This window comes from Bufo bufo, chromosome 2 (genome assembly GCF_905171765.1).
Source record: "Bufo bufo chromosome 2, aBufBuf1.1, whole genome shotgun sequence".
In the NCBI taxonomy this organism is placed as follows: domain Eukaryota; kingdom Metazoa; phylum Chordata; class Amphibia; order Anura; family Bufonidae; genus Bufo; species Bufo bufo.
The window spans coordinates 811,204,310-811,276,398 of record NC_053390.1 but is presented as its reverse complement, the minus strand read 5'-3'; the positions used below and the strand labels follow the sequence as shown (position 1 = coordinate 811,276,398).

Genomic DNA, 72,089 nt, shown 5'->3' with positions numbered 1-72,089 from the left:
CTCTCACAATTGAAGTTTACCTACGATAAAAATTACAAACCTATCCATTCTTTGTAGGTTGGAAAACTTTCAAAATCGCCAGTGTGTCAAATACTTATTTTCCCCACTGTATGTCTCCCTCACCAGTCTCATGGCCGTGCCCCTGACCACTCTCAACACCTGCTTTGAAATCAAAATGTGTAAAAAATGCCCTGTGAAATCCTAAAGGTGCTCTTTGGAATTTGGGCCCCTTTGCCCACCTAGGCTGCAAAAAAGTGTCACACATCTGGTATCGCCGTACTCAGGAGAAGTTGGGGAATGTGTTTTATTGTGTCATTTTACATATACCCATGCTGGGTGAGATAAATATCTTGGTCAAATGCCAACTTTGTATAAAAAAAATGGGAAAAGTTGTCTTTTGCCGAGATATTTCTCTCACCCAGCATGGGTATATGTAAAAAGACACCCCAAAACACATTCCCCAACTTCTCCTGAGTACGGCGATACCAGCCTAGGTGGGCAAAGGGGCCCACATTCCAAAGAGCACCTTTAGGATTTCACAGGGCATTTTTTACACATTTTAAATTTCAAACTACTTCTCACACATTAGGGCCCCTAAAATGCCAGGGCAGTATAACTACCCCACAAGTGACCCCATTTTGGAAAGAAGACACCCCAAGGTATTTCGTGATGGGTATAGTGAGTTCATGGAAGTTTTTATTTTTTGTCACAAGTTAGTGGAATATGAGACTTTGTAAGAAAAAAATAAAGAAAAAAATCATCATTTTCCGCTAACTTGTGACAAAAAATAAAAAATTCGAGGAACTCGCCATGCCCCTCACGGAATACCTTGGGGTGTCTTCTTTCCAAAATGGGGTCACTTGTGGGGTAGTTATACTGCCCTGGCATTTTAGGGGCCCAAATGCGTGAGAAGTAGTTTGAAATCAAAATGTGTAAAAAATGCCCTGTGAAATCCGAAAGGTGCTCTTTGGAATGTGGGCCCATTTGCCCACCTAGGCTGCAAAAAAGTGTCACACATCTGGTATTGCCGTACTCAGAAGAAGTAGGGCAATGTGTTTTGGCGTGTCTTTTTACATATACCCATGCTGGGTGAGAGAAATATCTCGGCAAAAGACAATTTTTCCCATTTTTTTATACAAAGTTGGCATTTGACCAAGATATTTATCTCACCCAGCATGGGTATATGTAAAATGACACCCCAAAACACATTGCCCAACTTCTCCTGAGTATGGCGATACCACGTGTGACACTTTTTTGCAGCCTAGATGCGCAAAGTGGCCCAAATTCCTTTTATGAGGGCATTTTTAGACATTTGGATCCCAGACTTCTTCTCACGCTTTAGGGCCCCTAAAATGCCAGGGCAGTATAAATACCCCACATGTGACCCCATTTTGGAAAGAAGACACCCCAAGGTATTCAATGAGGGGCATGGCGAGTTCATAGAATTTTTTTTTTTTTGGCACAAGTTAGCGGAAATTGATTTATTTATTTTTTTCTCACAAAGTCTCCCTTTCCGCTAACTTGGGACAAAAATTTCAATCTTTCATGGACTCAATATGCCCCTCAGTGAATACCTTGGGGTGTCTTCTTTCCGAAATGGGGTCACATGTGGGGTATTTATACTGCCCTGGCATTTTAGGGGCCCTAAAGCGTGAGAAGTCTGGAATATAAATGTCTAAAAAATTTTACGCATTTGGATTCCGTGAGGGGTATAGGGAGTTCATGTGACATTTTATTTTTTGTCACAAGTTAGTGGAATATGAGACTTTGTAAGAAAAAAAATAAATAAATAAATCAATTTCCACTAACTTGTGCCAAAAAAATATCTGGATGGAGCCTTACAGGGGGGTGATCAATGACAGGGGGATGATCAATGACAGGGGGGTGATCAATGACAGGGGGGTGATCAGGGAGTCTATATGGGGTGATCACCCCCCTGTCATTGATCACCCCCCTGTAAGGCGCAGGAACCGCAAAACACATACAGACCTCTGAATGGAGCCAGCCTTACAAGGGGGTGATCAATGACAGGGGGGTGATCTGGGAGTCTATATGGGGTGATCACCCCCCTGTAAGGCTCCATTCAGACTTCCGTATGTGTTTTGCGGATCCGATCCGTGGATCCGTAAAACACATACGGACGTCTGAATAGAGCCTTACAGGGGGGTGATCAATGACAGGGGGGTGATTAGGGAGTCTATATGGGGTGATCACCCCCCTGTCATTGATCACCCCCCTGTAAGGCGCAGGAACCGCAAAACACATACAGACCTCTGAATGGAGCCAGCCTTACAAGGGGGTGATCAATGACAGGGGGGTGATCTGGGAGTCTACATGGGGTGATCACCCCCCTGTAAGGCTCCATTCAGACGTCCGTATGTGTTTTGCGGATCCGATCCATGGATCCGTGGATCCGTAAAACACATACGGACGTCTGAATGGAGCCTTACAGGGGGGGTGATCAATGACAGGGGGGTGATCAGGGGTTAATAAGGGGTTAATAAGTGACAGGGGGGGGTGTAGTGTAGTGGTGTTTGGTGCTACTTATTACTGAGCTGCCTGTGTCCTCTGGTGGTCGATCCAAGCAAAAGGGACCACCAGAGGACCAGGTAGCAGGTATATTAGACGCTGTTATCAAAACAGCGTCTAATATACCTGTTAGGGGTTAAAAAAATAGCATCTACAGCCTGCCAGCGAACGATCGCCGCTGGCAGGCTGGAGATCCACTCGCTTACCTGCAGTTCCTGTGAACGCGCGCGAATTGTGTGCGCGCGTTCACAGGAAATCTCGCGTTTCGCAAGATGACGCGTATATGCGTGACTCTGCCTGGAGCTGCCGCCTCCGGAACGCGATCCTGCGTTAGGCGGTCCGGAGGCGGTTAAACAAGGTGGGCACCGTTCAATTAGACAGCTCTGTGCCCTAAACAGGGGATTGGTGCAAACTCCTGCAGTTTCCCTATGCCATTCTTACAGTGTGTGAAAACTCTCCGTAAGATCTCCCTACACTGTCCCTATGCCAGATTATACTATTAAAAGGTCTGTAAAAAAAAATCCTAGCACTTGTCACATCTCTCCCTATGCTCAGGGACTGGCCAGGATGAGGCTATTTATAGGGCTGTGACATCATAGGGGCTGGCTATCTGCTGATTGGCTGCATGCACGGCATTGTGGGTGATCTCTCATTCCCGGGCTTCTTAGTTTCAACTTGTAACATGTGCAGCAGCCATTTTAGAAAAATTCTGATTTATTACCACAAAGGAAATTAAAATTTGTGGTGAATCAAATTTTCCTGAAATTCGGATCAAATTCCACCTTGCTAACTTCAATTTGCTCTACACTAGCTACCTATTGAACATTTACTGGATTCATTACAAGAGTTACTGGGATTAGTGGAGATTATGGGAAATGTCACTTTCCTCCCTAAAAACCTTTTTCATCCAATACTTGTGTGATGCTTCTCCGACTCTCAGAGTAGTAAAACCATATTTGGTGCCTTTGTATGGACCACGCAGATGGTGCAACCCCCTACAGACATGTGCAGAAGTGTTCGTTTTCTGCCGATTTGGCCAGGATTGGTGCTGGTGTCAGCTGTTGCCGTGCATTGAATGATATATGTCACTGCATTATTACACATATTGTGCAGGTTCCAGTGGTTCCCCAGGCTACAGGTGTTAGTGATGGTGCCCTGTCCAGGGTAGTGGTGGGGAAGTGTGGCCACAGGCACCATGGCTGGTGGGGAGTGACACATTGAATGGGCCCTCAAAGCATGAGAATGACTAGATGCAGAGATGCTGCATTGCTTAGTCTTTAAGAGGGATTGCCCTTCTCACCAACAGAAGTTGAGCAAAGGAAAGTGATTTAATTGTCCCTGTATAGACTGGGCTGTTCTAGAGAAGCACCAAAGAAGAATTTAAGCCATCAGTTAATGGAATCGCCATGGAGCCTCCCCCGCACTATTGTGATAAGGGGGTAAAGAGTGGTCTCCCCACAAATAGAGGCACTACAATGTCTGAATAGTGTATAGAGATGACAAGGAGCCACCACACAACAAAACCTGGGAAAATCACTGCATGTGGATCCAAGGCTAGATGACACTGTAGGTCTGAGGAGAGGTAATGAAGGTATCCCTGTATCAGGAGGCATTCATAGGTATGAGGAGTGCCAAAATAGCCTTCATTGCTAAATATCCCATTTGTGAGTTAAGCTATACAACCTTTGTGTTAGGGTTGATGACCTTGTTCTCTCATTGGAGAATACTGCGTGGATCCTGATTGGGTTATACGGCAATATTACCATAACATCAGCACAGTCTAGCAGTTCTTCATTGCCTTGAACTGTGTTTGCACTATTTATGACTCAACATTACCTGCCCCAGCCTCAGTAGGAGTAGTCTGCAGAATTGAGCCAAAGCCTCTAACATGGAAAACTATGAGGCAGAGGCCCCTTTTTCCTGAGAGCATTAGAGAAGAGCTACCTCAAGGAGGCTATGGATGAGGTGGCTAGAGGCATTGTCACAGGCGTAATAGTGAGTGAGGGCAACAAGACCTAGTGCACCTCCCACAGAGAGTTCAAAACTGGAGTAGTTGGAGGAGCAAATAAGAGATCTGCTGGTGGGACCAATAGCAAAATTGATTAGAACCTATAAACAGCAGGGAACTGTGAGGGGCTGGTTTACAGTACATGGGGGTACATCTTTGTACAGGAGGAATTTAGTAGAGAACAACAGTTTTTTTCACTGTAGGTCTGTGAAGAGAGGACATCTGCCTGAGTGGCTCCAAAAATTGCAGTTAAGTGGATACACTGGATACAGTCATGTTAAGAAGCCTGGGGGTGATGAGCCAGTGGTGCAAATATCTTAGGCCTGATGGGCAGAACAAGGCACAGGAGGGTCCCAAATTCAAGGAAGAGAAGGCCAAGGGTGCTATGCCAGCTCCAGTACCAATAGCTTTAGGATGTGTCTGTAAAGGCATCTTGGGAACCAGGTTTTAGATTATGTCATTGCCCTGGAAGGTCAAGGCTACAACCGGGCCAAGATTACTGGATTAGAGACTGTCAGGTACCTTCTGTGACAGAGGTTAGAAGATCGGAGAGACTGACTGCAAGTGAGGTTAACTGACAGTCTCTTAATTCTCAGTGTTGTGGCTTGGTAATGACCACACCTCTTGTCAGGTGCAGCCCATGGTCATTACTGCATTCCCTACTTAGTTTGGTCTCACACTTCATACCATGCGGTTGATATTCTCTGCTTAGATTTGGAAGAGTTGGTGTGTGGACCTTACCTGTGTTCCTGCTCATCCATTTTCTACAAGATAAGTTGTACTGCTCTTTGTATTTGGTTGTTCCCCTGTGCTTGTTGTTACTAGGCCTCAAGGAGACGCTGGTTCGTTCACATGGGAAGGAATTAGTAGTCTCATTCCCTGCCACTACCTAGGGCATTTCAGGGCTCCTAGGGTCTAGGTTACAGCGTATGTATTTTCCCACCTTCAGGATCTATACATACTGACAGGAGTCAGGCCCAGGTTTAGGGGCTTCCTAGGAGGTAACCTTTTCCCTCTCCCTAGCCTTGAGGCCTAGTTCTGTGTCCCTGCCCTCCCCTGTATTCGTAAACGTGTCTTAGCTTGTCACTGTGAAGTGATCAAGCTGGTAGACGATCATAAGGCGCATTACGACGACCCGGTACAGGATACAATAAAGTTTATTTTGAGACTCAAAATAAACTTTATTGTATCCTGTACCGGGTCGTGGTAATGCGCCTTATGATCGTCTACCAGCTTGATCACTCCACAGTGACAAGCTAAGACACGTTTTCCAATATATACCCGAGTGGCGACTTGGCCTTCGTCCCAAGGGGCTTCTTGACGCATCTGGCAGCACCGATTTGCACTTTTTATACTTCACAGCTCACCTGCAATACGGTTGCACTTAACTTCTCTTTGAAGGAAGCTGTTGTACCTCGATTTACTTACCCTATGAGCGCCTTTCTCACCCTTTGGCCGTTACCTTACTCCCCTGTATTCGTGACAGAGACAGCCTGAACAACCTGATCAGAATACAAGTGCAATACCCCAGTAGAGGAGGGTATCTGCCAATGGTTTGTATGTTATGTTATTTAATGTATGTAAACCCAGCTTAGCCTGGTATGGTTGGCAGGGACAGGATTAATCAACCTGCTCCACTCCTCTCTGGAGGGGCAGGAGTGGACTGGTCCTACTTCCTGCCTGAAGAGAGAGTCTAGACTGGTGTGTGAGGAGGGAGGAAGCAAGTCCATGTGCTCCTTCTCCTCTGATCTCTGAAAACAAGTAAAAGCCAGAGCACATTTTATTTAGAGGAGTAGTATTTTTTATTTTGTAAATTATTTTTTATCTTTTTTTCAAGTAGTGCGTATCAAATATAAATTGAAAAGTCACATATAAGGTATATTCTCATGTATTAAAACTTCAGTTAATGGAATAAATTAAGCCCAGATGATGTAAACAGATATATAGTGGCAAGAGTCACCAGTGTAGAAAGCTGAAATTGGCAGGTGGAAAACATGGTAGGCACCAAAGGACAAAGAGGAGAAAACAAGTGAACAAAAATCCTGAAAAGACACAATGGGTAGAGTTGGGGTGACAAATATGGCAATGTGGAACGAACCAGATGGCAATGTTGAGGTGTCACCACGTGTTGCTGCTCTCCGGTAGGGATGGTAAGGCGTGGTGCACCCCAATGGGTGTAGCTTAGTAGTCTGGGTGGCTCTTTGGTCACAGGGCTGGTGACCCATGGTTCCCAGCTCAGCAAACACATCTCAGCGTCTTCTTCTGGTGACCGCAGACCGCCATGAGTCCACCTTCAAGCACAGGTCCCTAACTGCAGAAGACTAAGGGCTATGACTGCTCACCTTATATTCAGTTTCTGGCTCAACTAGAACCTTCTAGTGGGAAGGGTGGAGTGGAGAAACTCCGCACAAATGGATACATTGTTACACTTTCCATCTCTCATAGACTTACATTAGGGCATCGATGATACTTTATAGCAATGACAGCAGTTTTTCCAGACAATAACAACAGAGCTAAACCAGACATTCAAAAGGTGAGTCTGTCTGGTTTTGGTGGTAAACATCTGGCTTTTTACCCCCAAAACATGCTCTTCTTTAAACCCTACGGTAGCTTTGGAAAATTACCAGCTTCTCATTAAAAAATCTCTCAGTATTCATTAACCCTTTCCACAGAGCTTTGCAAATGCAGCAGACCTCCCAAGTGTCCCTATTTTGGGGGGACGGTCCCTCTTTTTGATCCAAGTCCCTCTATGCTTCCTAAATGACCCACTTTTTCATCTGGAGTATAGATTTGAATTATTACATTCACAATATTGATCCATAAAGTGTTTATCTGGTTCCTCTCTGTATATTTGAGCCAGTCTTGTATATTATTTCATGAGTTGCTGCAGTTGGGATTTTTAAAAATTTCTATATTCAGATTATTTTTGCACTACTTCGTAATAAAAACTATTGAAATGTATAGACATGAATGAAAAATGGATCTTTCCCACAATGAACCATAAGTATCCCTCTTCGACCGTTCAAATAGTTGGGAGGTATGATACAGTGTAAATAAACAAGATATAGGTCACAACATATTAAATGCAGTTACAAAAAGTATTAAACAGTGCAAATTAAATAAAGTAAGGCTACTTTCACATTGGCGTTTTGGCTTTCCGTTTCTGATATCCGTTCAGGGCTCTCACACGCAGTCCAAAACGGATCAGTTTTGCCCTAATGAATTCTAAATGGTAAAGGATCCGCTCAGAATGCATCAGTTTGCCTCCGTTCCGTCTCCATTCTGCTTTGGAGGCGGACACCAAAATGCTGCTTGCAGTGTTTTGGTGTCAGTCTGACGAAACTGAGCCAAACGGTCTGTAAGTCTATTGTGTCAGTGAAAACGGATCCGTCCTCCATTGACTTTCAATGGTGTTTAAGACGAATCCGTTTTGGCTATGTTACAGATAATACAAACGGATCCGCACCAAACGCGAGTGTGAAAGTAGCCTTAGACGTTTATGACTTTGCATAGGGGAAATAGCAAAATGTCCAACATGTTCAGACTTCAAAGTACCCCTGCTCCAGGGCACTACGCTTGTTTTTGTGAGACAAGTTGTACTCTCTAATGGCAATATAACATACAATGTAGTGGGAAGCTCGAAAAGAAAAAATTCCAAATGCAGTGGAATTGGAAAAAAATAAATAAAAAGCAATTCCACCATAGTTTAGTGGTTTAGTTTTTACAATGTTATTATTCAGTAAATCTGACCTTCATTCTCTGTCAGTAAGATTACACCGATACCATATTTATATAGTTTTTCTTGTGTTTTAATACCTAAAAAAATAAAAAACGTAGACTTAAAAAAAATATATATCATATTCTGACCCCTGTAACCTATTTTTATAGATATGTCTATGGAGCTGTAAGAGGCCTATTTTTTGCAGGGCGATCTGTAGTTTTTATTGATACAATATTTTGGGGGTGTATATGACTTTTTGTGTTTCTATTATTTTGAGGAAAGGGGGTGGTTTAAAATATTTTTTTTCTTTTACGCTAAGTACCCCAAGGGAACTTGAACAAGCCATTATCAGACTGTTTCTCTCATAGACTCCAATGCATTAGCATTGGAGTCTAGGAGAAATTTGCCAGGGCTCTGTATGACCATAACAGCAGCAACCTTGGATGCTTCAAGGAATGAATGGCTCCCGCTAGACGCGATCCGTTTTTCAGAGCTCAAATGCCACTGCCTCCGATGAGTTAAGTCCCTGTAATCAATATTATTGCCGATCGTAGACATTACCTAGAGTTTCTGCGCTGAATGAGACACGGGTAACATATATAAGGGCATGGCTACACCTGTTGTGGCCAGGATAACAAGGGCATCGCAGTGTAGTGGTGATCCTATAGAAATTAATGGGGTTGCAGCGCAAGTCACAGATGTATCACAACTGTGAACCCGGAATTTTTTGCGATTCAGGGGTCACAATCTCAGACTCCCTCTGTGACCCCATTCATTTCTATGGGATCACTGCTACCCTGCGCTGCGTCAGCGATCCTGGCCTCAACCAGTGTCCCATGTAGCCCTAACCCTAAAGAGATGACATCCACCACACATATACGGCAGATATCGTCGTCAGATTTAAAGGGAAGCCATCACATTGAAAAATCTATTTCTATCGGCAGGCGGATCAGTTTTGCCCTAATGCATTCTGAATGGTAAAGGATCCGCTCAGAATGCATCAGTTTGCCTCCGTACCGTCTCCATTCCGTTCTGGAAGCGGACACCAAAACGCTGGTGTCCTTCTGACGAAACTGAGCCAAACTGATCCGTTCTGACACACAATGTAAGTCAATGGAGACGGGTCCGTTTTCACTGGCACAATAGAAAACGGATCCGTCCTCCATTGACTTTCAATGGTGTTTAAGACGGATCCGTTTTGGCTATGTTACAGATAATACAAACGGATCCGTTCTGAACGGATGGAGACGGTTGTATTATCTGAACGGATCCGCACCAAACGTGAGTGTGAAAGTAGCCTAATGTGGAAGGTACAGGACGACTCCCCAGATTTCTGATGAATTTATATTGAAAAATGTAATAAAAGATTTTAGATAAAAAACTAATTCAATTAAAAAGTTTATGCCACTATTGTGAAAAAGTCACAACGTATGGAGCACGCAAAAAGATTGTGCAATTTTTCACATTTTAAAAGTGGCACGGGAAGGTGGATGGGCTTGTGGGAGAGGTCTCCCGAGACCCACCAGAAACTGGTGTAAATGATAGTTCAAATCTACACCTACATCTTATAGACTGTCTGGACATGTACCAAATTTATTAAGAGGCCTGTGTCTCTTATTAAATTTGGCACATTCTGCGGCAACAGCCTTTATAATAAAGCTGCCGTCTGTAACACTAGTCTTAGTATATCGGCCTCATATTTACATCACACAAATGGCATAAATACACTTTGCTTCCAGTCACACAGTATAATGCTGGCTGCCTCTAGCCACCACTAGGGGGAGCTCACTGCATAGGAAAGTATACCCTCACTATTGAAATTCAATGAAAGCTGTACAATCTGTAAGCTCCCCCTAGTGGAGGCTGATAGAAAATGCAGTGCATTTACATTAATTTCGTGCATCTTTACACCTTTGTCTTAATTTACACCACTTATAGGTTGGGTCACTTTGTGCCAAAAGTTTGCGGCATCTTAAGTAACGATAAGCGACACAATTCTAACTAATTGTTTTGTCTCATTAGCAAGCGTTCTTTCCCTGTTACGGGCTGCCCCTGCAGGGGAAGACGCGTCCACCTGCCTGGTGAGTGAAAGGCCGGATATTTCGCTCAGCTCTGAAAACCTGGAGCGTGCGCTGGCTGCTGCTATAAGTAGCGGCACAGGCCCCGAAGTTCAGGTTCGGCTTTGGAAGCACCGAATGTTCACGTGCCGCTACTCGGAAGTGTTGCCAATGAGACCAATCAATTTGCTAGAATCGATTCACTCCTCCCTAACCTAAAAGGGGTTTTCTCATCTGACACAATGGTGGTAGATCACTAGAATATGGCACAAATGTCAGATAGGTGCGGGTTCCACCCCTGGGACCCGCACCTATCTCCAGAACAGGACCCCCGACGTGATCGGAGAGCAGCCACCCTCCTTTCATTTATAGGTTACGGCCAAAAATAGGCGAGCGCTGACTCTGCTATCTCCGACAGTTACTTACAAGTGAACGGAGCAGGGGCCGCCTCTGCACGGTACGTTCTCCAAACATTTCTATGGGACTTCCTAACCTAGCTGAGCCAGTGTTCGGCTATTTTCGGCAGTTCCTTAGAAATGAATGGAGGAAGGCTCCTCTCCGCTCATTTTAGGGGGTCCCGTTCGAAGCCACCCATAGAAGTCAAAGGAGAGCACGGTGCGCTCTTTCACTTTTGGGGGCCCGTTCTGGAGACAGGTGCAGGTCTCAGAGGTTGGACCCGCAGCTATCTGACATTGGTGGCATATTCTAGTGAGAAGAGAGCCCACGTGACAGATGTGGTGCAAAGCCAGGTTTTGATGCACATTATGCTGAAATTCTGGAATATTTTGCTTAATAAAACGTACCCTAATGTGCCGACATGCTAAAAAAAACAAGCACGTCATATACATATTTGGGAAAGTGTACTGAAAACGGCGCAAAAACAAGGCGGATTCAGCTATACATCTCCCGTGCTGATGAACTGATCCTAAATAAAGTTTATTGGTTATTGTAAAATACATCTATATGTCTGATAATCGCACAAAAACTGCAGTTCCCCACCCGGGGCGCCTGTGGAGAGCTGTGTACACCGCGGGTGTAGGACATCACAATAGGTCTGGAATGAATGGAGGAAGTTTACGGTATTGAATGTCGCTTGTCTGAAAGAACAAAAGGAAAAGTTTTGTGTTGAAGCCAAAGTAAGCAGCTGTCTGCGGAGATATACTCAGACGGCCAAATCCTGCCTTCGTAACCTCCACGGGAAACGCTTATTTCCATCTGTATAAATCTAAGTTGATAATTGACTTTGGCAAAACTTTTCCCAGGAAAAAATAAGCCTCTGGCGGTATTCCCCGATCGAGTGCTAAAAAAGATCAATGAAAGAAATGATCAGAACCGGTAATTATCGTTCTAAAAGAGACGGAGGCGGGACGAGAGGTGTGAACGAGGCGGGAACGCCCGGGGAATAGCGCCAGCTCTTGCTGTTCATGACATCACGCCCGCCGGGACATCAGCCAGTCAGTGGATATTCTAAGAGTAAAGTCTGCCGGGAGGTTCCGCCAGCAATAGCCGCCGTTCAGTCCTACAAACTTCTGACAAAGAATTAACCCTGAAGACCGAGCGAAGGCGGAGGACGGGAAAGTGACTGCTGGAGAAGCGATGTGACGGAGCACGAACCCTGCAACAATAAAAACTCACAGCACCGTATAAAAGAATAAAAAATACCATAAAAATACTAGAAATAATCATCATCCTTATAAGAGCAATAATAATAATACTAATGATGAGGATGAAGAACAAATGAATATAAAAAAAAGAAAATCCGCAACTTTTTTAAAAAAAAATATCAATAATAAAAATTTCTCTAAAACAATTATACAAAATGAAGAGAATACACGGAAATATTTCATAATAAAAACAACATGGCAATAATTTATAATATCAACAATAATGCTAATGAATCTAAGGCTACATTCACACAAACGTATTTTGTTTGAGTGTCCGTTCCGTTTTTTGTTTTTTTGGCGGATAGGATGCAGACCTGTTCATTTCAATGGGTCCGCACCGTGTGCTATCCGCATCCGCATGTCCGTTCCGTAGCGTCACAAAAAAATATATATATATCATGTCCTATTCTTGTCTGTTTTGCGGACAATTTGTTACAATGGATCCGCAAAATACGGACGTCATTTTTTTTTTTGCGGAGCCACAATTTGCGGACCGTAAAACACATACGGTCGTGTGAATGTAGCCTAATACTGATGAAAATAATAAAATCACAAAAACAATAATAAAATAATTTGATGATAAAAATTTGTGTTGAGCGAACGGACTTTGATCCGAATTTCAAGGAAAATTCGATTCGCTGCAAAGCCAAATTTCCACGTGCTTCATGGTAGCAAATAGATTTTCCCTGACGGGTGGCAAAAAATAAAAATAAATAATTACCTCATCCATTTGATTGCGACGAGCCGGCTGCCGCCATTTTGATTGAACATCTTGCACAATGATGTAGGACGTCATCACGGACCGCGCTAGATCTTCAATCAAGATGGTGGCAGCCGGCTCGTCACAATCAAATGGTTGTATTAACTTTTTTTTTTCATTTTACACTGTAATATTAATGTCAAATTCTGCAATCCGCTATGAACGCGGCATCTGAGGGGTACAATGACGGGGGGAAGGGGGGTATGCGGCGCGATGGCCGTTCCCTGTCATTGTAACCACTGCTTACAAAGAAATGCCCTTTGTCATTAAGTAGATTTTTTTGTAAAATTTGGAGAAGCAGCCAAATCGAATTTTCTAATTAGAGATGAGCGAATTTCTGCTTATGAAATTCGTTCACACTTTGTTTATTGGTAAAAGGTAAATTGTGTTATGGATTCCGTTACCACGGACCATAACGCAATTCTATGACTGAACGCCATTAGAGGCATTCCGTTATTCATTCCGTCATAATAGAAGTCTACGGCCTGAAAAACGGATCCGTCCCGTTTATGTTATGCTGGAGTCCATAGACTTCTATTATGACGGAATGAATAACGGAAGTCCATCATGGAATTGCGCTATGGTCCGTGGTAACGGAATCCATAACGCAATTCACATTATACCACAACACGAACTTCAAAATATGAAATTTGTTCATCCCTAATGATGACCAAAAAGAGAAGAAAAAAAATTGAAAAAAAAAAAAAAACCCACAAACTCTATAAAAACAATAATAAAAATGTCAATAACAAACATTTTTCTAAAACAGTAGAAATTTCCAATAATGTCAAAAAAATGAAATAATTATCTTCATCTGTATAAAAGCAGTAATACAACGTAATAATAATAATAATAGAGAAAAATAAAAATCTAATAAAAACAGTGATACATTATAATAACCATATAACAAAGATCATAATCATGAAAATAAAAAACAATAAAAAAATAATACAAATAAATAAAAAAAAAAGTATAAAATATAAACAATACAGCATTATAATTATTAAAAATGGCCAGGCACACGTCCGCCATGTTAGGCCTCTTTCACACTGGCGTTTCTGGGTCCGTTTTTCAGGGATCTCACAGGCGGCCCCAAACAGATCCGTTCATCCCCAATGCATTCTGAATGGATAAGGATCCGCTCAGTTCGCCTCCGTTCCGCTCTGGAGGCGGATAACAAAACGCAGCTTGCAGCGTTTTGGTGTCCGCCTGGTGATGCGGAGCCAAAACGGATCCGTCCTGACTTACAATCTGGTGCAGTTGAAAACGGATCCGTCCCCCATTGACTTTCAATGTAAGTCAGGACGGATCCGTTTTGACTTAGACTTTTTTTTTTTTTTTTAAAGAATAATGCAAACTGATCCGTTATGAACGGATACAAGCGTTTGCATTATCGGTGCGGATCCGTCTGTGCAGATACAAGACGGATCCGCACCGAACGCAGGTGTGAAAGTGGCCTCGTCTGCATGTTTGCGGGTACCACACGTGACCGTGAACACGTCGGACTTTTTTTTTTTGCAGATCCTATTCTTGTCCATATTGAGCAAAACCCTTTCTAATGACGACAGGGAGAAAAATACAGGAAGGCGTCCGTTTTTGCAGATCGGCTCATTGCGGACAGAAATACGGACATGAGGCCTAAAACCTTATTGAAAAACTAATAATCATCCTCCTGAAAAACTATACCAAAAATAGTCAAAAAATTGTCATCCTCATGAAAAAGAATTAGAAAAAATAAAAGTAGCTTTCAATAAAATAATTCTCACTGTAACAATAAGGAAAACATTCATAATAAAAAGTCTTAAAATGATGATAAATATAACAATTACATTATTTCACTTAAAATCTACAACGACAAGAACCTTTTTGTTAAAATATTTTTATTCCTTATAAAATCTAATAGAAAGTGGAATCTCTGTAGGTCTTTATTCTCTTCATGTTTTGCATACACGGCAGGTATGGAAGTCGCTTCTGGCACTGCACAGACCAGCCATCCCATAATACACCGGCACCAGATCACCGCCTGGACGGGTTAACCCTCCGAGTCCCAGGTCCGGCATTAGATCTGGAATCACTTCTTTATATACGTAAAACGTGTGAGATTTTCTATGTGAATCAGCAGCATCCCCCGCCACTGGAGCTGGCGCATTAATGTTACACCAGGCGAGCTGCAAAGATGGCGCCGCACCGGACGTCCACATAGAGACGTTACGACGTGGGTTCCGGTAATGCCGCCATACACCCCCCCCCCCCCCCCCCCAGCCGTAGTTTAAAATAAAAACCTTGATTGTACGTGATGTAAATGATCTATGACAGATGCAGCTCTGGTGGTGAAGGGGTTAATGTCCCTGGACCGCAATAAATCGGTAACGCTGAGGTACTGGAACTAGAGACGTGGGGGAGGGGAAGGGACGACCCACCACTGCTGGATTGTAAGGTGGTCGTCACCATGGAAACGAGGAGTGCATAAAGGTGATGGAAAAAGGAATCCAGCCAGCAAAGGAAGCAATATGGACAATCACAATACACTAGTAAGTGGACGGTTTTAACGTCCTCTACCTAATAAATGCCATTTGCTGAATTGAGACGACCCCTTTAATGGGGTATTCGTGGTTAGCCGGCACAGGCCGGAGTCCACATAGATTACATGGCAGTCAATGTAAAACTACAACATTAAAGATTGATTGGATTCCTCAATGCTTTCTCAGAAACTGTGCAGCACTGCCATCTGCAGGACATTACTAGGTACTGCGTCCAAAGAAAAATACATAGGCAAACAATACAAGGGTGAGTGTTCTGTGACATCGTTCTGTAAGCGCCCTTGAATTCCTAGTAGCTCACATCACCAACAGTTCCTGCTGTGCATCTACTCTGGCATCTGCGGCATTTGCATCTACAATGGCTGGGGGGCACCATGTGGAATGTGAACGTCCATGAGGGGTGTGGATTTTGGCATAGAACACGTGCCGAAATTTCTGCCATGCCGAACAGACCTTCACGTGGCAGATTTCACCCACTGCAACGTTACAGGATGAAATCCACAGCAAATCAGTAGCCAAAACCGGGATCTGCATGCCACCACCTGCTGATTTCCACGTGGATTCATCAAATTTTGCAGCAGCTCGGTGGCACAATTGGCAACAAAACACACCCGGCGTGGACGTACCCTCGGTGACTTCGATACTGGTGATCTTTCGGCAATTTTTTATTACAAGGGTTAAAAATCTGTCTGTTTGCAAGCTGTCACAGTCTGTTTTCTTAGAATCCAGTCATCTGACGGCTCATGTGTAGCTCTTATCTCTGATCTCCTGACCTCATAAACACTCATTATATCTCAATTCTTATCAAATTCATAAAAATACGGCTTAAATAAGCATTCACGGCAAGTGGCGTAGTATTAGGTCACATGTCGTGTCTTTAAAGACGGCGCTCTAGCATCCGGGTACCTGCTGCTTCACACAGCAGACACCTGGGCCTAATGTCCGCAAATCGGCGGTTAGGCCGGTTGCAGACATTGAACCCCTCTGAGACGCCTGAGTGTGCGGAGACCAGGGAAGGCGTTCCATTGCAGTAATAAGCCAGAGCCCTCCCTTAGGCCTCGTTCACAATTCCGTTTTTCACTGACGCGTGCTGTCCACATTTTCTGCGGACCGCACGCGTACCCATTGATTTAAATGCGTCTGTTCAAATCAGATCATGGGTCAGTAAAAAAAAGAATCACGGGGCATGCACTACTTTGATCCGGGATACGGACTGAAGTCTATGGATCCGTGAAAATCACTGACACCCATCCGTGTTGTGTCCGTGCTGCGTCCATTTTTCACTGAAGTCTAACAGGAGATTGTTTAGAAATTAATTTTCAGTGGAGCAGCGGCAGTAAATTATGGATGACACACGGATGCTAAAAACTAACACGCGGACCAACCACGGATCCTTCATGGATGAAACACGAACGCTTTTTTCACGGACGTGACACGGAAGTGTGAACGAGCCCTTACTGGGCTTCTAGGCTTACTAGCTGTATACTACAGTTCAGACCAGCAGGTGGCAGCACTGAGATGTAATGTACTGATCTTCCTATACGGTAATGGATATAATTCCATTGCTTTAACCCCTTAATGACTGGGAAATGTTCCATTTTTGCATTTTACTCCCAGCCTTCCCAAAGCCACACAACCGTAGGGCGACTTGTTTTTTATAGGACAAGTTGTACTTTCTAATGGCACCATTTGCGGTTGCATACAATGTAGTGGGAAGCGGGGAAAAAATTCCAAATGAGGTAGAATTCTAAAAATAAAAAACAGACACACCATTCCGCCACAGTTTAAGGTTTTTTTTGCAGTGTTTCCTATGAGGTAAAACTGACCTGATACTTTCCTTCTCTAGGTCAGTACGATTACAACGATATCCCACATGTATAGTTTTTCTTGTGTTTTAATACTGAAGGAAAAAAAAAAAATTTTTTCTTGCGTCGCCATATTCTTACCCCCATAACATTTTTATTTTTAGGTGTACGGAGCTTTTGAGGGGTCTCTTTTTGCGGGGTGATCTGTACTTTTCGTTGATACCATTTTGGGGTGTGCATGACTTTTCATAAAAAAAATTTGTTGGAGCTGAAGTGACTAAAAAACGGCAAATCAGCCATTTTGACTTTTTTTCTGTTTCGCAGTTTGGGATAAATATTTTTATATTTCAATTACAGGCGTCTCCGCACGCAGCGTTACCCATGATGTTTATTTTTTTTTTATTATTGTTTATCTACTAATAATTTTGGGGAAAGGGGGCGTTTTAAATTTCGTATATTTTTCTTTCAATTTTTAAAACTTTTTTTTATTTTTTACACTTTTTTTTTATAGTTTGCCATTAGGTAGTCGGGAAGGGGTTAAACTAATTACAATCTAATGGTTGCATGTTGGGGTCCAGTTGGGGGCCTAAAAGTTAAAAAAGAAAAAAAATTTTTTTTTAAAGAATAAAAATTAAAATCACCCCCCCTTTCCCCGAAATCGGAATAAAAAAAAAAAAAATCATCAAAAGGCATTGCCGCAGCTGAAAACCTACATAATATTAAAAAACGTATCCCATACGGTGAATGGCGTAATGGGAAAAAATAATCAATGGCCAAATTGCAGTTTTTTATCACTTCACCTCCCCCAAAAAATTCAATAAAAGTGATCAAAAAGTCGCACACCTGAAAACAGTGACAGTAAGAGCTACAGATGGCGAGGGCTCACACAGCTCTGCAGAGGTTATGGGGGCTCAGAATACGCTAATGAAAAAAACAAAAATGTTTTTTCAAAGTTTTTTTTTCTGTATTAAAACACCAGAAAAACTATACAAGTGTGGTATCGCCGTAGTCGTACTGACCCGCAATATGAGGAGCACAAGTCATTTTTACAAAACAGTGAACGCTGTAAAAACAAAACCCATAAAACTGCGGTGGAAGCGCTTTTTCTTTTCAAGTCCACCCTGTTTGGAATTTTTTCCCATTTTCCTCCAACCTCCTAGGCAGTATTAAACGATGCCACTAGAAAGTACAACTTGTCTTGCAAAAAAAACAAGTCCTCATAAAAAAATATTGGGGTCATTTATCAAACTGGTGTAAAGTAGACCTGGCTTAGTTGCCCATAGCAACCAATCAGATTCCTCTTTTCATTTTCCAAAGGACCTGTCAAAATGAAAGGTAGAATCTGATTGGTTGCTATGGGTAACTAAGCCAGGTCTACTTGATAAAGGATATGGCTCTAAGAAGGCAGGGAGTAAAAATGGAGAGTAAATCCACCACCAAAGGATTAAATAAGACTGGGAGCTTGCAGACTGATGATTTTTAACCCCTGTAACTCAGAAACAGCTGAACATTTTTAATTAAGACCGATTGACAAAAACGATTTTTAGTGCAAAATGAGTCAAATGCAAACAGAAATCAATGCCCCTTGAACGGGTCCAAAGCCTTTAACCCCTTCCTGCATCTTCACACAAGTAAGTGGAGGCAGCAATAAGTTACCGCACCCCCATGTACTGTACATGTATGTGATGGCGGCCTTATGCTGCACCCAGCATCCCCTCTTCCAAAACAACTGGGATCGGAGTTAACTCCTTCAGCACTGCAATTGGCAAGAATCAAAGTGGTGTAAAAGGGAGGGGGGGGCGCCTTTTGAATAGTACCGCCACCTTGGCATACCTGGACTTGCTACTGCCGGCAGCTGTGACAATGGCCCCCGGATCCGGCCTGCTGCATACCTACATATCTGTGAAACTACAATTCCCAGCATGCACACTTGCTCCGCTGTTCTTGTAATTGCCATAGAAGCGAATGGAGGATTCTGGGAGTTGTAGTCTCAAATGAGCTAGAGCGCCGGAGGTTGCCGATCCCTGCTCCAGCAGATTGTCTGTCCAATGCAGAGCGGGTGACAGTACATTACAGTAATATGTATGGCGGTACATATACATCTACTGCATACTGGAGGACCCTAATGAGGCGACACAATAAAATCATGAAAATCTAATTATATATAAAATGGTTTTGTTTTTTTATTAAAATCCCAAATTTAAAACATTCACACATTTGCTTTCCACCATAAAAAAAACAACAACAAAAAAAACATATATTAACTTCTGATACAGTATGGAGCCCAAAATGACGTCACTGTACAAAGGAGCAAGGCTGCAAACAGCGATCCAAATACATGGCGATAATGGATTCCCAAATCATGACCCTGCCACCATCACAGGCAGCCCTGTCCGCACTCACCTCACTGCAGAGAACAGCTCAACCCCCCTGCCCAAAAAAAACAAGGTCAGGCCGGGGAACGCTGTGGGGGAGGAGCAGAGTTTCCCTTTACACCAGTTTTGATAAATTTCCCCCTGTGTCTCTCTGCTTGAGAATAATAATCGTCATTCTACAAAATGGCCACTAGGTGTCAGCATTGTACCAGGTAACACGGCTGCAGCAGACTGTACAGGTAAATTATCTACAGAGCCTCCTAAAAAATCAGTCCCAATCCACAGCCTCTCATAGGACCCAAAGGTGAAACCAAATTTTTGTGACCCGGAGTCATGAACTTGCACCATTAGCGATCAATTAAGGCAGTTTCCTCCATTAGAATCAAGAAAACCGACACTGAATATCAGGGAATTGCACTATGAGCAGTTGTCTAATACAGTTTTATTACCCAAATAAGTCCCATGACTGGTGGGGGGCAATTCTGGTAATAGGGGGGAGGGGGGGGGGGGGGAATAGAGGCCCCCGCTCTCTGCATTGGCAGAGTACAGGCCACTTTCACATCCCTTCTCTATTTCTCGTATTGCTTCTTCTTGTGTGATTCAGGCAATGAAGACATATAAGACAATTGCTTGTAGTACAATCCCCTAAAAAAAAAATATATTCCACAGCAGCAAATCCTGAACTGAAAGTTTTCTGTGTTCATTTCCTGCAGAGCTTGATGTGAAGGCTATACCATCAGTGGCCACTGGGTGTCAGTGTTGTACTTGTCAGGAGGCAGAGCCAGCCTGTGCTTCCACATCTCATGCTGACCTCCTAAAACAAGCACCATCAGGACAAACTACAACTCCCAGCATTCAGGTGCCAGCATACTGGGAGTTGTGGCTTCACAACAGGTGGCAGTTGTAACTCCAGATCATGAAATGTGGATAGTTGTGAATGCAGCTCTGGATGTGACTGGAGTATAAGAATGACTGCAGCTCCAGGTTATGTAGTATGGATAGTTGTGAATGCAGCTCTAGGTGTGACTGGAGTATAAGAATAGTTTTAACTCAGATCATGTAGTATGGATAGCTAAGTACAGCTCTGGAAGTGACTGGAGTATAAGAATGATTGTAACTCCAGGTCATGTAGTATGGATAATTGTGAATACAGCTCTGGAAGTGACTGGAGTATAAAAATGATTGTAACTCCAGGTCATGTAGTATGGATAATTGTGAATACAGCTCTGGAAGTGACTGTGGTATAAAAATGATTGTAACTCCAGGTCATGTAGTATGGATAGCTGTGAATGCAGCTCTGGAAGTGACTGGAGTATAAAAATGATTGTAACTCCAGGTCATGTAGTATGGATAGCTGTGAATGCAGCTCTGGATGTGATTAGAGTATAGTACAGCAAAGGTTATGCAATATGAAACGGCGGCTCTACAATTAAAGGGAACACACACTTCTAGGAATTCCAATGGCATCTTACCAGTTAGTCGGTGTCTCCCATAACTATCCCTTTAAGAAGGTGAAATAAGATCTCACAGCACAGGGGATGATTGGAGTCTTTTAATGCTGGTGATCCCTCACATGAACAGGTACCAGGTCAGTCTACTCCACACACACCGCAGTCCTTAAGCCACTCCCAGTGGAGCCGGACAGGGCTCGGGGTTCAGGTTGATCAGCTTGTTTGTGGCCTGTGCGAGCTCGGAGATGGAGACGCGCCCCCTCTGACGGATGAACTGCGCCACCGCCGTCATCTCCTCCTCCGTGATGTAGATGAACTTCCCCCTGTCGTCAATCACACCTGACAGAAGGACCACACGTCAGCATGACTTATACTCTAGTCACACCCCAAGCTGCAGGAACTCACACTCCCTGCTACGTTATGGTATTTTACTGGTTTCTGAAGACTGCTATAACCCCCCCCCCCCCCCATAGGCGTGAACAGGAGGTTGAGACATCCCCTTACCAGTAATGGAGCCGTCGGCCAGTAAGTCCTGTATCCTGCTGATGGCGTCCTGTTCACGAGAGAGCAGAAGAGAGCTCGCAGTTACTGGGGAAATGCAGTAAAACCTACAGACGCAGCAGAGCAGAGTTTGTCACGTGGCACAGTGGTCGGACAACGTTATGTGTGGATTACACAGGACTACAAGGAAATCCTGGCGATTCCCTTAAATATCACTTACCTGAGCTCTGAGTCCGAAGTGTGCCCCCAGATCTTCAAGAATCACCACCTTTGAAGCCTAGAAAAAAAAAAAAGAAAAGAGACAAACACAGCAGTCATGCAGCGGTTACTTGTCGTGTGCGCTGAAGTCTAACAAAGGTTCTACTGCTAAGGTACAATTCCTAGGATCTCTGCTTGCTGTCAGGGAATGAGAGCATTTGCTTTCACACCCAGAGGCTGGAACACATCAGCAGCACAAATGTTTCATTACGCACAAAAAAACTAAACTAAACGGAGAACCCCTTTAATTGTCGTTCCGAAGCATACTGCCTCACATTCACCTGCGAATGTGCCGTGAGGTGACTGGAAAACAAAGCCCTGCCTTAGGGCTCATTCACACGACCGCGCGGTTGCAGTGCCCGTGCTGCGGACCACAATACGTGGACACCAGCCATGTGAACGCCGTGCTGCGGTACGGACCCACTGACTTGAATGCCGCAAGATACGGCAAACAATAGGACATGTCCTCTATTTGGCTGTATCTGGCGGATCGGGCACTCGTTCACCGCAATGTCTGCAACACGGGCACAGGGGCCTTACGTTCATGTGAATGAGCTTTCAAAAAGAACGCACCATCAGAAAATGAGCATTTGTTTTATCATCTAATCCTGAAATGTTGCAGTTTTCAAACTGAGCCTCATAATGGACTGACATTTCCCTTCTAGAGATCATTTCTCAGCAGTCATCTCATTATAATCACCAGAAGGATTACAATGACCGGCTACACATATATAGATAACACAGGATCCCCCATTCACAATAGATGATGTCACAGCTAATCTACTCCCCATCCCTGCACAATGACCTCTGCATAGGTCACAGAGCATGACCACAACAAACTCCCATAGAAGTCAATGAGTCATCCCGGGGCTACCGGCTCCTATGGGGTCATCCCCGGGCTACCGGCTCCTATGGGGTCATCCCCGGGCTACCGGCTCCTATGGGGTCATCCCCGGGCTACCGGCTCCTATGGGGTCATCCCCGGGCTACCGGCTCCTATGGGGTCATCCCCGGGCTACCAGCTCCTATGGGGTCATCCCCGGGCTACCGGCTCCTATGGGGTCATCCCCGGGCTACCGGCTCCTATGGGGTCATCCCCGGGCTACCGGCTCCTATGGGGTCATCCCCGGGCTACCGGCTACTATGGGGTCATCCCCGGGCTACCGGCTCCTATGGAGTCATCCCAGGCTACCAGCTCCTATGGGGTCATCCCAGGCTACCAGCTCCTATGGGGTCATCTCAGGGCTACCGGCTCCTCTGGGGTCATCCCAGGCCACCAGCTCCTCTGGGGTCATCCCAGGCCACCAGCTCCTATGGGGTCATCCCAGGCCACCAGCTCCTCTGGGGTCATCCCAGGCCACCAGCTCCTATGGGGTCATCCCAGGCTACCAGCTCCTATGGGGTCATCCCGGGGCTACCAGCTCCTATGGGGTCATCCCGGGGCTACCAGCTCCTATGGGGTCATCCCGGGGCTACCAGCTCCTATGGGGTCATCCCGGGGCTACCAGCTCCTATGGGGTCATCCCGGGGCTACCAGCTCCTATGGGGTCATCCCCGGGCTACCAGCTCCTATGGGGTCATCCCCGGGCTACCAGCTCCTATGGGGTCATCCCCGGGCTACCGGCTACTATGGAGTCATCCCCGGGCTACCGGCTACTATGGAGTCATCCCCGGGCTACCGGCTACTATGGGGTCATCCCCGGGCTACCGGCTCCTATGGGGTCATCCCCGGGCTACCGGCTACTATGAGTCATCCCCGGACTACCGGCTACTATGGGGTCATCCAGGGCTACCAGCTCCTTGTCTGCAGCAAGGGTGATCTGGAAACGCTTGCAGAAATCCATGCCCCTGCTGCACACCCCACATTTATATCTATGAAATGGATTTGCAGTTGCAGAAGTTTCTGCAACAAATATACTGCGTGCGAATATAATCCTGCTGTGTATATACTGTGCGGGGGGGGGGGGGGGGGGGGGTACAGGGCGGAGAACATCTAGAAGCATATGGACAGTCAGGAGTTAATACATAGTACAATGATGATACACATCTACTCCACAGCACATACTGCAGTGTAGTAACCTGCAGGAGTCAGCAGATGGCGCTGCATGACAACGTATGTACAAGGAGGACTGCAGTCATTACACTGTATGGGCTCGTTCATACAAACGTTTTTTGCGTTCCGTATACGGGCCGTATTTTGATTCCGTATACGGTCCGTATAAGGAACCATTCATTGCCATTGCTCCGTTCCGTGGCCCCGTAAAAATTATGAGGCATGTCTTATTCTTGTCCGTTTTGCGGACAAGAATAGGGATCTCTATAATGGGCCTCCTGTTCCGTTCCGCAAATTGCAGAAGGCACACGGGCGGCATCCGTTTTTTGCGGATCCGCAATTTGCGGATAGCAAAAAACGGTACGGTAGTGTCCATGAGGCCTATGTCATCCTCTACTTTACACAGTCCCGGGGACTCTGCCCTGTCACCCAGCTTTACCAGGATCCTGAGCAGCCGTTCTGCTCCTAGGATTAAAGGGATTTTCCTGGGAATTTGACACTGGTGGACCCCGGGAGCCCCCAGGGATAAGAAGCGGCGGGTTCTCTTCACTGGTTACACGGGCACAGCGGCTGATCTGTAGCAGGCTCATGTTCTTAGCCATATCTGCCTTCATTGTGCTGACTGGTGAGGGGCCCAGGGGTCCAGCTCCCACTGAGCAAACATCTCTGGGCTGTCACTTTTGGTAGACCACTTTTTGACGCAGGTCCCTCTGCAACATGCTGATCACGGGGGTCTTATTCACTGGACACCCTGAAATATGCTGTGAAAGGGAACTGCTGCCTTTCCCTGCAGCGCCTCCGCAGGAGAAGATAAGAATTACAAGGTGCTCACTTATTTTGGTGCTAGGCCCCGTTCACATCTTCGTTTGTAGATTCGGCAAGTAGAAGCCTGCCGATCTCCCGGATCTGGTGTTGCTGGATCCTCTACTTCACGACCAGATCCCCATTTACTGCAATATACTGGATCTACATATAGAGATGTGAACGGGGCCTACGTGATCTTCTAATGCCCTGACGCACCCCGAACGCTGGTCTTGGCTTTAAAGGGACTGTGTCATCACAAAATGACCTATTGTTTAAATCGTGTTTTTATGCTACATATTTTTTTAGAATTTTTGGTGAGTTTTATAAAATTTTTCCATGTCACTATATTTAATTTTTTTTATATAATCCTGCAATTTCCACACTGGACACTAGGCCTAATAACAGGTCCTGATTTCCTGTTGTGTTCAGGTAACTTTTCAGTAGCCATCACATTATCACCACAGGCCGGAGTACAATGACAAGTAACTTCCGTATACAGATAAGACAGGATCCACCATTCACAATAGGTGATATCATAGCTTATCTGCTCCCTCCTGACCCCTGCCTACAAAACTCTCCCATAGAAGTCAATGGTGTCCGCTCTTTTCCATTGTGTCTATGGCCCATGGGGATGCTCTCAAAAGACAGGAAGTCTTAAAGGGGTTGTCCCACAATAAATATTCTTCAGTTTTCAAACCAGCACCTACATCTGAATGCTTTTGTAATTGTATGTAATTGAGTATAGTCAGAGAATTGTTCAATAAAATGTTTCTGTATAGCGCCACCTGCTCTTTTTTTTTTTTCATCCTTTAACTGCCTCCTGAGCTGTGATAGGGAGAACACGGACACGCCTCCTGAGAGGTGATAGGGAGAACACGGACACGCCTCCTGAGAGGTGATAGGGAGAACACGGACACGCCTCCTGAGAGGTGATAGGGAGAACACGGACACGCCTCCTGAGAGGTGATAGGGAGAACACTGACACGCCTCCTGAGAGGAGATAGGGAGAACACTGACACGCCTCCTGAGAGGTGATAGGGAGAACACGGACACGCCTCCTGAGAGGTGATAGGGAGAACACGGACACGCCTCCTGAGAGGTGATAGGGAGAACACGGACACGCCTCCTGAGAGGTGATAGGGAGAACACTGACACGCCTCCTGAGAGGAGATAGGGAGAACACTGACACGCCTCCTGAGAGGAGATAGGGAGAACACTGACACGCCTCCTGAGAGGAGATAGGGAGAACACTGACACGCCTCCTGAGAGGAGATAGGGAGAACACTGACACGCCTTCTGAGAGGAGATAGGGAGAACACTGACACGCCTCCTGAGAGGAGATAGGGAGAACACTTGACACGCCTCCTGAGATGTGATAGGGAGAACACGGACACGCCTCCTGAGAGGTGATAGGGAGAACACTGACACGCCTCCTGAGAGGAGAAAGGGAGAACACTGACACGCCTCCTGAGATGTGATGGGGAGAACATGGACATGCCCCCCGAGATGTGATAGGGAGAGCATGGACACGCCTCCTGAGCTGCATAAGAAAGGACACGCCCCTGAGCTTCCAGCTTGATATAAATCTAGCAGAGCAATGAATGTAGAGATCTCTGGATCCATGTGAGGTGCAGGGCTGGTTCTAGCTTGGTTAGAAAGAGATTGTCAGGGATCATTTTCATTTATTACATTAATTTTACATTTACTAGATTTTATGCCTAGTGGCCAATATGAAAACTGCAAGATTATATACAATTTTTACACATTTTGTTTTATATAATGACATTGAAAAAATAAAATAAAAAACACAAAAATATAAAAAAAAAAAAATAAATGTTTAACATAAAAATGTGATTTAAACAGTAGGTAATGTTCTGATGACGCAGAGCACTGAGTACAGGCCTGTGCACAAGACCGATTTTTTTATTTTTTTTATTGCTTTTTATTTTTTTGGGTCCCGTGGAGTGCAAGAATTCACCAAAGTTTTACTTACCTGAATGGCACCATTTCAGAGATCCTCCACCAAATATGCTCCATCTGAAGGCTGTGCCGACCACGACAACCAGGCAGCACTGCCAATGACCAACCACCCAGCAGGTGACTCCTGCCAGGGTCAGCACAGGCTAGTAGAGGACAGCAAGGGATCTCCGACGGGGTGCCATACAGGTATGGACTGACATCTGCATCACGGTGGCTTATATAGGTCTTGGATGGATCAAGTGATTGGAAAATAACGGAGAAACATGAACTTAGTGAAGAGAGGTGGTAAGATGAGGTCGGCGTGACATTATTGGCACTGACGTTATGGGCAGCCGAGCTGAAGGACTGGACTCCATGGGCTGCAGGTACTGTACTGGAACAGTCCATGGAATTCAGTTCTCAGGGCTTGGACCTGCCATCAATCATCTCCGTCTTCTCAGCTGAGACCAGCCCTAGGAACCTACCGGGTACAAGCAGTGGACACAAAAGACAAGGGAAATTTTTATATAAAAAATAATTTACGAGTGGATAAAAGGTTTTCACCAGGAGCTGGTGCTGAGATCATGGTAAGACCTGGAGCGGTGAACCATGCAAGACATTAGCTCTTTAGCTTTGATGTGAATGCCCATGCTTGAACAAGATTTTTTTTTAAATATAAGTATATAATAATTTTTACATCTATTTTGATAGCTAATGTTTTTTTTCCCAATGCACAGCTTCAAATTCCCTACACAGGCACACGGATTTTCATATTGAAGTCCTATACTCAGGATACCAAATCCTGGGACCCTTGCTGATCAGCTGATCGGCCTCCTCACAGCACCATACATTGTATAGTGGACGGGCCTGGTATTGCAGCTCAGCCCCAATCACTTCAATGGAACAGACCTGCTGCTAGGTCATGTGACTGATGTACGTGACATCATTTGCCTTGGAAGAGGCCTAAGCACTCACAGAGCGCCCAGGCTTCTTCGTATCGGACCCCGGCCAATCTGATAATGATGACCTATCCCGGATTAGCCCTTTAAATGTTAAAATTCTGGTTATCTTTGACCGCCACTAGAGGGCGCCTAGAAGCTTTCTGCATACTGTTCATAAATCAGCATGCAGTACACGCCCCCTGCTGGTAGCTGCAGCTAACCAGCAGGTGTTCTTGCCTGTGCAGGGGATTTGGAGTTCAGTATCAGAAAAACAGACCTAATGCAATGGAAATCAAGATACATTTAGAAACTGGAAGAGAATTTGAGGCCTGCAAGGCGACGTATTACAGCCATATGTAATAAGCCACTTACCTTAATGTAGGTAATGAACTCTGTGAGAAAACTGCGGGTCTGGAAAGAAGAAAAAAAAGCGTTACAAACATGGCAGATGGTACAGTCACAAGTCATCGTATGACGGTCCTACCGTCCATCATTTTTGAAGGGGTTGTCCAGGTCAGAGACCCCCACCAAGCAACTGTTCTTTGCAGCTACAAGAACTATCACTTTGAATGGAGCCAAAGCACACGAGGAGGGGAGGATCGGAGCGGCGTCACTGGATGTGGCGGGGAGTGAAATGGGCGAGTATACATTATTGTATCACAATTGCTGGATGGAGGGGGGGGGGGGCTTAAGTAGATGGACAACCCGATTAGAGGAGCTGACAACCCTTTTCAGAATTACAAGCAATACAAGGGGTCTGCCAGAAGGACCCACCATTCCAGCTCGTAGGAAGGTGATCCTGAGGATAGGACCACCAATAAGACGTCCATATGACTTAAGAGGGGTTGTCATCATGACATAATAAGAGGCTGAAGAAGGAAAGGTCAAAATTTCATAGTTCTACCTTACACTGTTCGATTGATTAAAAGAAGACATAAGAGACGTCCTGGATCTTCAGAACATGACGGGAGAGAACTGTTTGGTCAGGAAAGTATTAATAGTTCTGTTCTTGCAGTTTTAGGCTTTGTTCACGTGTATCGATGGATACCTCAGGAGCCTCCACTGTTGACAGCATCATTTTTATGAGAAAAACGCAGCCTGCAGCGCTATATTTCCCTTTATGGAGCCAAACCAACCTGTTGTAAGTCAATGGGAATCGGTTCGGGGTGGTGGCGTTATCCATCCTATGAAGAACCAGGCATGTGTCATAGATGGATACGATGTTCCTGCTGTGAACAGGACCTCAGTTTTACAATTCCCTTGTTTTTTAGTTTAGAAATTTTTGCCAAAATCTGAGCCTTGAGTATAATCTCTATCTCACTTAGGAGCCCTAAGAAGCCGGATTAGTTGGAGCTCTTTAGCGGAGGTCACAGACAGGTAGGTTCCAGAGCTGATTGAGAGACCTTGTGTCTGCAGAGATAGCAATAGGCTCGTCAGGATCCCTTTTTGGTTCCTTGATTCTGCAGAGCTCCTACGAAATTGATCAAGGAACAAAAACACCAGGACTGAACCTGGTATCTTGGCCCCAACTGTACTGAAATCTAAACATCTACATTTGGGTTGATGTTGTACTTGAGAACATTTTTTTTTGTATGCCCAACCTTGCCATCTAAGAGGCTTGAGCAATGAATGGGTTAACCACGATTCCTCCACTATGGTGTTCAGATGTGGTCACAAACGCCTTGGCGTGGGCTTCACAAGTGTTCGGTGCAAGCATGGAGTGTGAAGGTCAGCGACACGGAGTCATAGGTTTTCAAACATATCACCATCTGCACTTGAGAAACCAGAAGTTGCACAACCTCTGAACATTCAGATCTTTACTTTTGCTGGTGAGATCTACGGGGGCCGCCAAGACGCCCACTACGTACTGGATTCATAAACTTCTCAAAAAAAAAAAAAAAAATATATATATATATATATATATATATATATATATATATATATATATATATATAAAAATAACTAAAAATCAACAGTGAAAAGTAAGAAAAGATTCTGGATGAATGTTGGGTGAGGAGGATCCGTGAAGATCAAAAGGATTAATGAAGATCCATCCACAGCCAGAAGACCAGATCAAAAAAATGAAAACGCTCCAGTATTCTGTACAAAAGTTGAAAATGTGCAAGTAGCATGTTGCGCAAAAGAGACTTTAAAATTTTTTTTTTTTACCCCACTCTAACCTTTTTTGGCCTCCAACACGTCGACCGACTTGCTATAATTTACTTCAGAAACAGATTTGTTTTTCCGGTACACGGACATTTTTAATTAAGTCTCACATATAAAAATTTCCCCCCCAAAAAGTTTTATTCCCCAAGTTCCTTCTCCACGTGGTGCATTAAGCAGGTCAAGTGGAAAAGGACATTCTTCTGGCCTGCACTGGGTGAAAGGCTCCTTTATGGATATGCTTTGCGTGCACATCGGAAACTAACTTGATGTGAAGAGAACCTAATCTAGAGGAGCCCAGAATTTCCTGACCACTGAGAATTTTCTGGCACTTTCTAAGAATTTTTTATCTTATTTTTTCCACTTCTGGGATTCCTGGAGGATCAGCGGAAGAGGTCGCAATAACGCTTTTACCCTGTGCTTATTTCTAGCCCTTCGACCGATACAACAATATTGCCGGTGGCGGACATGGTCAATAATACAGCTCCTCGTGGCCCCCATGCACATCAGCGTATTGCTGACCAGACTGACAGCAGCGGGTATGGCAGTGTAATGTGTATGGGGAGCTCTGGACTCTCCTCCGACAGATGGAGGAGAGACGGATTGGGTGAAGTGAAGATTTCTGCCCAATCCTTTTGTTCTCCCAGGAGATAAGCGGCCACCAGGGGTGTCTGGCAGCAGCTGTCTCCGACTCACCACTGACTACACATACACGTTCAGCCAAACCGGACATGTATGTGTATGGGGGAGTCGGGAGACAGTCTGAATTGAATGCATATGGAAGCCCTAAAGGGGTCCTCTGTGAGTGTTTTAACATAGCCACCAGAAACCTGTCCTAGAATGTGAGCAGGACTGGTCGCCTCCACTTACAGAACTGCCGAGGAGGGTGAGGAGGCCTCACAATACAATGTTCCTGTCAGGCTGCTCAGACATATGGCAGGCAGCATCACGTTTACCATTAATTGTAGAACAGTGCTGAAAGGGCCCATCCCCATTATATAGTCTATGGGAACTGAAAGTGACAGTAAAAGTATTTTTGAAATATATAAAAATAAAAATATTCAGCATGTGCGGAGAAAGCCGCAATCGCCCAAATCGCTGTCGCATCGCCCACCTTGCCGAAGCCAAAACAAAAAATTGATCAAAAAGTCGTATGTACCCCAAAATAGTACAACTACTACGATAACGAACGCTCTCCACGCAAAAAACAAGCCCTCACACAGCAATTCACGGGTGTCAGAACAGGATGACGCAAAGAAAAGCTTATTTTTTGTTGGCATAAACAGCAACCTCTTTACGGCGTGTGCGCCTATGTATTACTTCTCTGAGTAACTACAAATGCGGAACTCCAGCCTGACCCATCAGGTCAAGAGGTCATCACCCCGAGCACCGTGTTAAACCTAAAACATGTTTTTTTTTATAGTTTTAGATATTCGGTGGGATTTTGGAGCCGATCAGGGGGAACGGGAAAGTCCTCTGGTGTCACTGGGGAACTGAAAGGCTTTGTAACAACCTCCTCCCCCGAACAAGGAACGCGTGAAGGAAGACGGCGCTAAAAGGATAAACGGTAGATGACGGAGAGGAAACGGAGCACCAACCGGTATAAGCAGAGGAAGGTGCGAACTAATGAGATAGATAGATAGATAGGAGATAGATAGATAGATAATAGATAGATAATAGATAGATAGATAGATATAGATAGATAGATAATAGATAGATAATAGATAGATAGATAATAGATAGATAGATAATAGATAGATAGATAATAGATAGATAGATAGATAGATAGATAGATAGATAGATAGATAGATAGGATAGATAATAGATAATAGATAGATAGATAGATAATAGATAGATAGATAATAGATAGATAATAGATAGATAGATAGATAGATAGATAGATAGATAGATAGATAGATAGATAGATAGATAGATGATAGATAATAGATAGATAATAGATAGATAGATAATAGATAGATAATAGATAGATAGATAGATAGATAGATAGATCCCAGAGAGAAGGATCGAAACGTTGCTGTCTGGTAAATAAAGAACTATTTTTTTCATTTTACGCCTTGGAAGTGCTGCGGAATTTCTTTTTGTTATATGCTTTGGAGGGGGACCGCCTTCATAGCCGCTTGCACTCCGCTGACATTGTTTGTCGTAGTGCGGCTCCTGTTGCCTTTTTTCTAGATAAATAGATAGATAGATAGATAGATAGATAGATAGATAATAGATAAATAGATAATAGATAATAGATAGATAGATAATAGATAGATAGATAGATAATAGATAAATAGATAGATAAATAGATAGATAGATAATAGATAGATAGATAGGAGATAGATAGATAGATAGATAGATAGATATGAGATAGATAGATAGATAGATAGATAGATAGATAGATAGATAATAGATAGATAGATAGATAAATAGATAGATAGATAGATAGATAATAGATAGATAGATAGATAGATAATAGATAGATAGACAGATAGATAGATAGATAGATAGATAGATAGATAGATGATAGATAGATAGATAATAGATAGATAGATAGATAGATAGGAGATAGATAGATAGATAATAGATAGATAGATAGATAGATAGGAGATAGATAGATAGATGATAGATAGATAGATAATAGATAGATAGATAGATAGATAGATAGATAGGAGATAGATAGATAGATAATAGATAGATAGATAGATAGATAATAGATAGATAGACAGATAGATAGATAGATAGATAGATAGATAGATAGATAGATGATAGATAGATAGATAATAGATAGATAGATAGATAGATAGATAGGAGATAGATAGATAGATAGATAGATAATAGATAGATAGATAGATAATAGATAGATAGATAGATAGATAGATAGATAGGAGATAGATAGATAGATGATAGATAGATAGATAATAGATAGATAGATAGATACTCTATCTATCTAATTATGCATGAGGGGGGAAAAAATTACTTTTCCTGCGATGAATTGTGTAAATATGCAAAAAAGTTGTACATTTTCTAGGTATTTTCTCTTACCCTGATGTGCAATGTCTGTCCCCCTATAGACGGCACAGTTATAATGTAGGACAGATTTTATGCATTTTTTCAGGTTTACATTCTAGCCGTATACTAATAGATCGGGGGGGGGGGGGCGGCGGATTTCACAAAACAACTTTTTTTTTTTTTTTACAGTCGGGGTTTAGTTTCGCCGTCACTGCTTATTAACACATTAAGAGTCGATATAAAGATTGCTGCATCAGTACACAGGATACACACAATATCCCGCGCTCTACACACAATATACCGCGCTCTGCACACAATATCCCGCGCTCTACACACAATATACCGCGCTCTGCACACAATATACCGCGCTCTACACACAATATACCGCGCTCTGCACACAATATACCGCGCTCTACACACAATATACCGCGCTCTGCACACAATATACCGCACTCTACACACAATATACCGCGCTCTGCACACAATATACCGCGCTCTACACACAATATACCGCGCTCTGCACACAATATACCGCGCTCTGCACACAATATAACGCGCTCTACACACAATATAACGCGCTCTACACACAATATAACGCGCTCTACACACAATATAACGCGCTCTACACACAATATGCCGCGCTCTACACACAATATACCGCGCTCTACACACAATATACCGCGCTCTACACACAATATAACGCGCTCTACACACAATATAACGCGCTCTACACACAATATAACGCGCTCTACACACAATATAACGCGCTCTACACACAATATAACGCGCTCTACACACAATATAACGCGCTCTACACACAATATAACGCGCTCTACACACAATATAACGCGCTCTACACACAATATAACGCGCTCTACACACAATATAACGCGCTCTACACACAATATAACGCGCTCTACACACAATATACCGCGCTCTACACACAATATACCGCGCTCTACACACAATATAACGCGCTCTACACACAATATCCCGCGCTCTGCACACAATATAACGCGCTCTACACACAATATACCGCGCTCTACACACAATATACCGCGCTCTACACACAATATGCCGCGCTCTACACACAATATACCGCGCTCTACAATGTGCTTTGTTTTAGTTTAAACTGCAGTATTTTTTTGCCATTTCTCCCATAGGCGACTCTCCATGACTTGGAAAATGCCAAAAACAAACATGTAAATATAAAATCCAAATGCTGTAAAAAAGCCCCACTAAACGTGTCACATATAAAAAAGAAACAAAAAACGCTGCAATTGTAAAACACCAGAGAACAGCGCACCGATTAAACAATTAGTGGCAGTTTTCTATTGTACACACGTCGCACATCTTGGCGCTCGCCATACGTCGGACTTGCGCCACTTTTCAAACGAGACGAGAGGATATTGGATAGGACTATGTGCGGCCTCTGCCGGTGCGACAGATTTACTACTGTTGTAAATGACGGCACACTTCTACATCTACAGCAGGCGCGGATTACAAATCCTTGTACAAAGTCGAGCAGAGATGTGCCAAGCATGCGCCACTTTACGAAATCTGACGCGCACTTTGGCGTTTCATAGACCAGTCTGACTCCAATCTTAGTCAGTTTCCCGCCGTTGTGTGAGAAGCTTTAAGGGAACGTCCACACAAGACTGAATCGCTGCGGATCTGCAGAACATGGATAAGATCTTAAGAAATCTCATCCGCCCGCCGCCAAAATGAAAACCGATAATCTCAGCGCGTCAATTTTGTGTTTGCCCTCTGTACGGGTAGCGCTGCCGTCATTACCAAGGAGGACTTGTTTCTGGGCAGGACTCCTACACTACGAGTAACCACTCCACACTGCTGGACAGTATGGGGTGGGATATGGACCAATCACATTTCTAGATTCCGATCAGGTGGACGGTATAAAACCAGATAAAAGAAAACATGTAAAACATGATATAAAACACTATTTGAATTGCTTTATTGCAAGGTGTAATTCAGCGTGTACCGGGGGCCATCATTCCAGATAATCCAGCACTGACTGTGTAATTCTATCAGTATATGCAGACGGATTATTCATCCTTCTTACTTTCATTAACCCTTTTTTTGTCTCCACCTGTGTTACTATACATAATACATGAGGCTCTATACAGTCTGTATAAAGAAATAAGATTGGCGCGCTAATATCTGGAGGTAGCTGAATATATAAAAAATTGTTTAATAGGTAAAGATAGATATAATGTGGTAAAAATGTGAAAAATATGTAAAATATGTAAAATATGTAAAATATGATTAAAAATGTGAAGGTAAAAAGAAAGGTAAAAGGAATGGATCTCTGATCAAAAATAGTCCGATGTCTTGTAGTTCCACAGGTACAATAAAGATGGCTGTAATTGAAATAATCCTCAAATATGAAAAAACGTAGGTGTGTTAGCGGGCCATACATCTACCAGCAGGGGCGTCCCACTATGGCTGGGATGTGCTCCCCTAAAGTTACCTGTCTGGAGGATGCTCCCGAAGCTCCAGGTGGCCCATGCGAAGATGCCCTTCTTGCGCAGCTTGGAGAGTCGGCGTCCCGCGTGTTCTGTGCGCGCGCTTGAAGTCCCGCGCACAGAACACGTGGGATGCCGACTCCCCAAGCTGCGCGATAAGGGCATCTTCGCATGGGCCGCCTGGAGCTTCAGGAGCATCCTCCAGACAGGTAACTTTAGGGGAGCACATCCCAGCCATAGTGGGACGCCACTGCTGGTAGATGTATGGCCCGCTAACACCTACGTGTATATGAGATCTCTGACCATTAACATCAGCACAAGTATAAGCATTACAGCGTCATCCATATTGGCCAAAGACTGCTTACTTATATCAACCATCACCTACCCTCATTATTTCCTTATCGTCTTTTATATTTATTTTTCATATATACATTACAATTTTTTTGGGACTTTACTCACCATCCATTTTTTCATATTTGAGGAACTTCAATTACAGCCATCTTTATTGTACCTGTGGAACTACAAGACATCGGACTATTTTTGATCAGAGATCCATTCCTTTTACCTTCACATTTTTAATCATATTTTACATATTTTTACCACATTATACATTTTTATCTATCTTTACCTATTAAACTATTTTTTATATATTCGGCTACCTCTAGATATTAGTGCGCCAATCTTATTTCTTTATTCAGTTTCTCCATTTGATAGAGGGTGTCAGTCCAAGATTAGAGCACCTAGCTCCACAGATTTAGTCAGGTGCGCTAGCATTCCTTCTAGTGTCTATACAGTCTGGATACCTGCAGGGGGCGGCGGAATATATATATGTAGTAGTAAGTACAATACATAGACAGAGATGAAGCAGAGCCGAGTCTGTCACATGCTGAGTGGATCAGCGGAGTGCGTTACCTGGTCCTCGTCCATGGTCTCGGCCACCCCTTCCTCCTCCACCACGAAGCTCTCCTTCAGCTTCAGGTACTCCTCATACTCCCGCTTCTCCTGCTCCTCCTTGGCTTTCTTCTTTTCTTCCTCCTATAAGGAACATAAGACACGGTGAGGCTGCTGTATGTCAAACACATCATCACTTCTCCAACTACTGAGGAAACAGCCTGCAGAGGGCTATATGGAGCCCAGATTACCATAGCCACACCCACCGCATAATGCACAGGGTGCAGATTACCATAGCCACACCCACCGCATAATGCACAGGGTGCAGATTACCATAGCCACACCCACCGCATAATGCACAGGGTGCAGATTACCATAGCCACACCCACCGCATAATGCACAGGGTGCAGATTATCAGTCACACATCACATATAATACACGGGGTGCAGATTATCACAGTCACACATCACATATACTACACAGGGTGCAGATTATCAGTCACACATCACATATAATACACGGGGTGCAGATTATCAGTCACACATCACATATAATACACGGGGTGCAGATTATCAGTCACACATCACATATAATACACGGGGTGCAGATTATCAGTCACACATCACATATAATACACGGGGTGCAGATTATCAGTCACACATCACATATAATACACGGGGTGCAGATTATCAGTCACACATCACATATAATACACAGGGTGCAGATTATCAGTCACACATCACATATAATACACAGGGTGCAGATTATCACAGTCACACATCACATATAATACACAGGGTGCAGATTATCAGTCACACATCACATATAATACACGGGGTGCAGATTATCAGTCACACATCACATATACTACACAGGGTGCAGATTATCAGTCACACATCACATATAATACACAGGGTGCAGATTATCAGTCACACATCACATATACTACACAGGGTGCAGATTATCAGTCACACATCACATATAATACACGGGGTGCAGATTATCACAGTCACACATCACATATAATACACGGGGTGCAGATTATCACAGTCACACATCACATATAATACACGGGGTGCTGATTATCAGTCACACATCACATATGATACACAGGGTGCAGATTATCAGTCACACATCACATATAATACACGGGGTGCAGATTATCAGTCACACATCACATATGATACACAGGGTGCAGATTATCAGTCACACATCACATATAATACACAGGGTGCAGATTATCACAGTCACACATCACATATAATACACAGGGTGCAGATTATCACAGTCACACATCACATATAATACACGGGGTGCAGATTATCAGTCACACATCACATATACTACACAGGGTGCAGATTATCAGTCACACATCACATATAATACACAGGGTGCAGATTATCAGTCACACATCACATATAATACACGGGGTGCAGATTATCACAGTCACACATCACATATAATACACAGGGTGCAGATTATCAGTCACACATCACATATACTACACAGGGTGCAGATTATCAGTCACACATCACATATACTACACAGGGTGCAGATTATCAGTCACACATCACATATAATACACGGGGTGCAGATTATCACAGTCACACATCACATATAATACACAGGGTGCAGATTATCAGTCACACATCACATATACTACACAGGGTGCAGATTATCAGTCACACATCACATATACTACACAGGGTGCAGATTATCAGTCACACATCACATATAATACACTGGGTGCAGATTATCAGTCACACATCACATATAATACACGGGGTGCAGATTATCAGTCACACATCACATATAATACACGGGGTGCAGATTATCAGTCACACATCACATATAATACACTGGGTGCAGATTATCAGTCACACATCACATATAATACACGGGGTGCAGATTATCAGTCACACATCACATATAATACACTGGGTGCAGATTATCAGTCACACATCACATATAATACACAGGGTGCAGATTATCAGTCACACATCACATATAATACACGGGGTGCAGATTATCAGTCACACATCACATATAATACACGGGGTGCAGATTATCAGTCACACATCACATATAATACACGGGGTGCAGATTATCACAGTCACACATCACATATAATACACAGGGTGCAGATTATCAGTCACACATCACATATAATACACAGGGTGCAGATTATCAGTCACACATCACATATACTACACAGGGTGCAGATTATCAGTCACACATCACATATAATACACGGGGTGCAGATTATCAGTCACACATCACATATAATACACGGGGTGCAGATTATCAGTCACACATCACATATAATACACTGGGTGCAGATTATCAGTCACACATCACATATAATACACAGGGTGCAGATTATCAGTCACACATCACATATAATACACGGGGTGCAGATTATCAGTCACACATCACATATAATACACGGGGTGCAGATTATCAGTCACACATCACATATAATACACGGGGTGCAGATTATCAGTCACACATCACATATAATACACAGGGTGCAGATTATCAGTCACACATCACATATAATACACGGGGTGCAGATTATCACAGTCACACATCACATATACTACACAGGGTGCAGATTATCAGTCACACATCACATATAATACACGGGGTGCAGATTATCAGTCACACATCACATATAATACACAGGGTGCAGATTATCACAGTCACACATCACATATAATACACAGGGTGCAGATTATCAGTCACACATCACATATAATACACAGGGTGCAGATTATCAGTCACACATCACATATAATACACTGGGTGCAGATTATCAGTCACACATCACATATAATACACAGGGTGCAGATTATCAGTCACACATCACATATAATACACAGGGTGCAGATTATCAGTCACACATCACATATAATACACTGGGTGCAGATTATCAGTCACACATCACATATAATGCACAGGGTGCAGATTATCAGTCACACATCACATATAATACACGGGGTGCAGATTATCAGTCACACATCACATATAATACACGGGGTGCAGATTATCAGTCACACATCACATATAATACACGGGGTGCAGATTATCAGTCACACATCACATATAATACACGGGGTGCAGATTATCAGTCACACATCACATATAATACACAGGGTGCAGATTATCAGTCACACATCACATATAATACACGGGGTGCAGATTATCACAGTCACACATCACATATAATACACGGGGTGCAGATTATCAGTCACACATCACATATAATACACAGGGTGCAGATTATCAGTCACACATCACATATAATACACGGGGTGCAGATTATCACAGTCACACATCACATATAATACACGGGGTGCAGATTATCAGTCACACATCACATATAATACACGGGGTGCAGATTATCAGTCACACATCACATATAATACACTGGGTGCAGATTATCAGTCACACATCACATATAATACACAGGGTGCAGATTATCAGTCACACATCACATATAATACACAGGGTGCAGATTATCAGTCACACATCACATATAATACACAGGGTGCAGATTATCAGTCACACATCACATATAATACACTGGGTGCAGATTATCAGTCACACATCACATATAATACACGGGGTGCAGATTATCAGTCACACATCACATATAATACACAGGGTGCAGATTATCAGTCACACATCACATATAATACACGGGGTGCAGATTATCAGTCACACATCACATATAATACACAGGGTGCAGATTATCACAGTCACACATCACATATAATACACAGGGTGCAGATTATCAGTCACACATCACATATAATACACAGGGTGCAGATTATCAGTCACACATCACATATAATACACGGGGTGCAGATTATCACAGTCACACATCACATATAATACACGGGGTGCAGATTATCAGTCATACATCACATATAATACACAGGGTGCAGATTATCAGTCACACATCACATATAATACACGGGGTGCAGATTATCACAGTCACACCATCACATATAATACCATACCATAATATAGTGTAATACATATATAACGGTGAGATGAGACAACCCCTTAAGGACCCCCGCCGTACATGTACGGCGCTGGTGGACGTCACTTAAGGTCGAGTGCTGGTGTACGGCGGGCTGATCGGGCGGGTGCAGGAGCTGCGCCCGCTTGATCAGCAGTATGGATCCGGCAGTCACTGACAGCCGGGCCCCTGCTGCATACGCCGGCACCGGTGAAAAAGCCTACCATGGCATGCAGAGAGTTTGTGGAGGGTACGGGTGCCCTCCGCATCTCCATTAGGTCCTCGCGCTGCAGTGACAGGGACCTGATGGCAGAGAAGGATGGGTCTCACAGGCAGGCTGACAGCATAAAAGCTGACATGCAATGTATTACAGTACAGGTTGTATTGTAATGCATTGCGGAGGGGATCAGACCCCAGAAGTTGAAGTCCCAGAGTGGGAGAAAAAAATAAAGAGTAAAAAAAAAAAAAAAGTGTTTTTCATAATAAAAATAAAGTTTTAAGTAAAAAAAAAAAAAATTTCATTTCCCAAAATAAAACATAAAATTGTAAAAAAATAAATAAAAAAAAAATAAAAAAAGAGAAAAAAAAAATAAAAAACCAAACATATTGGGTATTGCCGCATCCATAACGACCGGCTCTATAAAGATATCACATGATCCACCCCCTCACCTGAACGCCGTAGAATTTTTTTTAATAAAAACTGTGATAAAACAATAATTTTCTTGTCACCTTACATCATAAATAGTACAACACCAATCGATTAAAAAGTCATATGCCCCCCAAAATAGTACCAATCAAACCGTCACCTCATCCCGCAAAAAATTAGCCCCTACATACGTAAAACAATAAGGCAAAAAAAAATAAAAAAAACTATGGCTCTCAGAATATGGAGACAATAAAACATGATTTTTTTTGTTTCAAAAAATGCTTTTATTGTGTTAAAGATGAAAAAAATAAACAAAGTTGACATATTAGGTATCGCCGCATCCATAACAACCAGGTCTATTAAAATATCACATGACCTAACCCCTCAGGTGAACACCGTAAAATAAATAAAAGAAGAATGGTGTCAAAAAAGCCATTTTTTGTCACCTTACATCACAAAAAGTGTAATACCAAGCGATAAAGTCAAACGCACCCCAAAATCATACCAATCAGTCATCTCATCCTGAAAAAAATGAGACCCTACCAAAAATAAACTATAGTTCTCAGAATATGGAGACATATTTTTCAAAAATGCTTTATTATGTAAAACTGAAACAAACAACATATTTGGTATTGTCGCGTCCGTAACAACCTGTTCTATATACCACATGATCTAACCTGTCAGATGAACACTGTAAATAACAAAAAATAAAAACGGTGCCAAAACAGCTATTTTTTGTTACCTAAAATGGAACAAAACTGCCACCTTACCCCGTAGTCTCCAAAATGGGGTAGTTTTTTTGGAGTTTCTACTCTAGGGGTGCATCAGAGATGTCTTCAAATGCGACATGGCAACTTAAAATTATCCCAGTGAAATCTGCCTTCCAATAAATATTGAGTTTTCTTTGGCTGTTAACCCTTGTTTGGTTACTGGAAAAAATGGAAAAGCTGCCAAAAAAGTGAAATTCTGAAATTTCATCTACATTTTCCTTTAGTTCTTGTGGAACACCTAAAGGGTTAACAAAGTTTGTAAAATCAGTTTTGAATACCTTGAGGGGTGTAGTTTCTAAAATGTGGCCATTTATGGGTGGTTTCTATTATGTAAGTCCCACAAAGTGACTTCAGACCTGAACTGGTCCTTAAAAATTGGGTTTTGGAAATCTTCTTAAAAAATTTAAGATTTGCTTCTAAACTTCTAAGCCTTCAGTTCTAACGTCCCAAAAAAAGAAAATGTAATTTACAAAATGATCCAAACATGAAGTAGACATATGGGAAATGTAAAGTAATAAACTGTTTTAGGAGGTGTCACTATCTGTTTTAAAAGCAGAGAAATGTAAATTTAGAAAATTGCACATTTTTCCAAATTCTTGATAAATTTGCTATTTTTTAATAAATAAAAATGAAATATTTCGACTCAAATTTACCAGTGTCATGAAGTACAATATGTGAAGAGAAAACAATCTCAGAATGGCCTGGATAAGTAAAAGCGTTTTAAAGTTATCACCACATAAAGTGACACTGGTCAGATTTGCAAAAAATGGCCTGGTCCTTAAAGGGACATTGTCACCTGGAATTCCCTTACTGAGCTATTACCATCACCACATCAGTCTCCACGATTTATATTAAAATATACTAGTATTACTGCCCTGTGTCTTGTAATTTGTTTATAAAATCGCTTTTATTAATATGCTTATTACCTCAATAAGGAGCCCAAGGGGCTGTCCCTCCGTCCGTTGGAGCCTAGCCGCGCTCATTATCTTGGAGCCGACGTAATTTGTTGCGCCCGAAATCTCGCGCATTTCCGGGTTAAGCGAAGCTGGCGCATGCGCACTTCGTTCTGTGAGGCCAATGCCAGGACACCGCGCGGGCGCTGACATGAGTATCCACGGCGCATGCACATTACGTCCGCGATGAGCAGTGAATAAATAAGCAGTAGGGCGGTGCTGGGCTCCAAAATAAGGGGCGTGGCTGGACTCCAACGGCCAGAGGGATAGCCCCTTGGGCTCCCTATTGAGGTAATTAGCATATTAATAAAAGCGATTTTATAGACAAATTATAAGACACAGGGCAGTGTGTATATTTTAATGTAAATCGTGGAGACTGATGTGGTGATGTTAATCGCTCAGTAAGTGAAATCCAGGTGACAGTGTCCCTTTAAGGTGAAAAATGGCAGGGTCCTGAAGGGGTTAAGGAAATAGAAGGGCAGTTCTCTGACAGATTCAGTATGAAACTGAGAGCTGTAGTCTACAAATGCATTGAAACTGAAAGCTGCAGAAGAAAAAACTGTTGAGCATTTTAAATAAGAAAATAATTTTTTGGTCTCAAGTTGAGGAGAATATAATAATAATAATATTAATAAAATGCCCATAGGTGAGCATAGCCTTTGAAAGGAATCTGTCGCCAGCAACCTCCCTATCCAGTCCTTTTTATAGACACATCGCTGTAGATCAGCCCCAGTGCTCGGGCAGCAGGGGGAGAGCTGCTTTAGCTGCTCATATCTCTGGATTGGTAGCAGCTAGAGATAGGTCTTGTTTTAAAGATGCCGTTCCAAGCTTTCAAACAATGCGCCGACTACGTCACAGCGAGGAAGCCGGCACCAGGAGCGCGTCATTCACTCACTGCGCCTGCGCCGAATACAGAAGTGGACGGCTAGGTGCGGGATTTCTTCAGCGATCCAGCTAACTAGGACGTCACTCAAGAGGAGCGGGGCGGGCTAGACGGAGGACCTGGGCGGGACCTAAGTGCAGGCATAGAAGTGAATGGGGCTGAGCTGCAATACCAAGCACAGCCTCTATACAATGTACGGCGCTGTGCTCGGTGAGCTGTAAGGAGGCAGTGGGAGTTCCGATGCCTTCTCAAACATCTGATTGGCGGGGGTCCAGGGTGTCAGACCCTCACCAATCAGGAGAGAGAAAAAAAAAAACTTGGAAAACCCCTTTAACATGCAAATTAGGCCGCCTTTGGTGCAATGAGGGCTTCACCATTGCTCTTGTTGCACCCAAACTCCACTCCTTTCTGTGGCCAACCCCTCCCTTTCTACTTTGCCACTGCCTTGCCCTGTCAATCAAAACAGCGAGGGAGGGGCTGGCCACAGAAAGGAGCAGAGCTTGGGTGCAACAAGAGCAATGGTGACGCCCTAATTGCACCAAAGGTCGAATTTACATATTGTCATAACTCAGCCTCAGATCAACAAAAGAAAAACAGTGTTTTAATCAGGTGACCCCCAGCGATGTGTCTATGCAACTAGATAAAAAGGTCGCTTGAAGGACTCATATCCCTGGATTTATTATTATAATAATTATTATTAGTAATTTACCAGTAACTAAAATAACAAAAATAGAATAAAATTAAAAAAATCAGCACAACCTGACTGCTGTGTGTGCACAGGAAGAAAGGGCCGCGCCGATCTCAGACTTTTGATCTTTTCAAGGCGCACTGTTTTGCAATGAAGAGGAAGCTCCTCTCGGTGATAAAGTGTCAGTTGGTAAACCATTTCCTCACCAGAAAAACTCCACGGGGCGAAAGGGAATTCCCCGCCAGAGTGCCGTGCCACAGCGAAAACACATCACAGCCCAAAAATCTCCATCTGCTCCAACTATTGTACAGACACCTGCTGGTAACCCTCCTAGAAAAGATTTAAAAAGAAAATTAAGAAAAAGTGAATAATTAAAAAAAGGCTGACAATAACTTTATTATCAGTAACCTCGAAAAAAAATCTGGTAAAAAAGGAATAAAAAAGGGAAAAAAACACGAATATCATCATGAATAAAAGGTATTCTCCATACTGAAGAGAGAAGTAATGTTAACAAAAGGCTTAAACCTACAGCCAAATGGAAAAAAAACTAACAAAAAAAACAAACTAAGGTTACATTCACACGACCGTAAGAGTTTTGCGGATTCACAAATCACGGATACCGGCCTTGTGCGTTCCGCATTTTGAGGACCACACATGGCCGGCACTATGATAGAAAATGCCTATTCTTGCCCGCAACTGCGGGGACGCGGAATGGAAGAACAGATGCGTACAGCACACGGGGTGCTGTCCGCATCTTTTGCTGCCCTATTTAAATGAATGGGTCCGCACCCGTTCCGCAAAATTGCGGAATGGATGCGGACCAGTTCATACAAATCTACCTCTCTGGTCCAGACATCACCACCTTACTATCCAGAATCCCACAGTGTCTATCTGCTATATCATCCTCCTTCGCCTCTCGCTTTCTAAAACTCAACATGGATAAAACAGAATTCATCCTCTTTCCCCCATCTTGATCAGCCCCCCCACCAGACCTATCTATCACAATCAATGGCTGCACACTCTCCCCAGTCAACCAAGTCCGCTGTCTTGGAGTGACCTTGGATTCTGCCCTTTTCTTCCGACCGCACATCCAAGCCCTTTCCACCACCAAAAACATCTCCCGCATCCGCGCTTTCCTCGACATTGAATCTGCGAAAATGCTTGTACATGCCCTCATCATCTCCCGCCTAGACTACTGCAACACTCTCCTCTGTGGCCTTCCATCTAGCACTCTCGCACCCCTCCAATCTATCCTCAACTCTGCTGCCCGGCTAATCCACCTCTCACCCTATTACTCCTCTGCCTCTCCCCTCTGCCAATCCCTTCACTGGCTCCCATTGCCCAGCGAATTCACTTCAAAGTACTAACAAATAAGTACAAGGCCATCCACAACCTGCCCCCTCCCTACATCTCTGAGCTACTTTCCCGATACACCCCCACACAAGACCTCCTTCTCTCCTGTCCTCTTATCACCTGTTCCCACAATCGCCTCCCAGATGTCTCCCGTGCATCCCCCATACTCTGGAACTCGCTGCCCCAACATATCCGACTCTCACCTACAGTGGAATCCTTCAAAAGAAACCTGAAAACCCACCTCTTCAGACAAGCCTACAACCAGTGACCCTGCTGCCTCTATACCGCCACGACCAGCTTCACCCGCACCTACTGTGTCCTTCTCCCATACCATGTAGATTGTAAGCCCTCATGGGCAGGGCCCTCTCTCCTTCTGTACCAGTCTGTAACTCGTCTTCTTCATGCTTAGTGCAGTTGTCTGTATTATGTATGTGACCCCTTATCATATGTACAGCGCTATGGAATGAATGGCGCTTTAATAATAATAACTAGGAGGATTGCAGGTCCTGCTGGTGCAGTCAGTGCGGGTGGTCAGACCTGTTATCAGATCAAGATCTACAGCTGTAAAAAAGCTGGTGTGAAACTGATCCTCGTCTTGTTTTTGTTCTATTTCGCCAGCAATGTAATTGGTAAAGGACCACCCGCCATGTACGGCATTTACGGCAAGCGGTAGCATCATTGTATAGTTTCAGCAGGGGCTTTAGCTGGCGCCTGAGACATTGGACAGCCGACTGTCAGGGCTCCTGCTGTGCGGCGCCAGTCCTGGGGGTCATGTGACCAGTCACTGGGAGTCGGCTGCTCCTGGGTGTCCCCGCCACTGGGCAGATGTTCCTTGTACCTGCCCCTGCTGTGCACTCCCATATACAATGGAAAAGCATGGCGTAGAAAAAATAAAAATTGTAAAAGAAATAAAAAAGTAATAAATGATAATAAAACAATACTAATAAGAATTAAGCTAATTATAATAATAGTTATAATAAAAACAATGTTACTACTGTAATGAAATAATAATAATCATAAAATAAAAATTACCGCTAATAGTTCGAATAATAAAGACCCCCAATAGTCTCTTCTGACCTTTGCTGGAGTATACAATAAAAACCTGCACCCTTCCCTAACCGCTGTCATAGTCGAGACCCTATTACTCAAAATGAAACATTTAATATATGAAAATTTAGGGTACAAAATGACAAACGCAAACAAAATGTGAGATATTAAAAGAATAAAAAATTGCAAAAATGTAAAACATCCACGAGCGTGAAATAAAAAATTACCGGTATCCGTAAAGAAAAAAAAAAAAAAAAGGATGAAAAGAAAGCTGCGTTATTTATAAAAAACAAAAGTCAGAAACATCTCGTCGTTAGCACAAGTTATACTAACGTGTAAAAGAAGGGAAAAAAAAGGTGCAAAACGGGGTCTGGTCCTGAAGACTAAAATTATCCTGGAGGTGAACCAGACACATAGACCGACCCGTTCACTGACATGATGGGAGGTAGTGGTTACGGACCTCCTGCCCAGTGCCCGGTCTGGCGGTTTATTAGGACATGGCAGGTGATATAAAGTAGTGCGCCAGAAAAACAAAAAGACACAAAGTCCAAAATTCTTCCTCCAAACTTCACAGCTAAAGACTAAACCCTCCAATCCACCAAAATACTACGACGTATCTTACAATAGCACAAAAAAAAATATCTATCTATTATAGATAATAAACCAGACATCTACCTATACAATAGAAAAACGCTGAAAAATAAAGAAATGTGAAAAGACAAAGCTCAATCGCACCAGAAAATCTCCACCTAAAGGTCAGAGTCCGCCTCGACGTCTGTGTGGGAGGGCAGGCTCCGCTTGTATTTTCCTGTCACTTTGCTCGAGACCCAAAAACATACCACAAAATATTCAGCTTGAAAAGTAAAAAAAAAAAAAGCACAAATATGAAGAAAAAAGATATTATTCGATATTAAACGTAAACTAAACTATTTTTAATACTAAAAATCGTCCACGTTAAACGGCATCTGGGAGGGCAAGAGACTGATGGTAGATAATTTTATGTTAAAGGGGCACTCCTCCTGTATGCACAAGACAGGGGACTTGATCTAGGGGGTCCGACCTCCAGTGATCACAAGACCACGGTTCTGCACGCTGTGGAGGGGCGGTGCTGTGCTTACGTCTGCTCTTCTCCATTCACTCCTATGGGGCGGCTGCGAGCGATGAGCGGACATGCACACCGCCGCTCCATCCTCATGGGGAAGTTCAGCGGTACCTGCACTTGAGATCACTCGGGCCCCAGCGGTCGGGCCCCAGGCGATCAAACACCTTCCCTGTCCTGGGGGAACAATCCCTTTAACTCTTGAATGAGGAGCGGAGTAATAACTGCACACGCAGCGACTCTCCGGACATGGCCGCCTCAGTAAATACTTCTATTGCCCATGAAAATAACAATTCTGCATCGTATCGCTCCTCTGTTATTCTTCTTAGAAATGTCTGGAGAAATTGACAACTGGGTGGTACCATTCCCACTGTCATAGGGGGTGTGTACCTGCATAATCTGGCACTGTGTAGGGACACCCCTCCCAAATGGTAACACCCAGCTGTCAGTTTGTCTACTAGTTTCTAGTAGGAATAACAGAACGTAGATTTGGAGACCTGCATCAGAATAGAATGAGAGCGGCAGGTCCTCTTTAGGGCTACATTCACATGAGGCAGCCATTGGGGTTAGTCACAAGGCCGTTTGTTCACAGCAGGTCTATGGGATACATGTAGGGCGTCTCTCTCATTCTGCTCTTGCTGTGTCAGTCTTCACTGCAGTCCTAGCATGCCGTTTACCATTATTTAGTATGCAGATTGCTGTATCCCCAGCCTGATACAGGCAAGTACATGACAACATGGAGGGACGGATGCCACACACTGGCCTGCAGTCTATGGGGAATAGGCCACAGGTTACAGGACCGGGGACCTTCTCAGCTCCACATAGAAGACACAGGACATCCGCGTGCTGCCTGAGGATAATGGAGGTGGTTGTCCTGCACATAGTACGAATCCTCGTGTACATACTGACTGCCTGAGGATAATGGAGGTGGTTGTCCTGCACATAGTATGAATCCTCGTGTACATACTGACTGCCTGAGGATAATGGAGGTGGTTGTCCTGCACATAGTATGAATCCTCGTGTACATACTGACTGCCTGAGGATAATGGAGGTGGTTGTCCTGCACATAGTATGAATCCTCGTGAACATACTGACTGCCTGTGGATAATGGAGGTGGTTGTCCTGCACATATTGACTGCCTGAGGATAATGGAGGTGGTTGTCCTGCACATAGTATGAATCCTCGTGTACATACTGACTGCCTGAGGATAATGGAGGTGGTTGTCCTGCACATAGTATGAATCCTCGTGTACATATTGACTGCCTGTGGATAATGGAGGTGGTTGTCCTGCACATACTGACTGCCTGAGGATAATGGAGGTGGTTGTCCTGCACATAGTATGAATCCTCGTGTACATACTGACTGCCTGTGGATAATGGAGGTGGTTGTCCTGCACATACTGACTGCCTGTGGATAATGGAGGTGGTTGTCCTGCACATAGTATGAATCCTCGTGTACATACTGACTGCCTGAGGATAATGGAGGTGGTTGTCCTGCACATAGTATGAATCCTCGTGCACATACTGACTGCCTGAGGATAATGGAGGTGGTTGTCCTGCACATAGTATGAATCCTCGTGTACATACTGACTGCCTGAGGATAATGGAGGTGGTTGTCCTGCACATAGTATGAATCCTCGTGTACATACTGACTGCCTGAGGATAATGGAGGTGGTTGTCCTGCACATACTGACTGCCTGTGGATAATGGAGGTGGTTGTCCTGCACATAGTATGAATCCTCGTGTACATACTGACTGCCTGAGGATAATGGAGGTGGTTGTCCTGCACATAGTATGAATCCTCGTGTACATACTGACTGCCTGTGGATAATGGAGGTAGTTGTCCTGCACATACTGACTGCCTGAGGATAATGGAGGTGGTTGTCCTGCACATAGTATGAATCCTCGTGTACATATTGACTGCCTGTGGATAATGGAGGTGGTTGTCCTGCACATAGTATGAATCCTCGTGTACATATTGACTGCCTGTGGATAATGGAGGTGGTTGTCCTGCACATACTGACTGCCTGAGGATAATGGAGGTGGTTGTCCTGCACATAGTATGAATCCTCGTGTACATACTGACTGCCTGTGGATAATGGAGGTGGTTGTCCTGCACATACTGACTGCCTGAGGATAATGGAGGTGGTTGTCCTGCACATAGTACGAATCCTCATGTACATACTGACTGCCTGAGGATAATGGAGGTGGTTGTCCTGCACATAGTATGAATCCTCGTGTACATACTGACTGCCTGAGGATAATGGAGGTGGTTGTCCTGCACATAGTATGAATCCTCGTGTACATATTGACTGCCTGTGGATAATGGAGGTGGTTGTCCTGCACATACTGACTGCCTGAGGATAATGGAGGTGGTTGTCCTGCACATAGTATGAATCCTCGTGTACATACTGACTGCCTGAGGATAATGGAGGTGGTTGTCCTGCACATACTGACTGCCTGAGGATAATGGAGGTGGTTGTCCTGCACATACTGACTGCCTGAGGATAATGGAGGTGGTTGTCCTGCACATAGTATGAATCCTCGTGTACATACTGACTGCCTGAGGATAATGGAGGTGGTTGTCCTGCACATAGTATGAGTCCTCGTGTACATACTGACTGCCTGTGGATAATGGAGGTGGTTGTCCTGCACATAGTATGAATCCTCGTGTACATACTGACTGCCTGTGGATAATGGAGGTGGTTGTCCTGCACATACTGACTGCCTGAGGATAATGGAGGTGGTTGTCCTGCACATAGTATGAATCCTCGTGTACATACTGACTGCCTGTGGATAATGGAGGTGGTTGTCCTGCACATAGTATGAATCCTCGTGTACATACTGACTGCCTGTGGATAATGGAGGTGGTTGTCCTGCACATACTGACTGCCTGTGGATAATGGAGGTGGTTGTCCTGCACATACTGACTGCCTGAGGATAATGGAGGTGGTTGTCCTGCACATAGTATGAATCCTCGTGTACATACTGACTGCCTGAGGATAATGGAGGTGGTTGTCCTGCACATACTGACTGCCTGTGGATAATGGAGGTGGTTGTCCTGCACATACTGACTGCCTGAGGATAATGGAGGTGGTTGTCCTGCACATAGTATGAATCCTCGTGTACATACTGACTGCCTGTGGATAATGGAGGTGGTTGTCCTGCACATACTGACTGCCTGAGGATAATGGAGGTGGTTGTCCTGCACATAGTATGAATCCTCGTGTACATACTGACTGCCTGAGGATAATGGAGGTGGTTGTCCTGCACATAGTATGAATCCTCAGGGGGGGCTCTGCTGCAGACACGGCGGGGGGAGGGGGGCTCTGCTGCAGTCAGTTGTCTCACTGCCAGACACAGGAAGAGCTGGATCTGCCGCTCGGAGCACAATCCCAATAATCCTAATGACTGACCTGCTTTTCCTCCTCCTGCCGGATCCTCTCATCATCTTTGCGTCTCTCCTCTTCCCGTTTCATTTCCTGTTTCTTGCGTTCTTCTCTTTCAGTTTCTTCAGCCTATTAAGGAAAGGTAGAAGAAAAAAACACCGGTCACTGGACAATGCTAATGTCATACTCCAGTCACAGCTAAAGCTGCACAGCTCTGCTAGTTCTCCTGTTAGTTCCCAGCTTATCGGATGACTGTTAACATAAGAGGTAACTGAACCTTCACGGATGTTTCATCAGAATGAAGCTCACAATTTTGCCTGGTGTAGCAAGCAGAATTCTGAATGCAGCTCTGGATGTGACTAGAGTAAAATGGAAAAAAATCGCTCTGGAATGACTTTTCCATATCAAATGGCATCAGTCCACTTTGTTTCCTTGTACTTGGACACTTTTTAAATATGTCTGCTTGCTGTCAATGAATGGAAAAAAAGGTCTGTAGTTCTTGAAGTTAAACACAGCAGCAATACAGAATTTTTGTTTGCTATCCAGACAGACCTTTTACCTGCCCTGATACACTGCAGCAAACCCTCAGCAGAGATGTTGCTGCTGTTGTGTTACAGGGGATTTTACTGGAGAAGAATACTGATGACTTGGGGCTTTTTTTTTTATGTTGGTTCTATTTTATTTGTGGCCCGTATGCGGAAGCATCTGCTTCAATGGGGCCGCAAAAAACGGAAACGACTCCGTGTGCATTCTGTGTCCGTAGGATAGAACATATCCTATTATTGTCCGCATTACGGACAAGGACAGGACTGTTCTATTAGGGGGAAGGCAAAATACGGAACGCATCTGTGTTTTGCAGATCCACAATAGCGGTGTGCATGAGCCCTTATCCTCAGGAAAGGTAACTAATATCTGAATGGGGGGGGGGGGGGGGCCCCTCACAACATACCAAGCAGGGGGCTACATATCAGATAGTGTATGTGCTTGGTATTGCAGTCCTTGACTAGGACTGAGCTGCATAGGCCATAACTGGGACGTTACTGTCCTGGGAAGAGGTCACGGCTCTTCGGCGTCTTCAAAAAGCCGGAAGTCCGACCCCCACCGATCGGATATTGACGGCCTCTCCAGACAGGCCGTCAGCAGTGGTTTAGTCCATCGCTGGCACACTGTGACAATACCATCAACTGTGAAAGGAGGCCTAGGGCAGCGCAGGGTTTTAGGCTCTGGTTGTAAAGAAATCGTTTCCATTCCCTGACAGCCAGCAGAGATCTAGAAAAAGGCTGACATTTCCACCTTAACTTTACACCTCTCTTCTTACCTCCCGTTGTGCTTTTCTTGCCTGCTTTTCCTCCAGTTTCTTCTGTTTTTTGGCTCCGATCTTCCCCGGAGCCTGAGCGGCCGGACTCTCCTCATCATCGTCGTCATCGCGGGTTTCCTCCAGCGCTGCTGAAAAACGGCAAAAAGAGAGAGGTGAATACAGGTAAAAACATACCTCCCCCTGTACAGGGGATGCGCGATCCCCCTCCCCCATCACGTATGGCTGGACTCTGGGAACCCCCCTTTCGTCTTTCTACGATATCCCAGTCACGCCGAAACTGTTCTAACCCCTTTGAGAACACAGCCCTTTCTCCCTACCAAGAGGAGTCGTATTTTTAATGGCACCATATTAAAAAAATAATAATAATAAAAAAATAAATAAAAAAATGCCACTATTGTTTTTTGGGACATTTTATTCTGCAGGTCAGAACTTACTTACGGTATTTTATATGTTTTATTACTTTTGTGTTTAACAGAACTTTTAATCTTTTCCCCTCTGGGATGCATACAACTTTTTCATCACTTTTTACTCTGTTATTTAAAACAAAACACGCCATTTTCATAGCACGCGCCGTTATGGTTGTGCCAATACCACTGATATGGAGTTTTATTTATTTATTATTAGTGACGAGCGAAGTATTTGAAAATTCGATTCGGCTGCTTCACTGAATTTTACTAAAAAAATAAATTCTTTGCATCTAATTACTTTGCCGAGAAGCGCATTTGTTTGTAAGTAGTGGGCGTAATGACAGGGAACGGCAATTGCACCGCGCCCCGTCATTGTCGCCCTCAGATGCCGCGTTCATAGCTGATCGAGGCATCTAATAGTAGTAAAAAATTTTATCAAACTTACCTCATCTATTTGATCGCAACGAGCCAGCCGCCACCACCTTGATTGAAGAAGATCTACAGCAAAATCTTGAGCAGCCAGTGATGACGTCATCATGGCGCCTGGTGTGGCGACGTCATACATCACCGCACACTGGATTTCGTGCGAGATCTTCAATCAAGATGGCGGCAGCAATCTCTAATATTATACACTGCAGTGTAAAGCTGACAGGCCTCTGGGGGTCATTTACTAAACACCAGCACCGCATGCGCCAGTCTCCGTAAAAATTTGGCACAGCTTCTTATGTCCGTGCAACAGAAGCCAACGCCAGGAGCAGCGGCAGATTTATGTCGTCATTTATGCCCGTTTTCTGGAGTACATTATAGTTCAGTTTTGTAAAACCTGGCGGAAAAACAAAGAAAGATTTCCTTTGAGCCAAATTTTGCCCCCTCTGATGCAGAATAGGAATACAAAGATGGCCGAAATAAGCTCTCGTTTGCCGAAGAAACCCGCCGGCGCCCTAGACTGTGTTGCAGGTACCAACAGGGTGACAGCAGGAGACCTGCTCCCTCTGTCTATCCACTATCCAGAGTCATCTCTGTTGCAGCAGAACGTCAGCTTTAAGATACGTCGAGTGTAGCTATTGGGCCATAAAAGTACGACAGATGTCACCAAGGGGTTAAACTGGTGCCCGACATAGCAGTAAATCTGATAATCCATCACCTGAACCGCAGTTTAATCTGGAATTTCAAGGCCTAAAAACCAGGGAGAAATCAAGTAGGAGACTCTTCTTCATCTGGATTTAGACTAGGATGGGTTCTAACGGATTGCCAGATTCTCCAGATCAAGGATGGCCAACCTGCGGCTCTCCAGCTGTTGTAAAACTACAACTCCCTGCTGTAGGCAGACTGGGCATGCTGGGAGTTGTAGTTCTGCAACAGCTGGAGGGCCTCAGGTTGGCCATCCCTGCTCTAGACGATCAAACGACACAAACTCATCTGAGAAGAGAAGAAGGGCGCCACGCTGCAGGAATGTGGGCGAGAACCGGGTCACGCTTAGTCACGTCCATCACATCATGGTTACTCAACTATTGTAAATGAACCAGAAAGAATCAAACATGAAAAAAGTGATAAAAGTGATCTTTATCTGCAAAATAGTGAAAACCGGTTGAGAAGTGTCGCCCAGCAAGGGCTGAAGTGGGATTCTGCTCGGCTGCTGCAGTGCAGGAGATAAGCTCCACGAGCCAGAAGACCTCCTACGTGTGGTGGAAGCGAGAACCTGCTCGAGCCTCCCACACCCTGTCTGTCTTGACAAATGTTTTGATGCTCAGAGACGAAAAGATCTTGGACGAACGAACGGCCGCGTATGAAAAAGAGGAAGAGAGAGCGGGTCTGCAGACCTCCGCCGCTTTCTTCATGACCTGACCTGGTCCCCTTTACCGACCCCGCTGTCAATCACCGACAGTTCACCGCTGTACAAGTTCTAAAGGACAAGATAGAAATGTCACCCCTATCCTCAGGATAAGCATCTGATGGTGGGGGATCTGACCACTGGGACCCCCTGCCATCACGGGGTACAGGGGTTTTCACAAAGAATAGAGCTGATTGGTGGGGGTGCCAGGTGTCAGATCCTGAGGACTGGTCATCAATATCTGGATCCTGGAAACCTCCTTTAAGTGGAGGATCATCGGAGGTCTGGCTTCTCTGACCGCCATCGATCAGCTGTAATAGCTGGGGTCAGACACATGCCGGTTGATGGAGGGAGACCGCGGCATTACATGGCAGCCAATCAAACGTAAGGACAGACCGGATCCAGCACCGCCGTCTTCTATTCTGGGGACCCCCTCCCATGATGTTCATGTGTCCGAACAGGGTACAGGAGCGGCTTCCATGCTGGAAATGTTTCCTGCACGTGCTCTGTATGTAAGGGCTCATTCATTGGAGTCCCGTGCCCGTATTGCGGACCGCATTTGCAGATCCGCAATACACGGGCACCGTTCCGTTGTCATTCCGCATCATAGATGTGGACCCATTCATTTCAATGGGTCCGCAAATCCGGAACGGAACACTACGGAAGCACTACGGAGTGCTTTCTGGGGTTCCGTTCCTCCTCAACGCAAAAAGATAGAACTTGCTCTATCTTTTTGCGGAACGGAGGGATCGCGGACCTATTCAAGTGAATGGTTCTGCGATCCCCATGTGCCTGCCCCACGGAACACCAACGGTCGTGTGAATGAGCCCTAACTAACGTAGCTCAGTGATAAACTAAAAAAAAAAAGACACTAAAGTATATTAACCTGTATTCACACAGGTGGATTGTTTTTTGTTTTTTATATATTTCTGTTATTTAAAAAAAAAAAAAAAAACAGCAGGTGTGAATAAAACCTTAGTGGAATTAGTTAAAAAAATAATGTTGCAAATAAACTGAAATAGTGAGAAATGATAAAATAGGACTAATTAAAAGCCGAATAAAGAACATCTTGGCTCGTGCACTGGACCAGCTGTTCCTTAACCCCTTCAAGACTGGGCCATTTGACGTTTTCTACTCCCTACCCGTATGAGGACTTGATTTGTGCGAGACCAGTTGTACTTTCTAATGGCACCATTTCATACTGCATATGATGTAGTGGGGAGCTGGGAAAAAAATACTATTCCAAATGGCGTAGAATTAGGCCTCATGCACACGGCCGTTGTCGCGTTCCGTGTCCGTTGTTCCGTTTTCCGTGATTTTCTGCGGACCCATTGACTTTCTATGGGTCCGTTGAAAACTCGGATAATGCACCGTTTGTCATCCGCGTCCGTGATATGCGTTTCCAGTCCGTCAAAAAAATATGACCTGTCCTATTTTTTTCACGGACAACGGTTCGCGGACCCATTCAAGTCAATGGGTCCGTGAAAAAACACGGAGGCACACAAGATTGTCGTCCGCGTCCGTTTTTTTCCTATCATTTGCAAGGCAAACTTGACTTAGATTTTTTTTTCACTTTTCATGTCTGGTGATCCTCCAAAAATCAAGGAAGACACATGGAAACGGATCACAGAACAACGGAACAGCTTTTTGAGGACCGCAAAAAAATACTGTCGTGTGCATGAGGCCTTAGAAGAAGAAAAAACATTCAACAACAGTTTTATGGGTTTGGTTTTTTCGGTGTTCCCTTCTTTCTCCGGGACAGTACAATTAGCTGTATAGGGATAACTGCCCCTATATACTGCACTGCCAGTAGTGAGCGCTCACCGCTCGCTGTCATATCTCCTGACGGCAGGTTAGTTATTCGGCGTGCGGGGGAACGCGGACGGATCGCTCACCACCCTGCCGGGATATATTTCGGGTACACAAGTCACCTCCCACTATGACGTACTATTAAAGTCATATGTCAAGAAGGGGTGAAAATGGTTGTCTGCCAAAAATTTTCCAGCATCTGAATACTTTTGAAATGTATCTTTTCTTCATCTTCCTGTCCACCCCGTTGAGGTGGACACACAGGCACAGTTTCATCCTTCATCCTTCACGTCAGCGTTCAGCCTTTCCGTCCTCCTGCTCCGTTCGTATTAAGCACATACTTGAGCCGGACGGAGACTAGGGGCCCCACAGACTATAATGGGGGTCCGTTAGGTTTACGCTCAGAGGAAGGTTTTTGAAGCAGAGACAAAAGTACTTTTGTCTCATCTTCATAAATCTTCCTCTGGGTGGAAACCTAACGGACCCCCTTATAGTCTATGGGGCCCGTATTACCTATGAGAGACACGAGACGCTCTCCTGCTCTAACGGCCCGGACCGGCAGGAGCGCCGATCAGGGCCATCTAACCCCTTACATGCTGCGGGCGATGGCGTCTGCGGCATGTATGTGGTTACAGAGGGAGCAGACTGCTTCTGTCTCCTATCGGCACCTCGCAAATGAGATCATGGGGTGCTTATGTCCGTGCAGACAGGCCAGGGCCTAGTGGAGGCCCGAGGCCTGCTTCCAGCATTTCCCTCTCTGGCGCAACCTGCTGGTCAATGTCAGTATAGCACTGACATTAAAATATATTGCACCACAGGAATAGTGTATTGGGTTTTAGAAGCGATTAAAATATTGCTTATTATAGCCACCTTGTGGGACCATTAAATAGTTAAAAAAAAGTAAAAAAAATTATTAAAATTAAAAAAAAAAATCCAATAAAAAAAAAAAAATTCCCATTGAAAAAAATACTTTTCAATGGAAAAAAAATTTTGCAAAAATAAAATCTCATCATATTTGGTGTCTCGGCATCTGTAACAACCTGCACTAAGCAAATAACCATGTATATTATCCCCTACGGCAGGCATGCTCAAACTGCGGCCCTCCAGCTGTTGCAAAACTACAACTCCCAGCATGCCCGAACAGCCTACAGGTATCAGCCTACAGCAGGGCATTGTGGGAGTTGTAGTTTTACAACAGCTGGAGGGCCGCAGTTTGAGAATACCTGCCATTCAGAGAACACCATAGAAAAAATAAAAAAGTACAACAAAATAAAGGCCAGTGTAAGGCCTCATGCACACTAATGTGCGGTGTCTGTGCCAGTGCTGCGTACTGCAAATTGCGGTCTGCAATGCACGGGAAACAACTGTGTCCGTGGCGTCTAAGGACGCAGACCCATTCACTTGAATGGGGTCCGCGATCCCCATCCGACGGTCCGCATCGCAAAAAAAAAAGGAGTGCATGCACTTCTTTTTTGAGGTGCAGAGCCACGGACGGAAAACCCACAGAAGCACTCTGTAGTGCTTCCGATTCGTGCCTCCGTTCCACACCGCACCATATCGTCCGGTCTGTGGACCCGTTCAAGTCAATGGATCCGCATCAGTTATAGAGCATTCGCACGGCCGGTGCCCATATATTGCAGACCCGCTGTTTGCAGGCCACAATGCGGGCACGGCCGGCACGTAGTTGTGTGCATGAGCCCTTAATAAAAATGAATCGTACCTCAAAATGGCACCATTAAAAACTACAACTTGTCCTTTGAAAAAAAAACAAGCCCTCACACTGCTACAGAAACGAGTCATAGCTCTTGGAATACGACGACGAAAATCGCTTGGTCAGTAAGGCCCAGAACAGGCTGGTCATTAAGGGGTTAACAAAAATATGCTCTACTGTGGGGAAGGGGGGACGAGAAAGATAGATATATTATAAATACACATTCACACTTTTAAAATTAGAAGGAGGAATCTGTTCATCATTACCAAAAACATTTAGAAAATCCAAAAATAGAGGCATCGCCCACAGGACGGCAGGTGCCGCTCAATCAGGTCTGGTGACTAACAGTTCTCGTTACTGTCCTCAGTCCCACGCTTGCTAGTTACTCCCATCATACATCCCACCGGCCACCAAGCCGCCATCGCTATTGACCGCAATCCCGGTCATTGCGGCCAGGTGCTTGCTGTATTACACTCGCCATGTATGGAGCACAACAAGACACCGGACCTTTCACAACGTCTGAAATGCCAGCCCCTTATGTTTCCATTCACTGACAGGAGCTTTATGCGCAGGTGCTACCTTCTCTCTCCTCCTCCAGGCGCTGCGCTCGTCTCTGGGCCAGCATGTTCCGGTTCACCCTTCTCCTCGGCATCCCGTCCGCACGCTGCTCCGGAAGAGGCCGCGGTCTGACTGCTGCCGTCGCCACATTTTGCTGGTGCTCTTGGTCGGCTGCAAGCAATAAAGAAGCAAAATAATTAGGAAATATCAATTACAACATCCGCCGGACGATTATACAAAGAAAAGGTCTCTCCAAAACGAACGCAAAATGTCAGAAACATAGTTAGATTGTGAGCCCCATTGGGGACAGATGGATGCTGATGTCTGTAAAGCGCTGCGGAATATAGTAGATATAATGAAACATGGCGTCAACGCATGGAGGAAAGAACAGGCCTCGTTGCCCATAGCAACCAATCAGAGCGCAGCTTTCATTTCTTAACCAGCTGTGGCACAATAAAAGCTGCGCTGTGATTGGTTGCTAGGGGAAACAGGGGCAGGCTTTCCTCCTAGGCTAGGACAAGGCCTTAGGCCTGTGTATAAGTGCACTGAAAAACATTATCATTAGGCCTCATGCACACGACCGTATGTACTTTGCGGTGCGCAAAAAAACGATCCGCAAAAAATACAGATGACGTCCGTGTGCATTCCGTATTTTGCAGAACGGATCAGCTGGCCCCCCATAGAACAGTACTATCCTTCCCTTGTCCATAATGCGGACAATAATAGGACACGTTCTATTTTTTGGCGGAACGGAAATACGGACATACGGAAGCGGAATGCACACGGAGTAACTTCAGTTTTTTTGCAGACCCACTGAAATGAATGGTTCCGTATACGGTCCGCAAAAAAAAACAAAAAACGGTACGGACATTGAAAGAAAATACGTTTGTGTGCATGAGGCCTTATTAATAGGGTATGTTCACATGTGGCGGATACACTGCAGATTTTCTGTGGCAAAACCACATGCAGAATATCTGCAGCTATTCCTTTCCACATGGCTATAATCTTAAAGGGGCAGTCCAGCTTTTTGTAGGCTTTTAGATTCTTCCCCCTACCTGCCGGACAGCTAGCAGGTAAGTACGCTTCCGCAGCAGGGACAAAGGGACAATAGGGGGTTACTTTTCTACCATTTTGCTTTAAGAATATCAGCTTTTTGTTGCATGAAAATATTAACCCCTTCCAGACCTTTGCCATACATGTACAGGGGGGGCAACGACTTTAAAGATGGCAGGCAGCCATTGGCAATAACGCAAATCATGAGCATTTAACCCTTCGGATGCCGTGGTCAACTGCGCTCCCAGGACACAAGCGACTCGCCCGAGCCGAGATCGGGGGTAGCCATTTAATTGCTGTTACAGACCAGGGCCCTCTGAAGAGTCCGAGGCCTACCACAGAGATGTTTCTATGGAGACCTGTCACAGGGAACCCTGTCCATAGGAACAGAGCGAATGTCCCATAGATTGCAATGTTAAATCACTGTAGTCTATGGGAGAAATGTCAAATATATAAAAATTCAATTCATTCCTTATTGCCTCATTTTAAAAAAGATAAATAAATTTTAAAAATTAAGGTCATAATGTGGGCATCCCAAAAAGCCCGTACTATTAAAATATAAAAATATTTCTCTCGTAAAGTGAAAAAAAAAATAAAAAAATTGCAAATTTTTAGCACACCTGGCCAAATTTTTTTTTATAAAAATTGATCACAAAGTCACACACACCAACACTGTATCAATAAAAAAACGTAGACGTAACTATAAAAAAAAAATAGTTCTGGGGTCAGAATATGGCGATGCACAGAAAAAAATAATCATTTTTTTTCTAAAGCTTTAAGTTTTCTTTTAAAGTATTGAAACACAAGAAAACGGACACAAATGATCTGTCGCTGTAATCGCACTGACGGGGAGAAGGACGAACAGGTCCCTTTTTACCGCTGTACAAACAAAGGCCATAAAACGGTGGCAAAATTGAGTTTTTAGTTTTTTTTTTCCAGTCTCCCACTACATTGGATGAAATAGTAAATGGCGCCATTAGAAAGTCCAACTTGTCCCGCAAAAAAACAAGCCCTCATACGTCTATGTGAACGGATTAAAAAAAGATAATAATAATAATAAAAATAATGGATCCGAGAAGCAGAGATTTAAAAGAAAAAAATATATAAATTGAATATATGATATTTTTTACAGTTCAATTTTTTATCACAATTTTTTAATTTATTCCGGTGTCTGTACCGGGGGCAGGACTTCACATAGGACTGTCGGGGGGGGGGGGGCTATATATTCAGATTTTAATAATGTTTTTGGATTTTCTTTTTCTTTTAGAACTGGATTATCTCAGAGATTTTTCTCCCGCAGCGTCCGTCAGCGCCGGTGACACAGGGGGGGAAAAAACGTCAAGATTCGTCAGGGTCACATGACTAGACCCCCAGCTTCCTTCCATAAAAATACCGCACTGTAGTACGAGACCCTTAAATGGTTCGGCCCACAGGACGGGTGAGAAATGTATGGTTGATGGGGGTCCGATGGTTACCCCCCCGCCCCTCCAGCAATCATGACAGTGGAGGTCCCCGATTCTCCCATGTTGATGGGGGTACAGCTCACGCGCGACCACCGCGTCATTCACTCGGGGGCCCCCGGGTCACAGGATCGGTAGTCCCCACCAATTCCTTATCCCAGGAATCAGCTGCTGTGAAACTACAACTCCCAGCATGCAAACTTACTAGGATGTTCTTGTAACTCCCATAGATGTGAATGGAGGATTCTGGGAGTTGCAGTTTCCGAACAGCCGGAGGCGGCTGGTCCCTGCTCTATCCTATGAGAGGACCCCTTTAATTATGAACTGTTAAATAAAACATACGGACAGTAAGGGGTTAACCAGCGCCCAAACATCAGCCGCCGCCATATGCACACAGCTGAACACTTCTCACAGCTGAGGCTTTGTTACACTTGCATCCCCCACAGTGCAGAGTAGTAATAGTGGGAGGGGAGTTGACAGGTGGGCACGATCACCGGCTGCATGGCACAGCTTAAAGGGAGAGTCTGCTCCCACCTAAAACCACCGGGCAGCTTAACCCAACTGGAGACTACAGCAGGGGGGCATTAGGACCCCGCTCACCTTGCTCCGCCTGCCCTCTGATCCGGGTAATAAAGAAGAGCAGCACAGCCAGCAGCGCGGCGGCGACAACGTACAGCACGGGGTCCATTCTTACCGTACACGTCACTGTACTAAGCCCCGCCCACACACAGCGAGCCGTCACTAGCAACGTGGACGCAACCAACGCCAGTTTACGGGGGTGGACAATTCCGTACCAAGACGTGTGGTGCGTGCAGCATTGCATTCCCTCCACACGATTTGAATGAATTGACAAATAAAAGGGACGTGTAATTCGCGGTGCTCGTTGTATGACTATGGTAATAAGATTAGACGTTACTTGTGGAATCCCCCCCTCAGCACAGCCTGCCTGGTCGCTCCCAGCATTAATCTTCTGGTGCTTGGAGCGGAGTGAAGTACAATAGGAGGGAGAGGACGGGCTGGTGGTTAGAGGTGACGCGCGCTCGTCTTTTTTAGCCCTCACAGTTTCTCACATTCCTGCAGCAGTGACGGCACATGGTGAATAATATACAGAAATCCGCGTCTTACAGCCCTGCGGGGAGAGGCGCGGGGACTATTCCCTGTTATCAGCCACTAGCTGGAGTCTAACAGTTCACAAAAATACTAACACAGCGTGTCCTACTGTGCCAGCATAATACTGCTGCCATACAGTGCCTGAATAATACTGCCATAAAGTGCCAAAATAATACTGCCATACAGTGCTCATACAATACTGCCATACAGTGCCTAAATAATACTGCCATACAGTGCCTAAATAATACTGCCATACAGTGCCTAAATAATACTGCCATACAGTGCTCATTCAATACTGCCATACAGTGCCTAAATAATACTGCCATACAGTGCTCATACAATACTGCCATACAGTGCTCATACAATACTGCCATACAGTGCTCATACAATACTTCCATACAGTGCTCATACAATACTGCCATACAGTGCTCATACAATACTGCCATATAGTGCTCATACAATACTGCCATATAGTGCTCATACAATACTGCCATACAGTGCTCATACAATACTGCCATATAGTGCCCATACAATACTGCCATACAGTGCTCATACAATACTGCCATACAGTGCCTAAATAATACTGCCATATAGTGCCCATACAATACTGCCATACAGTGCTCATACAATACTGCCATGCAGTGCCAAAATAATACTGCCATACAGTGCCTAAATAATACTGCCATACAGTGCTCATACAATACTGCCATACAGTGCCTAAATAATACTGCCATATAGTGCCCATACAATACTGCCATACAGTGCTCATACAATACTGCCATGCAGTGCCAAAATAATACTGCCATACAGTGCCTAAATAATACTGCCATACAGTGCTCATACAATACTGCCATATAGTGCTCATACAATACTGCCATACAGTGTCAAAATAATACTGCCATACAGTGCCAAAATAATACTGCCATACAGTGCCTAAATAATACTGCCACACAGTGCTCTAACAATACTGCCATACAGTGCCAAAATAATACTGCCATACAGTGCTCATACAATACTGCCATACAGTGCCAAAATAATACTGCCATACAGTACCTAAATAATACTGCCATACAGTGCTCATACAATACTGCCATATAGTGCCCATACAATACTGCCATACAGTGCTCATACAATACTGCCATACAGTGCCTAAATAATACTGCCATACAGTGCCAAAATAATACTGCCATACAGTGCTCATTCAATACTGCCATACAGTGCCCATACAATACTGCCATATAGTGCTCATACAATACTGCAAAACAGTGTTCATACAATACTGCCATATAGTGCTCATACAATACTGCCATACAGTGCCCATACAATACTGCCATACAGTGCCCAGACAATACTGCCATGCAGTGCCAAAATAATACTGCCATACAGTGCCTAAATAATACTGCCATACAGTGCCTAAATAAAACTACCATACAGTGCCTATAATAATACTGCCATACAGTGCTCATACAATACTGCCATACAGTGCCCATACAATACTGCCATACAGTGCTCATACAATACTGCCATATAGTGCTCATACAATACTTCCATATAGTGCCCATACAATACTGCCATACAGTGCTCATACAATACTGCCATATAGTGCTCATACAATACTGCCATATAGTGCCCATACAATACTGCCATACAGTGTCAAAATAATACTGCCATACAGTGCCTAAATAATACTGCCACACAGTGCTCTTACAATACTGCCATACAGTGCCAAAATAATACTGCCATACAGTGCCTAAATAATACTGCCATACAGTGCTCATACAATACTGCCATACAGTGCTCATACAATACTGCCATACAGTGCCTAAATAATACTGCCATACAGTGCCAAAATAATACTGCCATACAGTGCCAAAATAGTACTGCCATACAGTGCCTAAATAATACTGCCACACAGTGCTCATACAATACTGCCATACAGTGCCAAAATAATACTGCCATACAGTGCCTAAATAATACTGCCATACAGTGCCTAAATAATACCGCTATACAGTGCCTAAATAATACCGCCATACAGTGCCTAAATAATGCCGCCATACAGTGCCTAAATAATACTGCCATACAGTGCCAAAATAATACTGTCATACAGTGCCTAAATAATACTGCCATACACTGCCTAAATAATACTGCCATACAGTGCTCATACAATACTGCCATACAGTGCCAAAATAATACTGCCATACAGTGCCAAAATAATACTGCCATACAGTGCCCATACAATACTGCCATACAGTGCCCATACAATACTGCCATATAGTGACCATACAATACTGCCCTACAGTGTTCATACAATACTGCCATATAGTGCCCATACAATACTGCCATACAGTGCTCATACAATACTGCCATATAGTGCCCATACAATACTGTCATACAGTGCTCATACAATACTGCCATATAGTGCCCATACAATACTGCCATATAGTGACCATACAATACTGTCATACAGTGCTCATACAATACTGCCATATAGTGCTCATACAATACTGCCATATAGTGCCAATACAATACTGTCATACAGTGCTCATACAATACTGCCATACAGTGCCAAAATAATACTGCCATACAGTGCCTAAATAATACTGCCATACAGTGCTCATACAATACTGCCATACAGTGCCTAAATAATACTGCCAAACAGTGCCAAAATAATACTGCCATACAATGCCAAAATAATACTGCCATACAGTGCCAAAATAATACTGCCACACAGTGCTCATACAATACTGCCATACAGTGCCAAAATAATACTGCCATACAGTGCCAAAATAATACTGCCATACAGTGCCTAAATAATACTGCCATACAGTGCTCATACAATACTGCCATACAGTGCTCATACAATACTGCCATATAGTGCCCATACAATACTGCCATACAGTGCTCATACAATACTGTCATATAGTGCCCATACAATACTGCCATACAGTGCTCATGCAATACTGCCATATAGTGCCCATACAATACTGCCATATAGTGCCCATACAATACTGCCATACAGTGCCCATACAATACTGCCATACAGTGCTCATACAATACTGCCATACAGTGCCAAAATAATACTGCCATAAAGTGCTTAAATAATACTGCCATACAGTGCCCATACAATACTGCCATACAGTGCCAAAATAATACTGCCATACAGTGCCTAAATAATACTGCCATACAGTGCCCATACAATACTGCCATACAGTGCCAAAATAATACTGCCATACAGTGCCTAAATAATACTGCCATACAGTGCTCATACAATACTGCCATATAGTGCCCATACAATACTGCCATACAGTGCTCATACAATACTGCCATACAGTGCCTAAATAATACTGCCATACAGTGCCTATAATAATACTGCCTTACAGTGCCTCAATAATGCTGCCATACAGTGCTCATAGAATACTGCCATACAGTGCCAAAATATTACCGCCATACAGTTTTTAAATACTACTGTCATACAGTCCATAAATAATACTGCTATACAGTATTCATACAATACTGCCATACAGTGCCTAAATAATACTGTCATGCATTGCAAATACAATATGGCCATACAGTGCCTAAATAATACTCCCATACAAAGTTCATACAATACTGCCATACACTGCCTAAATAATACTGCCATACAGTGCTCATAGAATACTGCCATACAATGCTCATACAAAACTGCCATACAGTGCCTAAATAATACTGCCATACAGTTTCTAAATAATACTGCCATACAGTTTTATATAATACTGCCATACAGTGCTCATACAATACTGCCATACAGTGCCTAAATAATACTGCCATGCATTGCAAATACAATATGGCCATACAGTGCCTAAATAATACTCCCATACAGTGTTCATACAATACTGCCATACACTGCCTAAATAATACTGCCATACAGTGCTCATAGAATACTGCCATACAATGCTCATACAAAACTGCCATACAGTGCCTAAATAATACCGCCATACAGTTTCTAAATAATACTGCCATACAGTTTTATATAATACTGCCATACAGTGCTCATACAATACTGCCATACAGTGCCTAAATAAGATTGTCACACAGTGCCTAAATAATAGTGCCATACAGTGCCTAAGTAATACTGCCATACAGTGTTCATACAATACTGCTATACAGTGCCTAAATAATACTGCCATACAGTGCCTAAATAATACTCCCATACAGTGTTTATACAATACTGCCATACAATGCCTAAATAATACTGCCATACAGTGCCTATAATAATACTGCCATACAGTGCCTAAATAATACCCCATGCATTGCCTAAATAATACTGCCATACATCTTTCATACAATACCGCCATACAGTGCCTGAATAATACTGCCATACAGTGCTCATAGAATACTGCCATACAGTGCTCATACAATACTGCCATACAGTGCCTAAATAATACTGCCATACAGTGCCTATAATAATACTGCCTTACAGTGCCTAAATAATACTGTCATACAGTGTTCATACAATACTGCCATGCAGTGCCTCAATAATACTGCCATACAGTGCTCATAGAATACTGCCATACAGTGCCAAAATAATACCGCCATACAGTTTTTAAATAATACTGTCATACAGTGCCTAAATAATACTGCCATACAGTGCTCATAGAATACTGCCATACAGTGCTCATACAAAACTGCCATACAGTGCCTAAATAATACCGCCATACAGTTTCTAAATAATACTGCCATACAGTGCTCATACAATACTGCCATACAGTGCCTAAATAATACTGCCATACAGTGCCTATAATAATACTGCCATGCATTGCAAATACAATATGGCCATACAGTGCCTAAATAATACTCCCATACAGTGTTCATACAATACTGCCATACACTGCCTAAATAATACTGCCATACAGTGCTCATAGAATACTGCCATACACTGCTCTTACAAAACTGCCATACAGTGCCTAAATAATACCGCCATACAGTTTCTAAATAATACTGCCATACAATGCCTAAATAATATTGCCACACAGTGCCTAAATAATTCTGCCATACAGTGTTCATACAATACTGCTATACAATGCCTAAATAATACTGCCATACAGTGCCTATAATAATACTGCCATACAGTGCCTAAATAATACTGCCATACAGTGTTCATACAATACTGCCATACAATGCCTAAATAATACTGCCATACAGTGCCTATAATAATACTGCCATACAGTGCCTAAATAATACCCCATGCATTGCCTAAATAATACTGCCATACATTGTTCATACAATACCGCCATACAGTGCCTGAATAATACTGCCATACAGTGCTCATAGAATACTGCCATACAGTGCCAAAATAATACCGCCATACAGTTTTTAAATAATACTGCCATACAGTGCTCATAGGATACTGCCATACAGTGCTCATACAATACTGCCATACAGTGCCTAAATATTACTGCCATACAGTGCCTATAATAATACTGCCTTACAGTGCCTCAATAATACTGCCATACAGTGCTCATAGAATACTGCCATACAGTGCCAAAATAATACCGCCATACAGTTTTTAAATAATACTGTCATACAGTGCCTAAATAATACTGCCATACAGTGCTCATAGAATACTGCCATACAGTGCTCATACAAAACTGCCATACAGTGCCTAAATAATACCGCCATACAGTTTCTAAATAATACTGCCATACAGTGCTCATACAATACTGCCATACAGTGCCTAAATAATACTGCCATACAGTGCCTATAATAATACTGCCATACAGTGCCTAAATAATACTCCCATACAGTGTTCATACAATACTGCCATACACTGCCTAAATAATACTGCCATACAGTGCCTAAATAATACCGCCATACAGTTTCTAAATAATACTGCCATACAGTGTTCATACAATACTGCTATACAATGCCTAAATAATACTGCCATACAGTGCCTATAATAATACTGCCATACAGTGCCTAAATAATACCCCATGCATTGCCTAAATAATACTGCCATACATAGTTCATACAATACCGCCATACAGTGCCTGAATAATACTGCCATACAGTGCTCATAGAATACTGCCATACAGTGCCAAAATAATACCGCCATACAGTTTTTAAATAATACTGCCATACAGTGCTCATAGAATACTGCCATACAGTGCTCATACAATACTACTATACAGTGCCCATACAATACTGCCATACAGTGCCTAAATAATACTGCCATACAGTGCCTATAATAATACTGCCTTACAGTGCCTAAATAATACTGCCATAGAGTGTTCATACAATACTGCCATGCAGTGCCTCAATAATACTGCCATACAGTGCTCATAGAATACTGCCATACAGTGCCAAAATAATACCGCCATACAGTTTCTAAATAATACTGCCAAACAGTGCTCATACAATACTGCCATACAGTGCCTAAATAATACTGCCATACAGTGTTCACACAATACTGCTATACAATGCCTAAATAATACTGCCATACAGTACCTATAATAATACTGCCATACAGTGCCTAAATAATACTCCCATACAGTGTTCATACAATACTGCCATGCAGTGCCTAAATAATACTGCCATACAGTGCCTATAATAATACTGCCATACAGTGCCTAAATAATACCGCCATGCATTGCCTAAATAATACTGCCATACAGTTTTCATACAATACCGCCATACAGTGCCTGAATAATACTGCCATACAGTGCTCATAGAATACTGCCATACAGTGCCAAAATAATACCGCCATACAGTTTTTAAATAATACTGCCATACAGTGTTCATACAATACTGCCATACAATTCCTAAATAATACCGCCATACAGTGCCTGAATAATACTGCCATACAGTGCTCATACAATTCTGCCATACAGTGCCAAAATAATACTGCCATACAGTGCTCATACAATACTGCCATACAGTGCCTCAATAATACTGCCATGCATTGCAAATACAATATGGCCATACAGTGCCTAAATAATACTCCCATACAGTGTTCATACAATACTGCCATACACTGCCTAAATAATACTGCCATACAGTGCTCATAGAATACTGCCATACAGTGCCAAAATAATACCGCCATACAGTTTTTAAATAATACTGTCATACAGTGCCTAAATAATACTGCCATACAGTGCTCATAGAATACTGCCATACAGTGCTCATACAAAACTGCCATACAGTGCCTAAATAATACCGCCATACAGTTTCTAAATAATACTGCCATACAGTGCCTATAATAATACTGCCATGCATTGCAAATACAATATGGCCATACAGTGCCTAAATAATACTCCCATACAGTGTTCATACAATACTGCCATACACTGCCTAAATAATACTGCCATACAGTGCTCATAGAATACTGCCATACACTGCTCTTACAAAACTGCCATACAGTGCCTAAATAATACCGTCATACAGTTTCTAAATAATACTGCCAAACAGTGCTCATACAATACTGCCATACAGTGCCTAAATAATATTGCCACACAGTGCCTAAATAATTCTGCCATACAGTGTTCATACAATACTGCTATACAATGCCTAAATAATACTGCCATACAGTGCCTATAATAATACTGCCATACAGTGCCTAAATAATACCCCATGCATTGCCTAAATAATACTGCCATACATAGTTCATACAATACCGCCATACAGTGCCTGAATAATACTGCCATACAGTGCTCATAGAATACTGCCATACAGTGCCAAAATAATACCGCCATACAGTTTTTAAATAATACTGCCATACAGTGCTCATAGAATACTGCCATACAGTGCTCATACAATACTACTATACAGTGCCCATACAATACTGCCATACAGTGCCTAAATAATACTGCCATACAGTGCCTATAATAATACTGCCTTACAGTGCCTAAATAATACTGCCATAGAGTGTTCATACAATACTGCCATGCAGTGCCTCAATAATACTGCCATACAGTGCTCATAGAATACTGCCATACAGTGCCAAAATAATACCGCCATACAGTTTCTAAATAATACTGCCAAACAGTGCTCATACAATACTGCCATACAGTGCCTAAATAATACAGCCATACAGTGTTCATACAATACTGCTATACAATGCCTAAATAATACTGCCATACAGTACCTATAATAATACTGCCATACAGTGCCTAAATAATACTCCCATACAGTGTTCATACAATACTGCCATGCAGTGCCTAAATAATACTGCCATACAGTGCCTATAATAATACTGCCATACAGTGCCTAAATAATACCGCCATGCATTGCCTAAATAATACTGCCATACAGTTTTCATACAATACCGCCATACAGTGCCTGAATAATACTGCCATACAGTGCTCATAGAATACTGCCATACAGTGCCAAAATAATACCGCCATACAGTTTTTAAATAATACTGCCATACAGTGTTCATACAATACTGCCATACAATTCCTAAATAATACCGCCATACAGTGCCTGAATAATACTGCCATACAGTGCTCATACAATTCTGCCATACAGTGCCAAAATAATACTGCCATACAGTGCTCATACAATACTGCCATACAGTGCCTCAATAATACTGCCATGCATTGCAAATACAATATGGCCATACAGTGCCTAAATAATACTCCCATACAGTGTTCATACAATACTGCCATACACTGCCTAAATAATACTGCCATACAGTGCTCATAGAATACTGCCATACAATGCTCATACAAAACTGCCATACAGTGCCTAAATAATACCGCCATACAGTTTCTAAATAATACTGCCATACAGTTTTATATAATACTGCCATACAGTGCTCATACAATACTGCTATACAGTGCCTAAATAATACTGCCATACAGTGCCTATAATAATACTGCCATACAGTGCCTAAATAATACTCCCATACAGTGTTTATACAATACTGCCATACAATGCCTAAATAATACTGCCATACAGTGCCTATAATAATACTGCCATACAGTGCCTAAATAATACCCCATGCATTGCCTAAATAATACTGCCATACATCTTTCATACAATACCGCCATACAGTGCCTGAATAATACTGCCATACAGTGCTCATAGAATACTGCCATACAGTGCTCATACAATACTGACATACAGTGCCTATAATAATACTGCCTTACAGTGCCTAAATAATACTGTCATACAGTGTTCATACAATACTGCCATGCAGTGCCTCAATAATACTGCCATACAGTGCTCATAGAATACTGCCATACAGTGCCAAAATAATACCGCCATACAGTTTTTAAATAATACTGTCATACAGTGCCTAAATAATACTGCCATACAGTGCTCATAGAATACTGCCATACAGTGCTCATACAAAACTGCCATACAGTGCCTAAATAATACCGCCATACAGTTTCTAAATAATACTGCCATACAGTGCCTATAATAATACTGCCATGCATTGCAAATACAATATGGCCATACAGTGCCTAAATAATACTCCCATACAGTGTTCATACAATACTGCCATACACTGCCTAAATAATACTGCCATACAGTGCTCATAGAATACTGCCATACACTGCTCTTACAAAACTGCCATACAGTGCCTAAATAATACCGTCATACAGTTTCTAAATAATACTGCCAAACAGTGCTCATACAATACTGCCATACAGTGCCTAAATAATATTGCCACACAGTGCCTAAATAATTCTGCCATACAGTGTTCATACAATACTGCTATACAATGCCTAAATAATACTGCCATACAGTGCCTATAATAATACTGCCATACAGTGCCTAAATAATACTGCCATACAGTGTTCATACAATACTGCCATACAATGCCTAAATAATACTGCCATACAGTGCCTATAATAATACTGCCATACAGTGCCTAAATAATACCCCATGCATTGCCTAAATAATACTGCCATACATTGTTCATACAATACCGCCATACAGTGCCTGAATAATACTGCCATACAGTGCTCATAGAATACTGCCATACAGTGCCAAAATAATACCGCCATACAGTTTTTAA

General features: G+C 43.5%; 1 protein-coding gene across 1 annotated transcript; it reads right to left on the bottom strand.

Annotated features, from left to right (window-relative positions):
• Positions 1-20,996: 20,996 nt before the first annotated feature.
• Positions 20,997-61,694, bottom strand: DDRGK1 (DDRGK domain containing 1). Its single transcript, XM_040419337.1, has 9 exons — positions 61,580-61,694; positions 58,488-58,637; positions 52,151-52,278; positions 50,860-50,961; positions 36,000-36,122; positions 27,799-27,837; positions 21,632-21,688; positions 21,415-21,463; positions 20,997-21,249 (listed from the first exon to the last, which is right to left on the bottom strand). Exons 1-9 carry the CDS (start codon positions 61,665-61,667, stop codon positions 21,077-21,079), a joined length of 909 nt encoding a protein of 302 aa, XP_040275271.1. The 5' UTR covers positions 61,668-61,694; the 3' UTR covers positions 20,997-21,076.
• Between the last annotated feature and the right edge of the window lie 10,395 nt (positions 61,695-72,089).

Excerpts from the sequence above, each read along its gene's own strand:
- DDRGK1 (XM_040419337.1), bottom strand. The coding sequence starts at position 61,667 with ATGGACCCCGTGCTGTACGTTGTCGCCGCCGCGCTGCTGGCTGTGCTG. Across the intron at positions 50,962-52,150 it reads CAAGAAAAGCACAACGGGAG|GCTGAAGAAACTGAAAGAGA; the intron begins GTAAGAAGAGAG and ends TTTCCTTAATAG. Across the intron at positions 21,689-27,798 it reads AGTTCATTACCTACATTAAG|GCTTCAAAGGTGGTGATTCT; the intron begins GTAAGTGGCTTA and ends TTTTTTTTCTAG.